We start from the raw sequence: 72,089 nt of genomic DNA, 5'->3' as shown, positions 1-72,089 counted from the left end.
AGGCGTTTCTACGACCTTGACCGAGACTCCAGGGGGTGTGTTTCCTCCCTGGTCCCATGGTCAGAGGCTTCTCTGAGCGGGTGCAATACATTCTCAAGCAGGAGCGTGAGCAGCCAGAGGTCATTATACACATTGGTACCATTGACATAAACAGGAAAAGGGATGGGGGCCTGCAGAGGGAATATAAGGAGATAGGCAGGAGGTTAAAAAGCTGGACCTCAAGGGTTAGCCATCTCTGGATGACTCCCGGTGCCATGTGCTGGGGGCATTAGGGATAGGAGAGCAGTGCAGGTGAATGCATGACTAAGGAACTGGTGCAGGAGGCAGGGATTCAGGTTTTTGGATCACTGGGCTCTCTGCTGGGGTAGAAGTGACCTGTACAAGAGGGAACTGAATTGGAGGGGGACCAATATCTTGGTGGGGAGATTTGCTAGAACCATTCAGAAGGGTTTAAACTTGTCTGGCAAGGGAGTCAGACTGTAACATAAGTGAAACAAGAGGGAAGATTGAGGCTGGTACAGAAGTTAAAGAGAGCAAATTAAAGAGACAAAGCAGGCAGAACCACGTCAGAGAATGTGGGAAAACTGATTAATTAAACTGCATTTATTTCAATGCAAGAAGCCTGACAGGTAAGGCAGATGAACTCAGGGCATGGTTGAGAATATCGGACTGGGATATCATAGTTGAGGGAGGGAGATGACTGGCAGCTCAATTTTCTGGAAAATAGATGCTGTGGAAGGATAGAAGGAGAGGGAAGAGAGGAGCAGGAGCGGCACTTTTGATTAGGAAAATCATCATAGCAGTACTTAGAGAGGATATTTCTGGGAGATCATCCAGTGAAGCTATATGGATGGAGCTGAGAAATAATAAAGAGGTGATCACTTTGATGGGATTGTACTGTAAGCCCCCTAAATTAACAGTGGGAAATTGAGAAGCAAAAATGTAGGGAGACCATGAATAGCTGTAAGAATAATAGCGTTGTAATAGGATATTTTAATTTGCCAAATATGGACTGGTAGTGTTAAAACTTGGATGGTGAGGAATTTGTTGTGTGTGTTCAGGAAAACTTTCTTAATAAGTATGTAGATTACCCCACTCGAGAAGGAGCAAAACCTGACCTCCTCTGACTGAGGTGTCAGTGAGGGAGCACTTTGGGACCACTGACCATGATTCTATTCGATTTAAAGTTGTTATAGAAAGAGTTAGCCCTGTTCCGCAAGTTAAAAGTTAGAAATCGAGGCAAGGCCAATTTTGATGGTATCAGACAGAAACTTTCAAAACCTGACTGGGGGAGGCTGTTTGCAGGCAAAAGGATATCTGCTAAGTCTGAGGCTTTCAAAGACGAGAGAATGAGGTTTCAGGGCCAACACATTCCTGTTAGAGTGAAGGGCAAGGCAGGCAGGAGTAGGGAACACTGGATGAGATGTTGTGGCTCTGGTTAACAACAAGGAGGCATATGTCAGTAATAGGCAGCTGGGATCAAGTGAATCTCTTGAGCAGTACAGGGGGTGTAGGAGTATACTTCAGAGGGAAATCGGGGGAGGGCAAAAAACGGACATGAGATGGTTTTGGCAAATAAAGTTTTGGAGAATCCAAAGAGACTCTACAAGTATATTAAGGGCAAAAGAGTAGCTCGGGAGAGGATTGGACCCCTTAAAGATCAACGAGGCCATTCATGTGTGGAACCACTGGAGATGGGTGAGATGCTAAATGAATATTTCATGTCAGTACTTACTGTGGAGAAAGACGTGGGAACTAAGGAACTGGGAAATAAATAGTGATGACTTGAAAAGAGTCCACATTACAGAAGAAGCCAAAATGCATAAAGGTGGATTAGTCCCCAGGACCTGATCATATGTATCCCAGGACATTATGGGAAGTGAGGGAAAAAATTGAGGGGTCCCTAGCAGAGATATTTGGGTCTTCAACAGCCACACGTGAAGTGCTGTAAAACAGGAAGGTAGCTATTGTTATGCCACTATTTAAGAAAAACTGCAAGGAGAGGCCTCGGAACGAGAGACTAATGAGCCTGATGTCAATGGTGGGTAACGCTGTTAGAGGGAATCCTGAGGGACAGGGTTTAGGTTAGATTCCCTACAGTGTGGAAACAGGCCCTTTGGCCCAACAAGTCCACACCACCCCTTGGAGCATCTCACCTAGATCCACCCCCCCTATAACCCACACACCCCTGAACACTATGGGCAATTTAGCATGGCCAATCCACCTAACCTGCACATCTTTGGACTGTTGGAGGAAACCGGAGCACTCGGACGAAAACCACGCAGACACGGGGAGAATGTGCAAACTTTGCACAAACAGTCGGCTGAGGCTGGATTCGAACCCAGGTCCCTGGTGCCATGAGGCTGCAGTGCTAACCACTGAGCCACCATGCCGCCCATGTGTATGGAAAGGCAAGGGCTGACTAGGGATAGTCAACGTGGGAAATCGTGTCACTAACTCGATAAGATTTTTTTTTGAAGAGCTTACAAACAGAATAGATGAAAGCAGAGCAGCAGTGTTGTCTGCATGGATTTTAGCAATGCCTTTGACAAGGTTCTGCATGAATGACTGGTTAGTAAGGTTAGATCATGATGTAGGAAGGATGCTATTACACTGGAAAGGGTGCAGAAAGGATTTGCAAGAATATTACACAGACTGGAAGGCTTAAGTTGTAAGGAGAGGCCAGATTGTCTAGAACTTTATTCCCTCGAGTATCAGAGGCTGAGGGGTGACCTTACAGATGTTTATAAGATCATGAGGGGCATGGATAAAGTGACTAATCGAGGCCTTTTCTCCAAGGTAGGGGAGATCAAAACTCAATGCCATAAGTTTGTAGGTGAGAGGGGAAATATTTAAAAGGGACCTGAGGGCCAACGTATTCACACAGAGGGTAGTGTGTGTAAGGATCAAGCTGACAAAGGGAGTGATAGAGGTGAGTACAATCACAACATTTAGAAGTTAATTGTAAAGGAAAGGTTTACAGGGAAATGGGACAAATGTAGGCCAATGGGACCAGTTTAGTTTAGGAAACCTGATTGGCATGGAGGCGTTGGGCCAAAGGGTCTGTTTCTGTGCCATATGATTCCATGACTCGATGTCTCTCATGAGAAACGACCTCTTCACATTCTCCCTGTCAAGACCCCTCAGGGTTTTACATGTTCCAGTTGAGTCATACTCTTCTAACCTCTAGCAGGCACAAACCTAGCCAGTCCAATGTTTCCTTGTAAGATAACCCTGCAGTTCCAGGGTATTGGCCTGGTCAGTCTACACTGAACTAATTCCATAAGACCATAAGACCATACCAAAGCATTTTCATCTTTCCTTGTATAAGGACATCAATATGGCACACAACGTTCCAGATGTCATTTCACTCTGTCTAACTGCAGCAATCTGAGGAATTCTCCATATATTGCATGGACCACACAATGTCCTCAGGTAAGGCATGGACAGAGAGGTCAGCCTCCTGATCAACGCTTTCTGGTGCTCAGACACGGTGACTCTGGTAAGCCGCTGCTCCCTGGACCTAGAATACCTTACAGTAAAGTGCTGTCCCTACTACGTACCAAGAGAGTTCACCCCCACCAGCCTGACAGGTAGTTACATACCACTCCATGTAGATGTGGAGAATGCCCTGGAGGAAATTTACTTGGCCACAAACACACTAGAGATGAAATTCCCCATTGTGGTCAGCAACTTCAACCAAACCAACCTCAAGGTGGTGCTGCCAAAGTACCACCAACGCGTCTCCTGCCCCTCTACAGGGCCAAACATCCCGGATCATTGCTACACAACCAGACACCCACCGCTCCATCCCGTGTTCACACTTCCAAAATCAGACCACTAAACTTTGCTTCCAGTTTACAAACAAAAGCTGAAATGGGAGGATCCTTCACAGAAAGGAATACAATGCTGGTCTGAGGCAGTGGAAGTGTGTCTCTGGGGCTGGTTGGAGTCGATGGACTGGACCGTATTCAAGTAATCAGCGTAAGACTTAGACGAGTACAGCGCCACTGTTATGGGCTTCATCAGCAAATGTGTCGGGGACTGCCGGCCAGAGAAGTCAACCAGTTGAAGGCAAATGTGCCAAAAGCCTTTTAAACCACCCTATCTATATGTGTCGCAAACTTCAAAGAATTATGTATCTGCGCCCCAAGGCCCCTCTGTTCTACAACACCACCCAAGGCCCTACCATTAGCTGTATAAACCCTACCCTCGTTTATTGTACCAAGATGTTAGGAACATATTTCTAACGTATTGGTGTGGGGTTGTGAATAATCCTTAAAACACCAGATTGATCAGATTAAAACAACCCCTTTGAGATCAAATCGTCAGCAAATGCTATGACTTCATTTCATGATGGTGCAATGTTGGAGATGTCTGTGGTGGCCCACTCAAATGGACCTGAAGTGACTAGAAACTGCTTTTCTTATACGAGGAAACTTATAGATATAGGGAAGTGGAGGGTGGGTAATGGGAATCTGGGAAGGTGGATGTTGGGAATCTGTGGGAGGGTGGGTGTTGGGGGTGTAAGGGAGGGATTTGGGGATCTGAGGGAGGGAGGGTGGTGGGAATCTGTGGGAGGGTGTTGGAATCTGAAGGGGTTGTTGGGGGTCTGAGGGGGTGTTGGAGTCTGAGGGGGGTGTTGGAGTCTGTGGGAGGGTGTTGGGTGTCTGAGCGGGGTGTTGGAGTCTGAGGAAGGGTATTGGGAGTCTGAGGGGGGTGTTGGAGTCTGAGGGAGGGTGTTGGGAGTCTGAGGGGGGTGTTGGAGTCTGAGGGAGGGTGTTGGGAGTCTGAGGGGGGTGTTGGAGTCTGAGGGAGGGTGTTGGGAGTCTGAGGGGTGTGTTGGAGTCCGAGGGAGGGTGTTGGGAGTCTGAGTGCCCATAGATTTTCCCCTGAGATGTTGTTGTTTCAAATCCAACATGGGGATAGCTCAGAGCAAGGGGTAAACTGGATCTGCTAAGTGCTCACGCTGAGTTGTTCTGAGTTTTCTCTATATCGAGTTTGTTTGGAGAGTTTGGTAAGATAGGAGTGTGGATATTAATGAGCTGAACTGTGGATCCAAATGAGGTGAATTGCGGATATTAAATGAGGTGAACTGTGGATACTAATGAGGTGAACTGTGGATATTAATGAGGCAAATTGTAGTATCTAAAAAAGTGTCTAACAATTGATAATGAGAGTCTCACCCACTGCCCCAGTGATGATCCTAACACACTGCTTGGGAAATGCATCAAAGATTGCATGCATTACTCCAAACTTTGAGATGGGCTTCATCAACTTGTTGCCCAATTGTCTCAAACATCTCTCCAGAGTTCTGAGGAAGGGTCACCAGACCCGAAACGTTGACTCTGATTTCTCTTCACAGATGCTGCAAGACCTGCTGAACTTTTCCAGCAATTTCTGTTTTTGCCTCATCATAGCTAACATCACTTAGACCCCCATCAAAGACTGGCACCAAAGTTTGCTTCCTCTTCGGGCCAGTTGCACAGCCTTAGGTTTTTCAAGATTTTTCTAGATCAATATTTTATCTGAGAATTATGCCAATTCATTTCAATTCACTGATCGTTTGATTGTATGTTGTTGAACCTCCAGCTGTTCAAAAACCCGACAGATCAGTGCATCAGAGATAGTAGGAACTGCTGATGCTGGAGAATCTGAGAGAATAAGGTGTAGAGCTGAATGAACACAGCAGGCCAAGCAGCATCATAGGAGCAGGAAGGTTGATGTTTCAGAACATTGATATCCTACAGAAGTGTTTCTCCCTGTGACTCCTGAAACACACACCTGCAGCAATGCACCAGCATCTCCTGATACTACAATTAAGCCCACCTCAGCCACCCTCTCCCAGGCCTGCGAAGGACCTCTCCTGTTTTCTATTCTTCGTCGGATCCACAACCTGAACTCTCAATTCTACTCGGCTTTACTGGACACTAAAAACCAAAAGTACTTTAAACTTACTAGTGCCTGCCACCTACCCAGGGCTTTCCCCACCATGTTCCCACTGCTATTGGCCATGTGGCCACCTTTGGAGCACCAATGGTTTCCACGGATGATGCCACATCCGCCGCCAGCTGGTGCGCCACTTCAGGTACAGCCGACGCCATCTGCACCGATGCTGATGCCACCGCCTCCATTTCCGAGGCCAACAACACAGACATTGAGGACACCGCTGCCACCAACATCCAAGGTTTATCGGACTATGTCGCTCCACCCCGTCGAGGCTGCTGTCACTCCGGCCACTGCCAACATCACTCCGCCCACTGCCAATGTCACTCCACCCACTGCCAATGTCACTCCGCCCACTGTCAATGTCACTCTGCCCACTGCCAATGTCACTCCGCCCACTGCCAACATCACTCCGCCCACTGCTGATGTCACTCCGCCCACTGCCAACATCACTCCACCCACTGCCAACATCACTCCACCCACTGCCAATATCACGCCGCCCACTGCCAATGTCACTCATCCCACTGCCGATGTCACTCCGCCCACTGCCAAGATCATCCCGCCCACTGCCAACATCACCCCGCCTACTGCCAATGTCACTCCGCCCACTGCTAATGTCATTCCGCCCACTGCTGATGTCACTCCGCCCACTGACAACATCACGCCACCTACTGTCAACATCACTCCGCCCACTGCCAACATCACTCTGCCCACTGCTGATATCACTCCGTCCACTGACAACATCACTCCGTCCACTGACAACATCACTCCGCTCACTGCTGATGTCACTCCACCCACTGCCAATGTCACTCCGCCTACTGCCAATGTCTCTCCGACCACTGCCAATGTCTCTCCGCCCACTGCCGACATCACTCCACCCATTGCCGATGTCACTCCGCCCACTGCCAATGTCACTCCACCCACGACCGACGTCACTCCACCCACCACCTCCACAGCCAGCAGCTCCAGAGAATACACTAGCACCCAGTCCTGTTGGGTCTTCATCATTCCCCAGACCTCCCCCTGACTGAGGGCGAATGGCCAGTCCTCAGTAAAGGGCTCACCTTTGCCCCCCTCCACCCACACATCAACAAATACTGGTCACGTTTGGACATTGAACAGTTTTTCCGCCACCTTTACCTCCACTCTTACTTCTTTAACCGTGAGCCTAACCATACCTCCACTGACCCCTTCACCCGCCTCCAACACAAGTCCTCCTCCTGGACACCACCCCAAGGCCTCCTACCCTCCCTTGACCTCCTCATCTCGTCAAGACATCAATCACCTCAACCTCTCCACCTGTCTCAGCCACTCCAACATCTCCCCTGCAGAACATGCAGCCCTCCGCTCCCTCCGCTCCAATCCCAACCTCACCATAAAACCCACAGACAAGGGAGGCACAGTTGTAGTATGGCGCACTGACCTCTACATCACTGAGGCCAGACGCCAACTCTCCGACACCTCCTCCTACTGCCCCCTCGATCATGACCCTACTCCTGATTACCAAATCATCATCTTCCAAACCATCCACTACCTCATCACCTCAGGTGCCCTCTCACCTACAGTGCTACACCTGCCCCTACACCTCCCACTCACCCCCATCCCAGGCCCCAAGATGACTTTCCATATCAAGCAGATGTTCACCTGCACATCTGCTAATGTGGCATACTGCATCCGCTGTACCTGGTGTGGCTTCCTCTACATTGGGGAAACCGAGCGGAGGCTTGGGGACAGCTTTGCAGGACACCTACGCTCAGTTTGCAATAAACAACTGCACCTCCCAGTCGCGAACCATTTCAACTCACCCTCCCATTCCTCAGACGACAAGTCCATCATGGGCCTCCTGCAGTGCCACAACTATGCCACACGAAGATTGCAGGATTAGCAACTCATATTCCACTTGGGAACCCTGCAGCCTAATGGTATCAATGTGGACTTCACCAGCTTCAAAATCTCCCCTCCCACTACCGCATCCCAAAACCAGTCCAACCTGTCCCTGCCTCCCTAACCTGTTCTTCCTCTCACCTATCCCCTCCTCCCACAACAAGCCACACCCTCATCTCCTATCTACTGACCTCATCCCACCCCCTTGACCTGTCTGTCCTCCCCGGACTGACCTATCCCCTCCCTACCTCCCCACCTATACTCACCTTTACTGGCTCCTTCCCCGCCTCTTTAACTTGTCTGTTTCCTCTCCACCTATCTTCTCCTCTATCCATCCTCGATCCGCCTCCCCCTCTCTCCCTATTTATTTCAGAACCCCCTTACCCCCCCATTTCTGATGAAGGACCCAAAACGTCAAACATTCCCGCTCCTCTGATGTTGCTTGGCCTGTTATATCTGTACATCAACTGGCAAAAACTGACAAAACAGAGACCAAATTTCAACTCTTCATGTTAGTTAGCCCAGCAATAAAACTGTGACCTTTCTTTTTAGTTTGAAAGACTTGCTTAGCCAGAATAGTTAAGTAACCTTTGTTTAAATTATGGTTCAAAATTAATTTGGGTTAGTTAAACAAGCAGGGCTGTGAAAATTCCGGTTTTTGAAGGATTACGCAGTTCAGGTTTTGCTTTGTAGTCCTCCCCTAAAGTTCAGCGAGATGCTTCACCATGTTGTGTGGCTGCTACATAAATGCAGGATGTTATCATTGCAATGCAAGGCACCATGGCAGCCATTTTGGTCATGTGTTCAGGCAACCAGAACATCTTGGATGTTGCCTGAATTCCTGGAGAGGGCCAATGCAGGGAAGTGGGGCTAGTGTAGGTTGTCATGTGTTTTTGACTGTATGAATTCGATGGGCTGAAGGGCCTGCTGTGCGCTGTACCATTCTCTGAGAAGACCGTTCCCTTCTTCAAAGAGCGCTGGGGGACAACTTAAAAATAGCAGGGAAATTCTCGAGCAGGACACTGTAAATGATTGGCTGTTATCATGCTTTTTCCTTCATTCTTTGATGTGTTGTTTGGGATGGGGATAGTCACAGGGGACTCCTGCACTACCAGCCTCCCTCTCCTACCTTTCCTGGAGATAGCCCCTCTTCTGGACTGTATCTGTGGTTTTTCTCCCTCCTTGAACCCCCCATCCATCACACCCCTGGCTCCTGTAAATTCTTCATTGCCTCTCACTGCCGCTCCAGCCAATCCATGTAATCCAATAGGATTCACAACCAAACACACTTTTTGCAGACATAATCATCAGTAACGTGGACAGTCTCCCTTATCTCCCACATCCAACAGGAAGAGAATATCAGTCTACTAATGGCACCTTTGCACCTTAACAATCCACTGTCCTAAAAAGTAGCACAGCCTTACTGCTCTAAAAACACTGCTCCAGGCTAACTTTGTGCCTATGTTTTATGTTCTGAGAAAGTTTAATCGAGAAACAGATCTCAATAAACATAAAAACAAGGTCAGCTGTGAATTTCACTGTTTATTCATTGCTCTTCTCTGATGTCCAGAGATACTGTAACTAAACTGCAGAGGCAGTGACTTGACAGGGTTCGTGGCTTGGTCAGTCAGGTGTGTGCAGGTTCTCTGATCCTTTCCTCATCTCCCACGTGTTACTCAATTCCTCTCGGTTTAAAGTACCTGTGTTTTGATTTTTTTTCCCCAAAGTTTCAAAACAACGCAACAACTTATCAAGCAGTAATTATTGCTCTAAGAATTCAAGGAATTCAGCTCTAATACCTCAAAAAAGGAATAGCGCTTACAGCCGCAATTCCCCAAAAGAGTAACAGGAGAGAGAATAAGGCCCCCGATAGATCAGCAAGACTGCCTGTGTGCAGATCCGCAGGAGATGGGTAAATGAGTATTTTGCATCACAGTTTACTGTGGAGAAGGATGTGGAAGCAACAGAACTTGGGGAAATAAATAGCAACATCTTGAAAAGTGTCTATATTACAGAGGAGGAGGTGCTTGACATCTTTAAAAGTATAAAGGTGGATAAGTCCCTGGAACCTGATCAGGTGTAGCCCAGGGCTCTGTGGGAAGCTAGGGAAGTGATTGCTGGGCCCCTAGCTGAGGTATTTGTATCATCGATAGCCACAGGTGAGGTGCCGGACACTGGAGTTTGTCTAACATGGTGGTATTATTTAAGAAAGGCTGTAAGGAAAATCTAGGGAACTGCAGACCGGTGAGCCTGAGATTGAAGGTGGGTAAGTTGCTGGAGGAAATTGTCAAGGATAGGATTTACATGTATTTGGAAAGGCACAGATTGATTAGGGATAGTCAACATGGCTTTGTGTGTAGGAAATTGTGTCTCTCGAACTTGATTGAGTTTTTTGAAGAAGTAACAAAGAGGATTGATGAGGGCAGAGCGATGGATGTGATCTACATGGACTTCAGTAAGGTGTTCGACATGGTTCCTCACGGTAGACTAGTTAGATTAGATTACATTACTTACAGTGCAGAAACAGGCCCTTTGGCCCAACAAGTCCACACTGCCCCTTGAAGCATCCCACCCAGACTCATCCCCCTATAACCCAAACATCCCTGAACACTACGGGCAATTTAGCATGGCCAATCCACCTAGCCTGCACATCTTTGGACTGTGCGAGGAAACCGGAGCACCCAAAGGAAACCCACGCAGACACAGGGAGAATGTGCAAACCCCACACAGACAGTTGCCTGAGGCTGGAATTGAACACGGGTCTCTGGTGCTGTGAGGCTGCAGTGCTAACCACTGAGCCACCAAGCCGCTCCAAAGGGGCGAGGTTATCAAGGTTAGGAGGGCGATCTAGCATTTGGATACAGAACTGGCTCGAAGGTAGGAGACAGAGGGTGGGGGCCTGTGATGACCGGTGTGCCACAAGGATCGGTGCTGTGTCCACTGTTTTCTTTCATTTCTATCAATGATTTGGATGTGAACATAAGGAGATATAGTAAGTAATTTTGCCGATGACACTAAAATTGGTGGTGGAGTGGACACTGAAGAAGTTTACCTCAGAGTACAATGGGATCTAATTCAGATGAACGAAACGAGGTAGAAACTGCGGACTCCCTGAAATGAACTGGATGGGTTTATTTTAACTACAATTGATAATAATTGTTGCGTTATTCCTAAATATAGATTTATTAATTGAATTTATATTCCATCAGCTGACATGGTAGGATTTGAACCCACAATCTCAGTGTATTAATTCAACTATTGACATTAACACTGTGTCACCATCACCCCCAAGGCAGGAGGCTGGGGAATATCGAATCAAGTAATAATCTAATTTAAAAAGGCATCAGAATATTTGAAATCGAATAACATGAAAGAAAAAGAGACATTGGGTATGAAAATGGGAGGCAATGGATGATGCCAGGTGAAGTTTGGAAGTTTACACAGACCTGATTGAAAGGAATGGCCTCCTAAACACTTCAAGTTCTAAGAGTAAGCAAGACTGTGACACTTGATCTGCTGTGATCTATGTTTCAGTGCATCATGTTGGTCCATAAATAGAACGTAATAGAATGAGCGCTCCAACTCCAGCACATATGACAAACTCCATTACACCAGTCACTGTCATTTCTCTGCACCCTGCATCATGCCACGGAATCTTATCGGCTCACACAGGTCAGGGTACTGGAATGTGTATAAAGTAATACAATGCAACACTGCCATAGCCAACTCTCCACTTATACCCAGAATACATCAACAAGTAGCATCTTAAGATGATTTTTTTTTTACTTTTTGTGAATTTATTAGGAGTAACTTTATTTTCACATTGTCCCCTGCTCTCAAAGCCTATTCATCATTGTACACATTTTTATATCTGCAGTGACTGATGTCTGACAGGATAATTTGTTACTGCCAATTCCTGCAGCCAACAGATTCAGTTACTTATTTCCCTGCTTATCAAATTGTAGAATCCCCTTAGTGTAAAAATAGGCCATTCAGCCCATCGAATCCTGACTAACACTCAGAGGACTGTCCCACCCAGACCCACCCTCCCTACCCTACCCCTGTAATCCTACATTTTCCATGGCCAATCCATCGAGCCTGCACATCTTTGGTCAGTGAACACAGTTTCAAATCTCTTCACAATGGAACCAATAGCTGCTCAGTCCACTGTGCCCTCCCCATTCCTGCCTCACTTAACTGCCAGCATTCTCAATGCTGGGCCTTTCCAGAGGACTATTAAGAGCCAAACATATTGCTGTGGGCCTGGACTCACATGTCGGCCAGACCAGGTAAGGATGGCAGATTTCTCTCCCTAAAGGACATTAGTGGCTGCAATCAGCAGGAAGATCATACAAGCTGGGTCGTGATGGAAAAGGAGAGAATTGAAACATTGGATGGATTAAAAATTGATAAAGAGGCTGATTTTACTTCTAGTTGATAACTGTAGCCAGGACCTACTGAGGGAAGTGAAGGGGGGAGTTTGCCGTCACACCGATCATAATTTTCTCAGTCCTCCTTAGACTCAGGTATGCTGCCAGAGGATTGGAGAGTGACAAATGTTACACTCCCCTTCAAGGAAGATGAGAAAGATTAAGCCCCACAAGTACAGGCCAGGCAGCAGTGGTGGGGAAACTTGCAGAAGTGGTAAATGGGACAGAAGACAAATGTAGAAAAGTAGGTGGGCATTAGTTAACAAGTAAATCCTGTATAACTGTGTACTCTGAGGTAAGAGAGGATCGATGAGGGCCAGGCAGCCCATTTGGTGAACATGAACTTCCAACAGGTACTTAATAAACTCCATACCACTGCTTTACTACATTGACACTCACACTCACACACGCACTCACACACACACACACGCACACACACACACATACACACACACACGCACACGCACACATACATACTGATGCACACACTCACACTGATGCACACACTCACACACATGCACACTCACACTCACCCACACTCACACACACTCACACACATATACGCACACACACTGACGCGCATACACACTCACACACACACACACAAACACATACACTCTCACACACACACAGACGCACACACTCACACATGCACACTCACACACACTGACAAACACACACACACTGATGCACACGCTCACACTGACGCACACACTCACACACATGCACACTCACACTCACCCACACTCACACACATGCACACTCACACAAACTGACACGCACACACTCACACACAAACACATACACGCTCACACACACACAGACACACACACTCACACTCACACACTCACACACATGCACACTCACACACACTGACAAACACACTCACACAGACTGATGCACACACTCACACTGACGCGCACACACACACACTCACGCTCACACACAAACACATATACACTTTCACACACACACAGACACACACACTCATGCTCACACACACACTCACACACTCACACACACGCACACTCACACTCACCCACACTCACACACTCTCACACACACACTCACACACACTCACACACACTGATGAACACACTCACACAGACTGATGCACACACTCACACACACACACACAGACACACACATCACACTCTCACACAAACACACACACACACTCACACAGGCACAGACACACACACTCACACTCACATGGGCAACACAGTGCCTCAGTGTTTAGCGCTGCAGCCTCACAGCACCAGGGACGTGGGTTCGATTCCAGCCTCGGATAATTGTCTGTGTGGAGTTTGCACATTCTCCCGTGTCTGCGTGGGTTTCTACTGTGTGCTCCGGTTTCCTCCCACAGTCCAAAGATGTGCAGGCTCGGTGGATTGGCCGTGCTAAATTGCCCATAGCGTTCAGGGGTGTGTGGGTTATAGGGGGATGGGTCTGGGTGGGATGCTCCAAGGGGTGGTATGGACTTGTTGGGCTGAAGGTCCTGTTTCCACACTCTAGGGAATCCAATCAAATCTAATCACTCACACTAACGGACCCATGCACGCACGTGGACATACTCACATTCACAAGAGCACACAGATGCTCACACTCTCTCTCACACACAGACAGATGCAGATGAACATTCACACAGACTGCTGTACACTCCCCACTAACACACCTACACACAGATTGATGTACACTCACCACAAACACATACAAACAGAGTGCTGTACACTGCCCACAAACACAGAGACATACACATGCATGTGCACTCACACTCGCACATAAACATGCACAGACATACACTCACCCTTACCCTTACACGCACACACTCACACAGAAACGCACACACTCACAAAGATGCACAATTAAACAAACACATATACAGAGACACACACTTACAGATACATGCACACTCATGCACACATGTTTGCACACAATCACAAAGGCACACTGACACTCATGCACAGACACACACGCTCATACACGTGCTCACAGATACACACACATACATGCACACTCACACTCTCACAGATGTACACAGTCACAGTCACACACACATACATGTACGCACACACACAGACACACACACGTATGCGCACATACGCACATGCATGCATGCACACGCACACACGCACACACACACACACACACACCACATACAGTGCACACACAGATGCACGCAACCACATACACACAGACGCACACAAATACACAAACACATTCACACTCCTGCACACTCAAGCATGCACATGTGCATGCACATACACACCTTCATTCAGATCGTTAATGTAGAACATGAATAGTTGTGATCCCAACACTGATCTATGCGGAATTCCACTAGTCACTGGCTGTCATCCTGAAAAAGGTCCCTTTATCCCCACTCTCTGGTTTTGGCCAGTCAGCCAAACCTCTATCCATGCCAGCACATTGTCCCTAACACCATGGGCTTGCATCTTATTTAGCAGCCTCCTGTGCAGCCCCTTGTCAAACTCCTTCTGGAACCACTGAGCCACTGTGCCGCCCATGTGAGTGTGAGTGTGTGTGTGAGTGCGTGTGTGTGTTTGTGTGAGAGTGTGAGTGTGTGTGTCTGTGTGTGAGCATGAGTGTGTGCGTCTGTGTGTGTGTGTGAGAGTGTGTGCATCAGTCTGTGTGAGTGTGAGTGTGTTCATCAGTGTGTGTGTGAGTGTGTGCGTCTGTGTGTGTGTGAGAGTGTGTGTGTGTGATTAATTTAAGGATACCTGGTCAGCATGGATGAATTAGATCGAAGAGCCTAATTCCACGTTAACAGATGGTTGGAACTGCTGATGCTGAAGAATCTGCGATAACACGGTATAGAGCTGGATGAAAACAGCAGGCCACGCAGTATCAGAGGAGCAGGAAGGCTGACTTTTCAGGTCTAGAGCCTTTTTCTGAAGAAGGGTCTAGGCACGAAATGTCAGCTTTCCAGCTCCTCTGTTGCTGCTTGGCCTGCTGTGTTTATCAGCTCTATGCAGTGTTATCACTGTTTCCATGTTGTATGCATCTATAACCCTAACTACTGAAAGATGCTACAGATCTCAAATATTAAGAAAGAAATGAATGTAGTGTATTAAAAATTACAAAGTGCATTTTGTTCACTTACAGATTTGTACCAGCAGAGAGAGTGTGCAACAATAACATTGTTTGGTGACAGATATAAATTCTCAGTGTCTCTGGCTCAAGAACTGCACAATGGGGATGGGTGGATTGGCGATCTGCAGGTGGAGTACAGACATTTGCATTGAGATAGCACAAAAACTTAAATTGTTTACATATTTGAAATTGTCATACTTTCTGTGCCTCTTTACCCGGCAAATTTGAAAACAATTACTGTCATTATCATGACCACACCAGACATGTCACTTCGAAATTTAATTAATAAAAAACAGTGACACAGCTTTATGTAAATTACCTCCGTAACAAGTGATAAAATTCTTCACTAAGACATGGATGTCTGTCCTTAAACATGTTGTGGGCCTGGTTTTCTTGGAATTGCTCTTTCCAAATTAAATGGTTGAAATCAAAATTCAACAACAGATAGAAAAGTTTGAAACCATGTACCAACAGATTTGAGAGCAGTTTCTTCCCTGCTGTTATCAGATTTATGAGCGGAACTCGCATACATTAGAGATGATCTTTCTCGGCACCTTCACAGTAGCTGTGGCACTATATTCTGCATTCTGTTCGATTACCCTGATGTATGTAAGGTACGATTTGTCTGGTTAGCACACAAAACAATACTTCTCACTGCATCTCAGTACACGTGACAATAATAAATCAAATCAACTCATGGATGGACCAAACAGAGTGCATCCCAGGACTAAGTGGATGTTCTGTCGTTTTGCTTGAGGCTTCAGGAATGGTAGGATCACCGCAGGAATCGGCGCAGCATGGAAATGTCCAACACTGTCCACCTGGGGCTAGCCCGCTCCAGCTCCTTTAGGTATCTGCTGTAGGCTGTCCATGTCTCAGAGCCATATAGGAGAGTGGGAACGAACACATCTCTGTACACCATGAGATTGGTGTTGGATCTGATGTTGTTGCTCTCAAACGCTCATTCCTCACCCAGCCAAAGGCTAGCACATTCGAGGCAATGCTGGATATCTTCATCAATTTGGCCAACAGGGCACTTCTGAAGTATTGGAAGGCCATTTTGATGAAAACCTTTGTCTTGTGGATATTCAGCGTGAAACCCATGCTCTCATACCCTTCAGTAAAAGTGCTGATGGTGCTACATAAAACATCCTGCTGGAAACAAGCTGCAAAAAGAGAACAACTAAACTACTTCAAAAGTTTTGGTAAACCATGGATCTCAGCATTTTATTACCAGAGGGATTTGAATGCATAGATCAAATTAAGTTCAATATTGGACATCTTGGAGAAAATGATTTCTGAGATACAGAATTGTTTCAAAATTAGACTGCAAATCTGTAGCAGAACAAATCAACATAGTATTCACATAAGAGTAAAATGCTGTGGATGTTGAAAATCTGAATCAAACACAGATAATGCTGGAGAAACTCAGCACCTGTAGAGAGAGAAACAGAGTTAATGTTTTGAGTCTGGTGCTCACAAGTTCATACCAGGCTTGAAATGTTAACTTAATTTCTCTCCACAGATGCTGCCGGGCCTTTGAGCTTCTCTCGCATTCTCTGGGTTTGTTTCAGGCTACCTCACTCCACAGGAATGGCCATTGATGACGTTATCGCAAGAGAATGGATTAATGAGACTGCAGATAAATTTGATAAAGTCTTAAAAGCCTGTGATAATCATTTTAACCTGAGGAACAAGATTGATGAAAGTGTCAAACCTAGCAGAAGAGCCCAGCAACAAGGAGAACTGATAGACATTTATGTCAGTATTAAATTTATAGGCTGGTTAAAAGATAACAATCATGACAATTTAAAAAAATAATAATATGAGACCACCTTGCAGTAGGCATTGTTGATAAATCCCTATCAGATTCACTGCAGTCTAAAGAAAACTTTTCTCTGGGAAAACCAATACAGTTAGTGAGACAAACAGAGTCTGTAGGGAGAAAAGAGCAATTTTAAGACTCAAGCAAATGCATTAATTCAAGAAAACTCCAGAGACCACAAAGCTCCTTAAGTGAAGGGCCATAAAGGAGGCACCAAATAGATGGTAAATCTAGGAGGGGAAAGGCAACATACCAGGTAACAATGTGCCCATGAAGATGGAAAGGTGCTTGCACACAAAGATGAGTGGTTCCACTACAAGAAAGTTGGTTGTTTTGGGAAGATGTGCCAAAGTAAAACCTCTGCTTTCAAAGGGTGTAAAGGAAAGATTGTCACACATAGCTATTAATGAAGATAAACAATTTCTATTAGAAGAAAAACCATAAATCTTCCTTGGTGAGATCAATGACCCTAATCACTCATTCTGGAATGCTATATGTCAATGGGCATATCACTAGCTTTAAGTTAAATATTGCAGTGAGTACAATAGTTTCATCAGACAATAAATGGTGGTTATCAATGCATTTCCTACAACTAACAAAGCCAGTTCTATGGTTCAGTGGGGATTGAAATTAAGGTCAAATCAAAGCCACAGGCAACACTTCAGCACAGATATTGGAATCATTATAAATTACAGAGTCATAGAATTATACAGGATTGAAACAAAGCCTTTAGTCCAACTCATTCAGTAGAATCATGAATTTTCTCTATTGAGTATCCAATCTGATTGAGAAAGTAGGAGAGATTCAGCAGCAGGGATCAGCAAAGACTTTGCAAAATTATTTTCTGCTCCAGGAAGACTGAAGATAGTATTATTTTGAAACAAGAAGCTCTGCATGCTTTATTTATGCATTGAAAGGCTCAGCACTCACTAATGAAGCAAGTTCATCATCAGCTGGAAGAGATAATCAGGATGGGAGTTATTGCCCCTGTTATTAACATTACAGGAGAGTGTTATGGAATATTCTAGTCCCTAAGAATCATAGAATAGAATCCCTACAGTGTGGAAACAGGCCCTTCAGACCAACAAGCCCACACTGACCCTCAGAGAATCCCGCCCAGGCTCATCCCCCTATAACCCACCTAATCTAGGCATCCCTGAAAGCTATGGGCAATTTCCCACGGCCAATCCACCTAGCCTGCACATCTTTGGACTGTGGGAGGAAACCCACACAGACACGGGGAGAATGTGCAAACTCCACACAGACAGTTACCTGAGGGTGGGATTGATCCTGGGTCCCTGGCACTGTGAGGCAGCAGTGCTAACCACTGAGCCACTGTGCCACCCAAATGTACCTAAAGGTACTCCTCGCATTTGTCAGGACCCAGCTGCAGCAAGTAAGGTTTATTCAATGACTTCTGATCAAGGAAAGTTGTGAACCCTCCTGACAAATCAAATCTGTGTTACAGGCTTTGGGGGGAGTTAGTAAAAGTAAAGAGACTCTAAGAATACATGGGGACAAAGACTTGTGGGAGGTCTGGAATGGAATAAGGATTTGAAAAGGTACTGGTACAGTACAAGACTGTGCACTGTGTTGTAACAGGCCGTGAGAGAGAAACAGTATGGCTTCAATTGAGATAGTTATGCTTCTGTCAAAATGGATATAGCTCCTTAATAAACTAGTTGTTGTTTAAACCTATTGAAGACTCTGTAATTTCTTCTAACCAAACTTACAACAGAAATTCTCGATTGTTCTAGTGTGTAAAGGATTCCCTGAGCCTTCCTGAGTCATACAGCTGTGCAGCACTGAAACTTTGGCCCAACTTGTCCGCATGACCAGACACCCGAATCTGACCTAGTCCCATTTCTACTTCCTGCAAATATCCACCTACAACATGCTAACCTCATTTGCCACATTAAAGATAGGTAACTGTGCCCACTTAGCAATTTGAACGAAAATGCCACCGTTTATAGGTTGAACGGAGTGGTATGGCTGGCTGGGGAGGTAACATTGAAAAGTGTACACTGCCCTTCCAAACATGGCTCCTTTAAATTGAAGTGATATTCCACAAGAAGCTTTCTCCCACTTGCTTATCCCTAGGAAAGCCCAGGAGAACTCTCTCTGACAACTCTCTCACAGTGTCATCAGTCATACACTGAAATGGTGGACCCTGACTCCCATTGGAGTGCCAGCTGTGATTCAGCTGGTATCACATTTGTCTCCGAGAGACACGGTTCCAGGTTCAAGTCCCACTCCAGGCTGTGAAAACAAACCTGAAGTCTCACATTCTGGTTCTGCACTGTTGGAGGTGCTGCAGTTTGGAGTGTTAGCCTCACCATGTTGCTGGGGGGGAGATAGAAATCATCTCACTGCCCTATTTGGAAAAAGTGCACGGAATTCATCATCAGGGCATCTCCTCATTCAACTTGTTAGCACACTGTTGCCAGGTTACAAAGAGAGGCTGCGATAGGCTGAGGCCTGTTTCCCTGGACCGTAGGAGGTCGAGAGACGATTATAGATGGTTATTAAAACATGAGGGATAAAGATAAGATAAATGGCTTTTCCCCGGGGCTGAGGTGGGGTGGGGGGGGGGGGGGGGAGGGCATATTTTTAAGGTGAGAGGGGAAAGATCTCAAGAAGACATGAGGCACAATTTTTTTGCACAGACAGTGGTTAGTGTGTATAATGAATTTCCAGAGGAAAAGTTGGATTGCGGGTACAGTTTCAACATTTGAAAGACATTTAGATAGGGACATGAATAAGAAATGTTTGGAGGGATATGGGCCAGACGAAGGCAGATAGGACTAGTTTAATTTGGGATTACAGTCAGCATTGCTTGGTTGGACTGAATTGTCTGCTTCTGTGCTGCATGACTCTGCAACTCTGGAAATTATAACCTGGACATCATGACATTGTTAGTTCTGGGGGCTTGCTGTGCACAAAGTGACTGCCACCACTTCACAACAGCGAATATGCTTCACAAGTAAGGGGTGGCATGGTGCCTTAGTGGTTAGCACTGCTGCCTCACAGCACCAGGGACCTGGGTTCAATTCCACCCTCACACGACTGTCTGTGTGGAATTTGTACATTCTCCCTGTGTCTGCATGGGTTTTCTCCGGCTTCTCCAGTTTCACCCCACAGTCCAAAAATGTGCAGGCAAGGTGGATTGGCCGTACTAAATTTCCCAAAGTGTTCAGGGATGTGTAGATTAGGTGGTTACAGGGGGATGGATCTGGGTGGGATGCTCTGAGAGTCAGGGTGAACTTGTTGGGCAGATGGGCCTGTTGCCACACTGTAGGGAATCTATGATCCATGAAAGAAAGTGAAATGGTAAATGCAATGTCAATATGGGCAACCATGAGATCACTTGTTGGGCCTGAACCAGGGAACATTCAACATGGTGAGATGTTAGAAATAGTGGAGGTTCTAAGAGGCTTAGGACCTTATGAAATGTAGATCATTGAAGTGCCACAGGAAGGTATGGAAAAATGATCAAAAAGCCCCCTCAAAGTTTGAAATAACAGATTCTGAACTGACTCAGATACTTTCTAATAATTTGAGGAAACATAATCAAATCAGAAGTTCTGCACCAATTTGGAGAAGCACTGAATCAACTTGGAATATTAACATCTTTAATATTTAACACAGAACAAAATTGGGATTCAGCACCTCCAGTTCATGCTGCCAAATCAGGATCTTGTTCAGCTGGGCCTATGGGCTGAAGAGTGGCACATGGAGTTTAATTTGGATAAATGTGAGGTGTTGCACTTTGGTAAGACGAACCAGGTCAGGACTTATACAGTCCTGGCACCCTGGGGAGTGTTGTTGAACAGAAACGTAATGGGGCAGATACATAGTTCCTTTAACGTGGTGTCATTAGGTAGATAGGGAGGTGAAGAAGGCATTTGGCATTCTTACTTTCATTGGTCAGTGCATTGAGTACAGGAGTTGGGGCCTCATGTTACAGCTGTACAAGTCACTGGTAAGGCCACATTTGGAGTACTGCAAACAATTCTGGTTGCCCTGCTAAAGGAAGGGTATTATTAAACTGGAAAGGGTGCAAATAAGATTTACAAGGATATGACCGAGAATGGAAGGTTTGAATTATAAGGGGAGGCTGGACAGGCTGGGACTATTTTCCCTGGAGTGTAGGAGCATGAGTGGTGACCTTCTAGAGGTTGATAAAATCATGAGGGGCATAGATAAATGAATGGGGTGAATGGCCTCCTTTACAGTGCAATGTTTCTTTGATTGTATTCCTGTAATGCCGAGGAACAAGTGGTTACAATGGACTCTCTCCGAGGCTAGATCCCACCCCAGTGAAGTGCAAGCGCAGGATATTGCCTGTTTCTGTAGATGTGTTGACCAAGATCCTGCAGGGCAGGTTTGGAGACCCTGTGGTCCCTCAAAGTCAATCTCTCACCTGAAAGCTGCTGCAGTGGGATAGCTTTGTATGAGGCCACTCCACCAAGTACACAACTCTTCTAACATTACATCAGGCCTGAAATTATTCACTACAGGGCAATTGCCTTCTTTAGAACCTCCAGGCAAATTCACACGAAATAATCAGTGCCAACCAACACTGTGCGCTCAAACATAATCACAGAATGACAGAATGAGGGAATGAGAGAATGAGAGAATGAGAGAGAATGCCAGAATTACAGATGGAGACCATTTGGCCCATTGTGTCTGCACTTGCTCTCCAAATGAACATTACAACTAGTGTTCACTCTCCTGCCTTGCCCCCTTCCCTTTCTACATTGTTTTAATGTAAATAATCATCCAATTACCCCATCAGTGTTTTTACTGAACCTATCTCCAACACACTTTTCAGCCCCAGGCCACTTGCTGTGTGAAAAAGATATTCCTCACATCACATCCACTTCTTTAACAAGGCTCTTCAAACCTCAGGTTTCTGATCAGTTTAGGAGCAGAAGCAGTTTCTCCCGATCTAGTCCCTTCATGAATTTGAAAATTGCTATTGAATATAATGGGAAAGCCCTTCCTTGAGGACTGTAAACCTGTGAGTTCACAGTCAGTTCCAGTTCAGAATGGAGGCGAGCTGACATTTTTAATGTTATATTGTATTTAGATTCCCTACAGTGTGGAAACAGACCCTTCGGCCCAACAAGTCCACACCGCCCCTTGAGATTGCTCTGAAAGAACTGTCAGAACAGATCTACAGCTCTGCGTTTTTAAAGGAAGCCTCATCAGAAATTCCTGTCAGAAATGTGGAGCTCTGTCCTTTTGTAAAGAAAAAAAGGGGCAAAGTGACAATCTGAATGAGATTTCCACTCCTCAACAAGTCTAACCCATAGATTTTTTCTAAAGAGGTGATCACAGTGCACCAACATACACCTTTTGAACCTCATTCTCACTTATTTAAAATCTATTAGTCACAGCGATATTGACACTCTGATAACGTGAGATTTGTTCACGTGGAAGACCCAAAGACCATGAAGCAGGGATTTTTCCAAAAAATGTTGACCGATTTCGTTCCTGTTGTATAAATCTCTCGAGTGATTTATGAGCACATGTCATTTGTAAATGTAGTTTGTGGATGGGGGGGTGCGGTGGTTAGGAATGTGTCACAGGCTGATGGTATGACTGTTACTAAATTCATTGCTCCATACACCCCTCATATGATCATTAGCGAGCTACATAACTCATGCCTTTACAGTTGACTGGGACAGGAAATAAGGTGTTATGCAACAGCTGGCTGATCTGATACCATCATCGACATCAATGACTTTTACTCCTTCATTTCCTCCATTTAATGAGCTGCAGTTGCTAAAATCTGACAATGTTTGAAGCTTTGCACAATTAAGCCGAAGGCGTCCATCCACTGATGGCCCAATTTACTACATCTGATTCAGACTGGGCATCCAGTTAAATAAAAATTTGGTGGTGGGAAGCTAATTGTAATGTAGGGTTAATTGATATTAATGTAGCAGTGAGAGGTGGCAATCAAATTGATAGCCTAATCACCCATTTTGTCTCAGCGATGGTGTTCGCTGCAAAAATCCCACCACTGGGAACATCTGATCTCACCACTGGGAATGTCTGGCCCCGCCATTGGGAACCTCTGGTCTCACCACTAGGAACCTCTGGTCACACCACTTGGAACCTCTGAGCCCACCACTGGCACCTCTGGTCCCTCCACTGGGAACCTCTGGTCTCACCACTGGGAACCTCTGGTCCCTCCACTGGGAACCTCTGGTCACAACACTGGGAACCTCTGGTCTCACCACTTGGAACCTCTGAGCCCACCACTGGCACCTCTGGTCTCACCACTGGGAACCTCTGGTCCAACCACTGGGAACCTCTGGTCACACCACTGGGAACCTCTGGTCTCACCACTGGGAACCTCTGGTCCCTCCACTGGGAACCTCTGGTCTCACCACTGGGAACCTCTGGTCCCTCCACTGGGAACCTCTGGTCACACCACTGGGAACCTCCGGTCTCACCACTGGGAACCTATGGTCACACCACTGGGAACCTCTGACCTCACCACTGGGAACCTCTGACCTCGCCACTGGGAACCTATGGTCACACCACTGGGAACCTGACCTCACCACTGGGAACCTCTGACCTCGCCACTCGGAACCTCTGGTACACCACTGGGAGCCTCTTGTCTCATCATTGGAAGCTCTGGTTGGAGGTGTCCCATGAGGCTACATTCCTTGATCTTGCATCTTCAAAACTCTCCCATGTATCAAACAACATTTTCCTTACTTCTGCAACACTGTCATCACCGATAAATGAACGTGTGCAGAAAATGAGAAAACGCATGATCATTTTGAAGACAGCCACGATCTTTCACCTTGGTGCTGCCTGCGGCAGTGTTGAAGCAAATGGTCTCTTCTTGGAGATTCTGGGTCAGTCCCTCAAGGAATGATCAAAGGAACAAACCCAGAACAAACTCAAGGTCTCTTTCCAAAGTGGCTCAGGATCTGTTGTTACTGAATTCGGGCTACGAATGTTAAAGGGCTCAAGGGCAGAGCCTGCGCTGCCAATGTCCAGCTCCTGTGTACTTGGGTTGCATTCAGGAAATGGTAGAAAAATTGGGATGGCATCTCTGTGTTCCACAAAATTTCCCACCACCCAGACATTATGTTTCCCTCTCCATTTCACCTGAACTTTGAGTGCCCAATTGTGCCATTCCAGCCTTGCCTTGCCAAAGCATCATGTTCTACCCCTATGCATCACTTTCAGCCTACACTTTTATAGGCTGTGCTCTGCCTTGGCCTAGGATCCCATCATCTGAGTACAATACTCTCTCTCTCTCTTTCTTTTGCAACTCACAACCATGGGACACAAGCCATGCCAGCTTCTGGTTTTTATCAGATTTTGGGCTGGTGCTTTGGACTGTGGACAATTTGGGCTGGCCTGGGTTGAGTGAGATCAAGGGTCATTTGAAGCATGGGAATAGACAGGATCACAAGGGGTTTCGAGACTTTGGGAGTGGGATGGGCAGAGATAGCATGGCAGTAGAGGAGGTTCTGTACTGGTGGGGAGCCCAGTGAGAGCGAAGCCCTCTGTTCTAGCCAGGGCCCTGCTACAGCTGTCCCACTGCAGTCACTGGTCTGTGACTGAGTGGAGGGGAAATGAATTGGTCTATTTGGGACTGGCTCAGTCTCATCATCAAACCGAGGCATCAGGCCTGTTGTGGTTCAGAATCCCAGACCACCGTGGTCAGGCTCGAACCAATCACGTGAGCCTTTGCTGCTGAAGTCAACATTGGCTTGTCTGGCTCACCCCCTCCAGGAGTGAGGAGAATGTGGGCTGGCACTCCATGTAATATTTTGGTTAACAGACAGAGGGAAAGCTGGCCTATAAGCAGTGCTGCCCTTTCCGCGAGATTTCTATCCTCCTGGGTTTAGCTGAAGGCACTATAGTCTTACCAGACCTAAGGGCTGCCCTCCCATTGGCATCTCTGCATCGTATAGCAGCTATACAACCAACTGAGCAAACTGAACCCTCACCCCAACTCGATGTTCCATTAGCCCAATCTTGTAGAAGAACAGGAGGCCGTCATCAATATTAATCCTTTAACCAGCATTGCAAAAAAACAGCTCAGAAGAAGGGTCACTGGATCCAAAACATAAACTCTGATTTATCTGCACAGATGCTGCCAGACCTGTTGAATTTTGTCAGCAATTTCTGTTTCTGTTTCTAATTTCCAGCAACTGCAGCTCTTTCCACTTTTATTTCTTTTCATCACAAAAGCAGCGAAGGGCCCTTTATCTCATTGATGTTTGAGGAGCTGAACAGATCAGCCTTGACCTATTCCAGCTCTCATATCTGTTGAAGCAGAGACTCTGCAATACGTTAAACATTTCCCTGAGCTTGGCCCCCATTGATGAGGAGATCCAGCTCAGCCTCCTACAACTGCAACAGTGGGAGTTTTACTACACAGATCCAGTAAAGGTCAGGTCTTGTTACACATAACAGCTGTCGGCACCACACTCCTGGACTGCAGTGAGGCCTGGATTGTGAATCACTGACATGTAAGAGTGCCAGTGATGTTCCACCTGCAAAGTCTCCAGATTCTTTGGGAGAACTGAGATAATGGGAACTGCAGATGCTGGAGATTCCAAGATAATAAAATGTGAGGCTGGATGAACACAGCAGGCCAAGCAGCATCTCAGGAGCACAAAAGCTGACGTTTCGGGCCTAGACCCTTCATCAGAGAGGGGGATGGGGGGAGGGAACTGGAATAAATAGGGAGAGAGGGGGAGGCGGACCGAAGATGGAGAGTAAAGAAGATAGGTGGAGAGAGTGTAGGTGGGGAGGTAGGGAGGGGATAGGTCAGTCCAGGGAAGACGGACAGGTCAAGGAGGTGGGATGAGGTTAGTAGGTAGCTGGGGGTGCGGCTTGGGGTGGGAGGAAGGGATGGGTGAGAGGAAGAACCGGTTAGGGAGGCAGAGACAGGTTGGACTGGTTTTGGGATGCAGTGGGTGGGGGGGAAGAGCTGGGCTGGTTGTGTGGTGCAGTGGGGGGAGGAGATGAACTGGGCTGGTTTAGAGATGCAGTAGGGGAAGGGGAGATTTTGAAACTGGTGAAGTCCACATTGATACCATATGGCTGCAGGGTTCCCAGGCGGAATATGAGTTGCTGTTCCTGCAACCTTCGGGTGGCATCATTGTGGCAGTGCAGGAGGCCCATGATGGACATGTCATCAAGAGAATGGGAGGGGGAGTGGAAATGGTTTGCGACTGGGAGGTGCAGTTGTTTGTTGCGAACTGAGCGGAGGTGTTCTGCAAAGCGGTCCCCAAGCCTCCGCTTGGTTTCCCCAATGTAGAGGAAGCCGCACCGGGTACAGTGGATGCAGTATACCACATTGGCAGATGTGCAGGTGAACCTCTGCTTGATGTGGAATGTCATCTTGGGGCCTGGGATGGGGGTGAGGGAGGAGGTGTGGGGACAAGTGTAGCATTTCCTGCGGTTGCAGGGGAAGGTGCCGGGTGTGGTGGGGTTGGAGGGCAGTGTGGAGCGAACAAGGGAGTCACGGAGAGAGTGGTCTCTCCGGAAAGCAGACAGGGGAGGGGATGGAAAAATGTCTTGGGTGGTGGGGTCAGATTGTAAATGGCGGAAGTGTCGGAGGATAATGCGTTGTATCCGGAGGTTGGTAGGGTGGTGTGTGAGAACGAGGGGGATCCTCTTGGGGCGGTTGTGGCGGGGGCGGGGTGTGAGGGATGTGTTGCGGGAAATGCGGGAGACGCGGTCAAGGGCGTTCTCGATCACCGTGGGGGGAAAGTTGCAGTCTTTAAAGAACTTGGACATCTGGGATGTGCGGGAGTGGAATGTCTTATCGTGGGAGCAGATGCGACGGAGGCGGAGGAATTGGGAATAGGGGATAGAATTTTTGCAGGAGGGTGGGTGGGAGGAGGTGTATTCTAGGTAGCTGTGGGAGTCGGTGGGCTTGAAATGGACATCAGTTACAAGCTGGTTGCCTGAGATGGAGACTGAGAGGTCCAGGAAGGTGAGGGATGTGCTGGAGATGGCCCAGGTGAACTGAAGGTTGGGGTGGAAGGTGTTGGTGAAGTGGATGTTCGAGCTCCTCTGGGGAGCAAGAGGCGGCGCCGATACAGTCATCAATGTACCGGAGGAAGAGGTGGGGTTTGGGGCCTGTGTAGGTGCGGAAGAGGGACTGTTCCACGTAACCTACAAAGAGGTAGGCATAGCTGGGGCCCATGCGGGTGCCCATGGCCACCCCCTTAGTCTGTAGGAAGTGGGAGGAGTCAAAAGAGAAGTTGTTGAGTGTGAGGACGAGTTCAGCTAGGCGGATGAGAGTGTCGGTGGAGGGGGCCTGGTCGGGCCTGCGGGACAGGAAGAAGCGGAGGGCCTTGAGGCCATCTCCATGCGGAATGCAGGTGTACAGGGACTGGACGTCCATGGTGAATATGAGGTGTTGGGGGCCAGGGAATTGGAAGTCCTGGAGGAGGTGGAGGGCGTGGGTGGTGTCACGGACGTAGGTGGGGAGTTGCTGGACCAAAGGGGAGAAAATGGAGTCCAGATAGGTGGAGATGAGTTCGGTGGGGCAGGAGCAGGCTGAGACGATGGGTCGACCAGGGCAGGCAGGCAGTTCTTTAAGGACCGCAACTTTCCCCCCACGGTGATCGAGAACGCCCTTGACCGCGTCTCCCGCATTTCCCGCAACACATCCCTCACACCCCGCCCCCGCCACAACCGCCCCAAGAGGATCCTCCTCGTTCTCACACACCACCCTACCAACCTCCGGATACAACGCATTATCCTCCGACACTTCCGCCATTTACAATCCGACCCCACCACCCAAGACACTTTTCCATCCCCTCCCCTGTCTGCTTTCCGGAGAGACCACTCTCTCCGTGACTCCCTTGTTCGCTCCACACTGCACTCCAACCCCACCACACCCGGCACCTTCCCCTGCAACCGCAGGAAATGCTACACTTGTCCCCACACCTCCTCCCTCACCCCTATCCCAGACCCTTCATCAGAGAGGGGGATGGGGGGAGGGAACTGGAATAAATAGGGAGAGAGGGGGAGGCGGACCGAAGATGGAGAGCAAAGAAGATAGGTGGAGAGAGTGTAGGTGGGGAGGTAGGGAGGGGATAGGTCAGTCCAGGGAAGACGGACAGGTCAAGGAGGTGGGATGAGGTTAGTAGGTAGCTGGGGGTGCGGCTTGGGGTGGGAGGAAGGGATGGGTGAGAGGATGGGTGCGGCTTGGGGTGGGAGGAAGGGATGGGTGAGAGGAAGAACCCCCATCCCAGGCCCCAAGATGACATTCCACATTAAGCAGAGGTTCACCTGCACATCTGCCAATGTGGTATACTGCATCCACTGTACCCGGTGCGGCTTCCTCTACATTGGGGAAACCAAGCGGAGGCTTGGGGACCGCTTTGCAGAACACCTCCGCTCAGTTCGCAACAAACAACTGCACCTCCCAGTCGCAAACCATTTCCACTCCCCCTCCCATTCTCTTGATGACATGTCCATCATGGGCCTCCTGCACTGCCACAATGATGCCACCCGAAGGTTGCAGGAACAGCAACTCATATTCCGCCTGGGAACCCTGCAGCCATATGGTATCAATGTGGACTTCACCAGTTTCAAAATCTCCCCTTCCCCTACTGCATCCCTAAACCAGCCCAGTTCATCCCCTCCCCCCACTGCACCACACAACCAGCCCAGCTCTTCCCCCCCACCCACTGCATCCCAAAACCAGTCCAACCTGTCTCTGCCTCCCTAACCGGTTCTTCCTCTCACCCATCCCTTCCTCCCACCCCAAGCCGCACCCCCAGCTACCTACTAACCTCATCCCACCTCCTTGACCTGTCCGTCTTCCCTGGACTGACCTATCCCCTCCCTACCTCCCCACCTACACTCTCTCCACCTATCTTCTTTACTCTCCATCTTCGGTCCGCCTCCCCCTCTCTCCCTATTTATTCCAGTTCCCTCCCCCCATCCCCCTCTCTGATGAAGGGTCTAGGCCCGAAACGTCAGCTTTTGTGCTCCTGAGATGCTGCTTGGCCTGCTGTGTTCATCCAGCCTCACATTTTATTATCTTTGGGAGAACTGTTGGACAATGTCCTTCATGAAGCCAGCCTAGCAGTCTAAACTCCTGCAAAGTCAACTGGAATGGACCGGACACTGTGTCTGATTGGTCCAAAAGTATCTCCCCAACCACATCCTGTTTTCTCAACCCTCAAATGGCAAGTGTTCCAGGGGGAGGGTGAAGAAAATTTACAAACAGAAGCTCACCGCAGTATTCTGTAAAGTGTAGAGCCACTGACATTAATGACAGGGAGCACCAAACGCTCAGAATGGTGACAGTGCACCCATCAAGCATCATTTGGTTGGCAGAAAGGAAGAGAAAGGGAACCAACCCTGTGGTCCAGCATGAGCAAAGGTCTGTTGGTCAGGCTTGGCCTGTTCAATCACATGAAGTGGCAACAGGAGAAACAAGGCATTCTGAGCAGGCATCCTCCTCGAATCGAGACAGTGACGATGATGTGGAATCTTTCTCTGGGTAAACTGGTTGGATGGCCTTGTTGGTACTTTGTTGTCTGTACAATGGTTTGGGACAGTTTGAGGCCAAGACTTCCCTTAGGCCTGTACCGGAGATGCCCTGAGAACTCCACCACGTTGTTTTTTGAAAATTCATTCACAGGATGACGGCGTCAATGGCTGGGCCAGAGAGCAATTAAGAGTCAGCCACATTGCCAGGGGCCTGGGGTCACATGTAGGGTGACAGTTTGCTTCTCTTAAGGACATTAGTGAACCTGATGTTTTTATTTCCTGACAATCGGAAATGGATTCCTGGTCGTCATTACACTTTTAATTCGATTTTTAAAAATTGAATGCAAGTTGCACTATCTGCTGTGCCAGAACGTGACCTGGGTCTCTAGATTAGCGGCTCTGCAATAATGCCACAAGGCCATCACCTTCACTGTGTTGATATTTGATATTGCAATCCCAGTTATTAACACTGCCCAGAGCCAGACTTCGCGTCCTCTGCATTATACATTTAGAGTTCCTTAATCATGCCTGTGCCCAATACCTGAGGCAAACTTCATCCATGGCGTTTGATCACCAGAAAGAAAACAACATAAAAACAGAGAAATTAGGATCAGGAGTAGGCCATTCAGCCCTTCAAATCTGCTCTGCCATTCAACACAGTCCCCTGTTCTCACTTTCTCCTCCAGATCCTTTGATCCCTTTAGCCATAAGAACTAGATCTAATTCCTTTTTGAAAGCATTCAATGTTTTGGCCTCAGCTGCTTTCTGTGGCAGAGAATGTCACAGGCTCCCTACTCACTGGGTGAAGATATTTCTCCTCACCTCAGTCCTAAATGGCCCATCCTGTATCCTTAGACTGTTAGACCCTGGTTGTGGACTCTCCTTTCATAGAACATTACAGCACAGTACAGGCCCTTCGGCCCTTGATGTTGTGCCGACCTGTCATACCGATCTCAAGCCCATCTAACCTACACTATTCCATGTACGTCCATATGCTTATCCAATGACGACTTAAATGTACTTAAAGTTGGCGAATCTACTACCGTTGCAGGCAAAGTGTTCCATTCCCTTACTACTCTCTGAGTAAAGAAACTACCTCTGACATCTGTCCTATATCTTTCAGCCCTCAATTTAAAGCCATGCCCCCTCGTGCTCGCCGTCACCATCCTAGGAAACAGGCTCTCCCTATCCACCCTATCTAACCCTCTGATTATTTTATATGCTTCAATTAAGTCACCTCTCAACCTCCTTCTCTCCAATGAAAACAGCCTCAAGTCCCTCAGCCTTTCCTCGTAAGACCTTCTCTCCATACCAGGCAACATCCTAGTAAATCTCCTCTGCACCCTTTCCAAAGCTTCCACATCCTTCTTATAATGCGGTGACCAGAACTGTACGCAATACTCCAAGTGCGGCCGCACCAGAGTTTTATACAGCTTCACCATAACCTCTTGGTTCCGGAACTCGATCCCTCTATTAATAAAAGCTAAAACACTGTATGCCTTCTTAACAGTCCTGTCAACCTGGGTGGCAACTTTCAAGGATCTGTGTACATGGACACCTGGCCATTGGGAACATCCTTCCTGTGTTTATCCTGTCTAGTTCAGTTCACATTTTATCGGCTTCTATGAGATCGTAAAGGAAGATAAAATAATGCCTTTCACGGCCTCAAGGTATCTCAAACCACTTTACAGCAATGAAATATTCCTTTGATGTATAATCACTTGTAACAGGAGACCTGGCAGTCAATGTGTACACAGCAAAACCCATAAACAACGATGTGATAATGAGCAGATACTTTGATTTTGTGATGTTGATGGAAGGACCAATATTAGACAGGCAACCAGGGATACCTCCCCTATAACACCACAGGGCCTTCTACATCCATCTGGGAGGTTGAGGGGGGAGGGTTCAGGGCAGAGAGCTGGCTACCGCCAACAGTGCAGTGCTTCCGTATGGTCACCTGGAATGGAGTGTCAGCTGAGTATTTTGGAATCCGGAGAGGTCCCGGTCTTGAATTCCCAAACTCCTGGCTCAGCAGTGATAGGGAGTGAACAGGAATACCATCTGCAGGAAGGAGGCGTCCTCTTGTCAAGGATTTGTGCCACTGATGATAGGGGGACAAACTGACATTTAGATTGCAAGTAAGGACATTGTTTTTGTGAAATACAGAGCGGGTTTTATTTTAATTCATGTGTGGGATGTGGGCATCACTGCTGGGCCAGCATTTATTGCCCATATCTGGTAGCCAATGGGTAAGTGCTGGTGAGCTGCAGTTGACAATGCTGTTCAGTGTAATGTATAATGCAGTAACATTGTACGAAAGCATCGATTAGGTCCAAAAACTTTAAATGAAATGAGAGAAGAAACGTTTAAAGGCAAAAACAAAGTTACCTGAGTTCGATTAGAGACATAGCACTGTTTGTGATGTTGGGGAGGGATTGAGAAGGTAAGTCCTTCCTAGTAACCTCAGCAGATGTCACTGTAATTGTCACTATAAAGCACAGCCCATTGCAAGGTGACCATTCTCAGTAAGTACTCAATGTGCTGTAAGGTGGTAAACATGATGAGGAAGTGCCGGTGTTGGACAGGGGTGGAAGTCACATGACACCAGGTTATAGTCCAACAGGTTTACTTGAAAACACAAGTGTGTGTGTTTGTGTGTGCGTGTGTTGAGTGTGTGGGTGTGCATGTGTGTGTGTGCGTGCCACATTGTGTGTGTATGTGTGTGTGTGTTTGTCTGTGTGTGTGTCTGTGTGTGTGTGTGCGTGCCTCTGTGTGTGTGTATGTGTGTCTGTGTCTGTGTGTGTGCACGTGCCTCTGTATGCGTGTCTGTGCATGTGTGTGTATATGTGTGTGTGCGTGTGGGTTTGTATGTGTGTGTGTGTGTGTCTGTGTGTGTGTGTGTCTGTGTCTGTGTGTGTGCACGTGCCTCTGTATGCGCGTCTGTGCGTGTGTATGTGTGTGTCTGTGTGCATGTGGGTGTGTATGTGTGTGTGTGTCTGTGTGCCTGTGAGTGTATATGTGTGTGTGTGTGTGAGTGTGTGTGTGTGTGTGGGTATGTGGGTGTGCGTACGAGAGAGACTGTGTACAGTGTGGTGAGGCCCCATGCAGTGGGACATGAATCCAAGATCCCGGTTGAACCCATCCTCATTAGCACCGAGCTTCACTACCAGCCTGTGCTCGGTGACTGTGCCCTGTTGTTGTGAATCTTGAAGACCGCCTTGGAGGATGTTTACCTGAAGACCTGAAGCTGAATGTCTTTAACCGCTGAGGTATTCCCCCACTGGGGGAGGGGGGGCATCCCTGTCTGGCAATTGTTGCGGTGCCCATTCATCTATTATCCTACTGTCTGCATGGTTTCACCAATAACCGTGCCTCGGGGTAACCTTGCCTGCAGCATATGGGATAGACAATGTTGGCTGAGTCACATGAATATTTGCCATGTACGTGGTGGTTTGGTGTTCCCATGTGTGATGGTAGTGTCCACATCAATGATCTGGTATGACATGCTGAGGTTGCCATGACAGGGTAGTGTGGTGTTTTGGTTGATCTTGTCCCGAAGCCTGGGTAGTTTGCTGTGAACGATTGTTTAAGGTTTGGCGGTTATTTGAAGTGAGAGGTGGAGGTGTGGCGAAGATCTTGGCAAGGTGCTCATCATCATCAGTAATGTGAAGAAGAACATGGCGTAGTTTCTCCACTCCCGGGAAGTACTGGACGACGAAGGGTATCTTATCGGACGTATCCCATGTATGACTTCTGGGGAGGTGATTATGGTTTTTCACTGTGGCTCATCAGAACTGGAAATCGATGAGTTGAGCATCGTATCGTGTTCCTATGAGGGCATCCTTCAACACCTTCAGGTGTCTGCCTTGTTCTTCCTCATCCAAACAAATCCTGTGTATGCGTACGGCTTGTCCATAGGGGATAACGGTTTTAATATGTTTTAGGTGGGAGCTAGAGGCGCAGCATCATGAGGGTATCCTTGGGCTTGCAGTAGAGTGAGGTACTGAGGTGTCCGTCCCTGATGGAGATGAGTGTGTCCAAGAATGACACTGATTCTGAAGAGTAGTCCATGGTAAGTCTGATGGTGGGATGAAAAATGTTGATATCCCAATGTAGTTGTTTAAGTAATTTCTCACCATGAGTCCAAAGGCAAAAAATGTCATCAATGTATCTGGTGTATAGTGTTGGTCGGAGGTTCTATGCAGCAAAGAAGTCTTGATAGAGTAGGAGGTAACTCTGTGTTAAACTGAGAGCATGGGCAACAGTCCCCCAGTTTGTTATACTTTCAGACAGGATGCTCTCAAATTGTTAAACTCCCGGCTGAGGGGGCTGAATGGGCTCTCCTTTATTCACACACTCCCTACCCTAGTGTCACAAAGGATCCCTCCCCTTATGGACATCTGTCTCCCAAAGCCAAGTGAACTTGTTTCAGAATGGAGACAGGCTACTGGGGCTTTCTTGAATCAACAAAGAAATCGTTTATTAATTGCTAAACACGAGAAGTATAGGTAACACAGTGCACACAAATTAGAAAGAGGTGTGTCCAACAGGATAAAATTACGGGAAACACAGATATGTTGCTTAGTTGCGTGGCCTAAAGTTCTGTTTTGAGATTCCAGTTGTTCAGAACTGTGAGGTGAAACCACACTGCTGTTCTCATTTAAGACTTTTTCCTTTCTCATTCATAAAAGGAAAAAAAACAAGAGGGCTAAATTTGAAGTTATGTGCAAATGAAGCAAGGGTATTATGAGAGAAAAAAATCTTTTTCACACAGCGAGTAGTTGGGATATAGAATGTCAAGGAAATGTGGTGAAAGTAGGCTTAACTGAGGCACTCAAGAGGGGCTTTGGATGGTGATTTGGATAGAAATGGTGGGCAAGAGATATTGCGCAAAGGCAGGAAATTGGCACTAGGTAATAGACCAAATGGCATCCCCCACCCTGTACTGTAACACGACTTGAATTGAGTAGAGTGAATGTCCTGGGTTGAAATGAACTAGCGGGTGAGATCTTCGTGATAGGATTGTTGATGTTCCAGTGCAGCTGAGGCATGGTTTCTGCATAGTGCCCACAAGGTTAGCCAGGTATACTCTGTCAACTTTTGCTTGGCATGCATACACTCTTAGTCCGGCAAATTAACCCTGATAAATGTGAGGTAATGCGTTTTGGAGGAAGGGGCAAGACAGGACAGTACTCAATGAATTGCAGGAGACGAGGAAGCTAAGAGGAATCATGGGAGTTTGTCCCCAGATCCCTGAAGGTGCCAGCAAAGGTTAATAGGGTAGTTAAGAAGACACATGGGACATCTGCCTTCATCAGTCACGGCATAGTTTACAACAGCAGGGAGATCATGGTGGAATTGTACAGAACTTTGGTGAGACCCACAGCTGGAGCATTGTGTGTGGTTCTGGTCCCCACGCCGTAGGAAGGATGTGATTACTGGAGGGAGTGCAGAGGAGATTCACCAGGAAATTGCTTGGGACGGAGCATGTCAGCGATGGACAGAGGCTGGATACGCTCAGGTTGTTTTCTTTGGAGCAGAGAAGTTTGTGGGGGGGAGCGATCCTGATACAGATGTATAAGACTATGAGGGGAATGGACAGCGAGGATAGGAAGAAGCTGTTCCACTTACTCAAAGGGTCAAGAACAAGGGGTCATGATTTTAAGGTGAATGGCAGGAGGTTTAGAGGGAATTGGAGGAGAACTGTTTTCACCCAGAGGGTGGGTGAGGGTCTGGAATGCACTGCCTGGTGGGGTAGTTGAGACAGAAATTCTCACACCTTTAAAAAATCCTGGATGAGCACTTGAAATGTCATAACATTGAATGCTATGGGCCTGGTGCTGGAAAGTGGGATTTGTGCAGACAGATCAGCACACACTGGATGGGCCAAAGAGCCTCTCCTGGTCTCTATGACATCTTGCCTCGATAACTATGACTGTTCCCCCAGTCCTAATCCTCTGAAATAATGAATGTCCTCTAATTCTCTCCCTAGTTATGATGTCTTCACCACTGCCGGATGTCCCTTTAGTCAGCTGGGCATCACCCTCTGGAATCCCCTCCCTTCATCCCTCTGCCGTGTAGTCCTCCTCAACATTAACCTAGTTAACGGAAGGCTTTATGTGGTCTGGTGTCATAACCTGTTTCATCATGTCACTGTGAAGCACCACGAGAAGTTTCTATGCAAGTTATTGCTGTCTCTGAGCTACAAGGTTTTGCGTTCAAGCTCTGGCCCACAGACAAAAAAAAAATACAGTTCAGGTTACCTGCGTGCACAGCACGCTGAGGGACTGCTGCATTGTCAGACATCCCTTCTGTTGATTGAGATTTTAGGCTAAAGTCCCGGCCAACCCTCTCTGGTGAATGTGGGAGATCCAATGGCACATGGCAAACAGGGGAACGCGCGTTCTCTGACCAACACTGTCAGGTTCCGAAGTTCCATGTGATTCAATTGCTGGATGTATTTCCTACAAAATAACAACAACTGCTTCAAAAATGAGGAATTGGCTTGAAGCCCATAGGAAACACTGAGGCTAAGGCACTGTGAAAATACATTTGTTTCCATATATTGCTTTGTACACTGTGTTAGAAATCAACAATATTGCAGGGACTGATACTGTCACTACGGGGAGCTGTGATGTACTAGATTGCAGTTTGCAACTGAAAAGCGAGGAACGATATCAAAACAAATACACAAATCTTCCAGCTTTTTACTGTAGAAAATAATTCATTTTCTGCATTATCAGGTAAATGAAGGGTTCTATACTGGCAGAAGTTTGATATGGACTGGTTTTGTAATGGCTCAGTTCTATAAAAGGCAAGATCTATATCAGTGAGTCTGTAATGTGCAGGGTCTCGAGTGAGTGCAGTACGTATTGGGGACGGTCTGTAGAGGGATTGTTCCACATAACCTACAAAGAGGCAGGCATAGCTTGGCCCATGCGGGTACCCATGGCCACCCCCTTTGTCTATAGGAAGTGGGAGGAATTGAAAGAGAAGTTGTTGAGAGTGAGGACGAGTTCGGCGAGGCAGATGAGGGTGTTGGTGGAGGGGGACTGGTTGGGCTTGCGGGACAGTAAGAAGCAGAGTGCCTTTAGGCCATCTGTATGGGGAATGCAGGTGTATAGGGACTGGACATCCATGGTAAAGATGAGGTGTTGGGGACCGGGGAATTGGAAGTCCTGGAGGAGGTGGAGGGCGTGGGTGGTGTCACGGATGTAGGTAGGGAGTTCCTGGACCAAGGGGGAGAAATCGGAGCCCAGATTGGTGGAGGTGAGTTTGGTGGGGCAGGAGCAGGCAGAGACAATGGGTCGACCGGGGCAGGCGGGTTTTTGGATTTTGGGAAGGAGATAGAAGCAGGTGGTGTGGGATTGGGGAACGATGAGGTTGGAGGCTGTGGGTGGGAGGTCACTGAGGTGCTGAGGTTGTGGATGGTATGGGAGGTGATGGCTTGGTGCTCAGGGCTGGGGTCATGATCAGGGGGGGCAGTAGGAGGAGGTGTCGGAGAGTTTGCGCCTGCCCTCAGCAATGTAGAGGTCAGTGCGCCATACTACATTCCCTCTCCCGTACCTACACTGGCCCTGAACCCCACCTCTTCCTCCATTACATTGATGACTGTATCGGCGCTGCGTCGTGCTCCCATGAGGAGCTCAAAGAGTTCATCCACTTCACCAACCTTAAGTTTACCTGGACCATCCCCAACACATCCCTCACCTTCCTGGGCCTCTCTGTCTCCATCTCGGGCAACCACCTAGAAACCGATATCCATTTCAAGCCCACCGACTCCCACAGCTACCTAGAGTACACTTCTTCCCACACAACTTCCTGCAAAAATTCCATCCCCTATTCCCAATTCCTTCGTCTCCGCTGCATCTGCTCTTGAGACGAGGCATTCCACTCTCAGGTGTCATCTCAGATATCCAAATTTTTCAAGGACCTCAGCTTCCACCCCGCTGTGGTCAAGAACACCCTCGACAATGTTGCCCACAATTCCCAATTAGTGAGTGCAGTCTGTAATAGGCAGGGTCTGCCATGAGTGCAGTTTCTATTGAACAGGTGCAGTAGGGAGCAGGCTGTATCACCAGTGTGGAATTTGGTCCTGATGTTTATCTGCATTGTGCTGGCTTCTAGAATGATTCCAGCAGATCGCGGCTAACTCTCTTCCTTGGTTTAATATCTGAGGCCTCCCATTATATAAGGGTGCAGCTTAAACCTGACAGTCTATCTGCATAAACTTTGTACATTTTCTATACCATTATGAGATGGGTTTGTGTCTAACTGAACGCAGTTGTATGGTTACAACATTACCTGCACATATCTCCCAATGCAGCAGCTTTGATTTATCTGCAGCCCGCTGCATTTTCTGCTTCAGATGAAAGCAAAGAGAATGTTTTGGCTGATTGTTCATCAGTCATCCATGTTATCCATCTTCTTAGTCAAGTATTCAGGTAGTTGTATGCTTAGATATAAAATCTTGTTTGATGTTAGGCATCATTAACAAACTGTTGTTGGGTGGGGGGGGCTTTTGAATAGAATTTAGTTCTGTTCAGATTAATGCAAGTTATATTAAGGCAATAAAAGGGTGACTGATTTATCTCCATGTCCAACCTGGAGGCGCCTCGAAGACAATTGAAATATAGCTTGTCACTTTTTAATGTGCTGTTCAATGGTTACAGTGGATGCTGAAATTGAGTAAATTATTTTGCAACTTAGACCATTCTAAAGCTGTCATTGCAAGTGACTGTGAGCTGGTTTCATATGCGCTGCTTTTGTAGTTCCGGGCCAGCCAGCTACACCTCTCTCTGTATGCAGCAGCAGATCTTTACAAACTGCTGGTGTCCCTGCTTGTGTTTGCTGCCTGAAGGCAGTTCCAACTGAGCAGCAGAAGCCAGAGCTGGAATTGATGTCTCTGTCATTAGCACTGATCTGATCTACCCCGGAGGTCCGGAAAACCCAAGGAGTCACAGGTTGCCCTACTAACAAACGCTTTTACAAGCATGTTGGAGCCTGGAACTTTGGAGACTGATGGTGGAGGCTCTGATTTGTTTCCATACATTGTGTGTTGTCATGGCTGCTAATGTACCGATGCTCAGATAATAACATTTTAAATAGGAGTTAGGAAGCCATCACTGGGCACAATCAGAATTATTCTTGCTGACAATATCTTCTCATCCATTCCATCTTCACTTTTACTCTTCATACAGCGATCCAAAACTCAATCCTTCTTCAAGGAGAGTGAGATTCAATTAGTGAGGATAAACTGTGATAGGAACAGTGAGGCAGTGAGAAGGTGAGTCCCAGCCTGAGGAACAGTAAGTGCCAGTGAGTAATGAATGGTCAGTGAGTGAGTGATAGTGAGCGAGAAATGGTGTGTGAGTGAGTGACAGTGAGTGAGTGACAGTGAGTGAGTGACAGTGAGCAAGAAATGGTGTGTGAGTGAGTGACAGTGAGTGAGTGACAGTGAGTGAGTGAGTGACAGTGAGTGAGTGGCAGTGAGTGACAGTGAGTGAGTGAGTGACGGTGAGTGAGTGAGTGAGTGACAGTGACTGAGTGACAGTGAGTGAGTGAGTGGCAGTGAGTGAGTGACAGTGAGTGAGTGAGTGACAGTGAGTGAGTGATTGACAGTGAGTGAGTGACAGTAGTGAGTGACAGTGAGTGAGTGGCAGTGAGTGAGTGACAGTGAGTGAGTGAGTGACAGTGAGTGAGTGAGTGACGGTGAGTGAGTGACAGTAGTGAGTGACAGTGAGTGAGTGGCAGTGAGTGAGTGACAGTGAGTGAGTGACAGTGAGTGAGTGAGTGACAGTGAGTGAGTGGCAGTGTGAGTGACAGTGAGTGAGTGACAGTGAGTGAGTGAGTGACAGTAAGTGAGTGACAGTGAGTGAGTGAGTGAGTGACAGTGAGTGAGTGGCAGTGAGTGAGTGACAGTGAGTGAGTGAGTGGCAGTGAGTGAGTGACAGTGAGTGAGTGGCAGTGAGTGAGTGAGTGACAGTGAGTGAGTGACAGTGAGTGAGTGAGTGGCAGTGAGTGAGTGACAGTGAGTGAGTGACAGTGAGTGAGTGACAGTGAGCAAATGAGTTTGAGTGCTTTTCCAGCTGGCTATCCTCTCTGTCAGTCTGGAACTAAGGGCAGCCTGAAGTCTCCTTGTCAGACTTTGAATTAATCTAGCACCTTCATCTGCTTCAGGCTGATAATCTTCAGGAAGACATCTGCTTCGGATAAGAATCTTCGGGAGGACACCTAAGGCCTTAAACAGATTGTACTTGTCGATGACAATACACTGGGGGAGAATGGATTTGTGTGCTGTGACATGTTGCTCATCCATTTTGACATGTTGAATGTCTTGCTAAACTTTAGACTTGTTCCAGCTGAAATAGGAAATAGGAGCAGGCCATTTGGCCCTTGGAGCCTGCTTTCCCATTCAATCTGATAAAGCTAATCTGAAATGAGTGGTGTTTGCTTGCTGTCTGTGATCTGCAACTCTAGGCCTTCCTATCTACCTTTGCACTGGAGCGATGAGAAATCTCAGCACGGGTATGATGCTGTTGTGTAGTCTAAACTTTACTTTCAGGATCTTCATTTATGTATCTCTATCAGTGGTCCAATTCAGTCTGTGCCAGAGAACAGAGACTCCTGGTATGTGAATGGAAGATTATTTTTACTGCGATGCTTTATGACAGGTAGTCTAAATATGGAAGCACCATTAGTTTGTTCTTTTTGGGTTGAGCATAATGAAAGGATTGGTTTTAGCTTTGAATTTGAGTTCAGAAAAAACATGGTATCAGAAATAGATATGATTTCTCTCCTGCAATGAGATTGTAGAACCGTTCAGGGAAAATGCAGATACCTCAGGAGACAAGTTTAGTTTGTGCTACTTCAAGAGTGGGCTATTTGATTAGAAATTGGCAGGCTGTTAAAAACCTGTGAAAGTCTAAGCTCTCAGTTTTATGAATAATCATGTGCATTTCACAAGAAAGAATTGGGCACTGTCAGCTACATTTAATTTAAATATTTGATTTTGAGGCATAATTTCTCAGAATTTGAATCGTTGTAAAGTGACGGTCTTGGGAAATTCTATTGCAATTTGTTTATCCTTGGTGTATTAAGGTTTATTTTAATTGTGTTCAATGTCTGGAATTTATTTTTGTTTTTCTTTGTATAAGAAACTCCTGTTGAAGAGACACTGTAGCCTTGTGTTTCAGTGAATGACCATCAGAATAGCCAAAACAAAAATGATATATCAGGTGAGATTTCATTCTGAATCTGATATTGGCTGGGATCATAATCTTGTATGTGTGTACCTGCTTTTTGTGTGTCTGTATATGCGTGTATATAGGTGTGTGTACTGTATATCTGTGTGTTTTATATATATGAATACGTATATTTATATATGCGCGTGTTTGTGTATATCTTTGTGTGTTTTGTGTAGATGTACAGAAAAAATAGTACAGTGTGGAGAAGAATATCCTTTATTGTCACATGTACTCAAGTACAGAAGTATAGGAGAACAGTGAAAAATTTACAATGTCACCTTTAATTGTTGCATTATGTTACAGTGATTCATAGCAGAAGTAACATATATGACATTATAGTCAGACAAACAAATTACAAATAAATATTACATTGCAGTAGCTCAGTGCAGGGGCTTCAATATGTGGTCTGATCGTCTACGCCAGAGCTCAGTCCAACAACCAGCCAGCTCCAGGATAACAAAGTTGCAGGAACAGCAACTCAAGTTCCACTTGGGAACCCTGCAGCCCAATGGTATCAATGTGGACTTCACCAGCTTCAAAATCTCCCCTCCCCCAACTGCATCCCAAAACCAGCCCAGCTCGTCCCTGCCTCCCTAACCTGTTCTTCCTCTCATCTATCCCCTCCTCCCACCTCAAGCTGCACCTCCATTTCCTACCTACTAACCTCATCCCACCCCCTTGACCTGTCTGTCCTCCCCAGACTGACCTATCCCCTCCCTACCTCCCCACCTATACGAACCTCTACATGCTCCATCCCTGCCCCTTTTACTTGTCTGTCTCCTCTCCACCTATCTTCTCCTCTGCCCATCTTTGATCCGCCTCACTCTCTCTCCCTATTTATTTCAGAACCCTCTCTCCCTCTCCTCCTCTCTGATGAAGGGTCGAGGCCCAAAACGTCAGCTTTTGTGCTCCTGAGATGCTGCTTGGCCTGCTGTGTTCATCCAGCTCCACACCTTGTTATCTTGGATTCTCCAGCATCTGCAGTTTCTATTATCTCAGGAACACTTGAAGACTGTGTTTGCAGCATAAATAACGTAAATTACAGTCTTGAGTTACTAACCCTTGTTTTGTTTAAATTTCTTAATACACGGAATAAAATTTGTTTCTAGATTAAAGATGGAACAGCTTGATGTGGTGCTATCAGTTAATGATAGGTGTTTGGATTTCTCTTCAAGCATTAATGAAATTTACGAATTCACAAATAAAGATCCACTATCGACTCACTTTTCTTCTGCTGTAAGTTAAATTGAGGTAAGTTAACTGAGATGCTTTAACTAAGACTTGTAATTAAACAAAAATAAAATCAACCTTATTCAATTCTTCAGACTGACTTTCTAACTTTGAGTAAAGGGAAACAAGGCTTTAATACTTGAGAATTCCAGAAAACTGACAAAAGCTGTAAATGTTTTTGATCTTGTTGTCATTGGGAATGTTCATGTTCTCCAGCATCTGCAGTACCCATTATCTCTGAACCAACCAGCTCCACTTCCCCAAGCCTTTAGTCTGCACTGGGCCGGATTCAGCTGCTCCAAGGTGCGTTTTCTACAGGACTGCTTCCCGTGCTGACCTCCGCTCCGGGACTCCATTTCCCTCCTGCACCAGGACTCTATCTGCTCACTCTCACAGGCCCAAGCCCCGGGAATCTATCCACCCCTCACCCGCACTCTCACCGGCCACAGCTCCGGGACCCTATCTGCCCCTCACCCCCACCCTCACCGGCCCCAGCACCGGGACTGCATCCACCCCTCACACTCACCATCACCAGCCCCAGCTCTGGGACTCCATTCCCCCCGCTCCCCTCGTCTCCGCGACCCCACCTTCACCACCTCGACAAGCCCCCATGACCCCACCTTCACCACATCCCCACTCTCCCCTGACCCCACCTTCATCACCTCACCCGCGACCCAACCTTCACCAACCCCCCACGACCCCACCATCACCACCTCCCTGCTCCAGGACTCCATCCGCCCAGCCTCACCGGCCCCAGCTCCGGGACTCTATCCAGCGCTCACCCCCACCTTCACCGGCCCCAGTTCCGGGGCCCTATCCAGACCTCAGCCCCACCCTCACCGGCCCTAGCACCGGGACTCCATCTGCCCCTTGCCCCCACCCTCACCGGCCCCAGCTCCGGGACCCAATCCACCCCTCGCCCCCACCCTCACCGGCCCCAGCACCGGGATTCTATCCGCCCCTCTCCCTCACCCTCACTGGCCCCAGCAACGGGACCCTATCCACCCCTTGCCCTCACCCTCACTGGCCCCAGCACCGGGACCCTATCCGCCCCTCACCCCGACCCTCACCCTCACCAGCCCCAGCTCCGGGACTCCATTCGCCCTGTTCCCCTCGTTCCCGCGACCCCACCTTCACCACCTCCCTACTCCCCCCCCGACCCCACCTTCATCACCTTCCCTGCGACCCCACCTTCACCACCCCACCCACGACCCCACCTTCACCACCTCCCTGCTCCAAGACTCTATCCGCCCACCCTCACTGGCCCCAGCTCCGGGACTCCATCCACCCCTCACCCCCACCCTCAGCGGCCCCAGCTCCAGGACTCTATCCGCCCGTCACCCCCACCCTCAGCGGGGCCCAGCTCCGGGACCCTATCTGCTCATCTCTGGCCCAGCTCCAGGACCCCATCCGCCCCTCGCCCCCGACCCTCACCGGCCCCAGCTCCGGGACTCCATCCACCCCTCGCCACCACCCTCACGGGCTCCAGCTCCGGGACCCTATCCAGCCCTCATCCCCACCCTCACCGTCCCAGCTCCGGGTCCCTATGCACCCCTAGCCCTCACGCTCACCGGCCCCAGCTGTGGGACCCTATCCAGCCCTCACTGCCACGGCCCCTCCAGATCTCGCCAGTGTCGGTGTCTGGCTTGGAGCTGCTTCCTTGATTGTCCTTCGGGATAAACCCAGGTCAAAATTTATACCAAAAAATGCAGAAAAAAGAGAAAAAAATAAAAGGATCACCAGCTGGAGCATCTTACTCACTACATTTCAAGCTTCTGTGTCTGTGTGAACAAACATACATTTCTACTTCGAGATAGTAGGAACTGCAGATGCTGGAGAATCTGAGATAACAAGGTGTAGAGCTGGATGAGCACAGCAGGACAAGCAGCATCTTAGGAGCAGGAAAGCTGATGTTTCAGGCCCAGACCCTTCTTCAGACCCTTCTGGGCCCGAAACATCAGTCTTCCTGCTCCTCTGATGCTGCTTTGCCTGCTGTGTTCATCCGGCTCTACACTTTGTCATCTCTATATTTATATTTATGTGTGTTTGTGGATGTATATGTGTGTTTTTGTTATCTGTCTGTATTTAATATATGTGTGTCTGTATATACAGGGCTACCCACTCACATACACAAGTTGATATCCTGCTTTTGTTGTTTGCACGAGTCCCTGCGCTGATTTCCTCTTTATCTTTCAACCTCGCTATCTCAGCATTGCCATTCCAGATGAGCTGACTCATTAACAAGTGGCTTTTCCTCCTGTCCCCACTACCTTCTCTGTGAAACAATCCACACATTTTGACATTGGCAGAGTTTAAATAAGCAAATTTTTAAAAAGTTTGAAAATAGAAGTGGAAAGAGGCACTCATCCTGTGAAGACCTGTATCCTGCAGTTTAAGGGAGTGTTTTATTAGTTACAATCTAACGATGACAAAGAAGGAAAACATAACTTTCAAGAACTTGAGAGCAAGAGCAGAATATTTAAAAACAGAAGTTGCTGGAAAAGCGCAGCATCTGTGAAGAAAAAAAATCAGAGTTAACGTTTCGGGTCCAGTGACCCTTTCTCAGACCCGAATCTTTAACTCTGATTTTTCCCTTCACTGGGGCTGCCAGACCTGCTGAGCTTTTCCAGCAACTTCTGTTTTTGTTCCTGATTTGCAGCACCCACACTTCTTTTGGTTTTTCTGCAGGATATCCAAGGTTCTTGAAGAAGGAAGAAATTCAAATTCATGAAATTCAATCCGAATTCAATATTAAACAGTGGTTGGATAATGAATGCTGCAAACATCAAGAATATGACAGTGGAGAATGGAATAATCACACGCAAAAGGCACAACTCTGGGATTGGAGAAAGTGCAGTTTGCTTGGTGCAATGTCAATACAGGCATAGTGCTAACAAAAACAGAATTAGTGAAGATAACATAGAAAATGGACATTGACAATGTTATTCCAGGAACTGCTGATTTTTGTTGTTGAAATAATGTCATTTCTAAGCTGTTCTGTGGTGAAGGTTCGTCCACAAATACATCAAATCTGGATGACTGGACTAAGCATATTCAAGAAATTATTCAAGAAGATAAACATAAAGAAATTGTTAATGCAGACAAAACTGCCCTGTTTCCTGCAATTGCACACCAGATCAAACTTACTGCAGTCGGTGGTCAGCAGCCAATAGAGATTGAGGTCAATTCTTTTTGCAGCAAAACATGTTCAGACCCAAAACACAAGCAGTAAAACCAAACTCATCAGCAAGGTCAAAAAGTGGAGTGGATTAAACCATGCTATCTTTTTGCCAGATAACAAAGTGTGGAGCTGGATGAACACAACAGGCCAACAGCATCTTAGGAGCACAAAAGCTGATGTTTCGGGCCTCGACCCTTCATCAGAAAAGCAAAGGGGTAGAAGACGTCAACAAATTTATGGACTCCCATTCCCAGAATCCTATTCCCCATGGATCAGTGCTGTGCCCTGTGTTCACACCCCAACTATTTATTGTCATGTCACTGAATCAGGTGGAAGATGAATTATTTTCAAGTGCTGGGTTAACAAGGCTCTCAGTGATTTCCCTGCTCATCATTATTGATAACGTAAAATGTCCGGTTTTCACCTGGGTTCACCCACATTGCTATTCTGATCATCATCTCTCACACTGTTGCATTTTAAGAGGTACCTCAGCAAAAGTTCTCATTTTCCAATCCGCACCTTGATGTACGGTGTTTAAACAGCAAAAGTTTTGCAAATCCATAAAGTTTTAAATTTTACTGAATCACTTCCATATGATGCACATCAATTATTGTCAATTCCCCAGCCTTTAGCCTTGGGTCGATCAATATTAATGTCTGGTGCTCATGGAGAACTTACCGTGATAATAAGCAATGTCTCATCACAACTATTTATTTCAACCTGCCTGCCAGCAACCAGCTGTTTGAGAACGAAACATTAGCAACAAACTCAATCACAGCAAATGTTTGAGGAAATTCCCCTGAAGTTCTGTGTAACCAGCTCATTGGCATGTTTCTCGATTCAGAAACTTCAAAGTACTTTGGACAGATTTCGGGTGGGAATAGCACATGTTTAAGGGTGCAATCAATGAAGCTATGTTCCTGAAGCGTAGGATACAAGGTGAGGGCCCTGAGTAGGCTGCAGCACTGTACATCCCTGTTTTATTTACCATTATTCAGGAAGTTTGCCAGATGAATGGGGTTTTCTAACTTGTAAGAGCACAGCTCGTAACATCAAGGTCACACTTGACTGATATGGCTTCGAGGAGCCCTGGCAAAACTGGAATCAATGGTCCGATGGTTGGAGTCATACCTGGCACATATGAAGATGGTCATAGTTGTTGGAGGTCAATCATCTCGGCTCCAAAACATCTCTGCAGGAGTTCCTCAGGGTGGTGTCCTCAGCCCAACCATCTTCAGCTGTTTCATCAATGACCTTCCCTCCATCATAAGGTCAAAAGAGATACTTGTTGATGATTGCACAATGCTCAGCACCATTTACAACTTCTCAGATACTGAGGCAGTCCATGTTCACATGCAACAAGATCTGGACATCATCCAGGCTTGGGTTAAAATGTGGCCGGTAACATTCTTGCCAAACAAATGCTAGGCAATGACCATCTCCAATTAGAGACAATCCAACCTTTGTCCCTTGACATTCACTGGTGTTACCATCACTAAATCCTCTATTAAAAACATCTTGGGAGCTACCATTGACCAGAAACTCAACCACACTCACCACATAAACCTGCTACCATAGCAGGTCAGAGGCTAGGAATACTGCGTCGAGTAACTGACCCCCTGACTCCCCAAAGCTTCACTGCTCTGTACTATTTGCCTGCACACATCTCATTCTGAATGTGTAAAGGTATGATATCAGCATTTACACCTGTATTTAAAATGAAACTGTTCTTACAAAGAACAAGTATCAAAGATTTGTTTGTAGGGCAATTCATAGGTGCAACAGATCCATCTCCCTGGCCTTACATGCATCCCTGGAACATCTGATCAGCCAGGATACCTACTTAACGACTACAGCTCCACCTTCAACACCATAATTCCAAACAACCTCATCTTTAAACTCTGGCACCTCAGTCTCTGCATCCCCGTCTGTAACTAGATTCCTCAATATCCTGATCATAGGCCACAATCAGTAAGAATACGCAACAACACCTCCTCCACCAGAATCCTTAACAGCAGTGCCCCACAAGGTTGCGTACTCACCCGCCGTACTATACTCCTTATACACTTACAATTGTGTGCCCAAATTCCGCAACAACTCTATTTACACGCTTGCTGACGATTACCACCATTGTAAGTTGGATCTCATGCAGGAATGAGGCAGAGTACAGGGAAGAGGTTGAGTACTTAGTGACAATCTCTCCATCAATGTTAGCAAAACAAAGGAGCTGGTCATTAACTTCAGGAAGTGGAGTAGCAGGCACAGTCCTATCTGCATCAGAGGTGCTAAGCATCAAGTTCCTTGGAGTGACAATCACCAACAATCTGTCCTGGTCCACTCACATCAAAGTGATGGTCAGGAAAGCACAACAACTTCCTCAGGAGGCAAAGGCAATCCAGCCTGTCTACAATGACACTCACCAATTTTTATAGATGCACCACAGAAAGCATCCTGTCAGGATTTATCACAGATAACAAAGTGTGGAGCTGGATGAACACAGCAGGCCAAGCAGCATCAGAGGAGCACAAAAGCTGATGCTTCGGGCCTAGACCCTTCATCAGAGAGGGGGATGGGGGGAGGGAACTGGAATAAATAGGGAGAGAGGGGGAGGCGGACCGAAGATGGAGAGAAAAGAAGATAGATGGAGAGGAAAGTACAGGTGAGGAGGTGGGGAGGGGATAGGTCAGTCCAGGGAAGACGGACAGGTCAAGGAGGTGGGATGAGGTTAGTAGGTAGGAAATGAAGGTGTGGCTTGAGGTGAGAGGAAGGGATGGGTGAGAGGAAGAACAGGTTAGGGAGGCAGAGACAGGCTGGGCTGGTTTTGGGATGCAGTGGGTGGAGGGGATGAGCTGGGCTGGTTGTGTGATGCAGTGGGGGGAGGGGACGAACTGGGCTGGTTTTGGGATGCGATGGGGGAAGGGGAGATTTTGAAGCTTGTGAAGTCCACATTGATACCATTGGGCTGCAGGGTTCCCAAGCGGAATATGAGTTGCTGTTCCTGCAACCTTCGGGTGGCATCCTTGTGGCACTGCAGGAGGCCCATGATGGACATGTTGTCTGAAGAATGGGAGGGGGGAGTTAAAATGGTTTGCGACTGGGAGGTGCAGTTGTTTATTGCGAACCGAGTGGAGGTGTTCTGCAAAGCGGTCCCCAAGCCTCCGCTTGGTTTCCCCAATGTAGAAGAAGCCACACTGGGTACAGTGGATGCAGTATACCACATTGGCAGATGTGCAGGTGAACCTCTGCTTAATATGGAAAGTCATCTTGGGGCCTGGGATGGGGGTGAGGGAGGAGGTGTGGGGGCAAGTGTAGCACTTCCTGCGGTTGCAGGGGAAGGTGCCGGGTGTGGTGGGGTTGGAGGGCAGTGTGGAGCGAACAAGGGAGTCACAAGATTTTGGGGATTGATGGATACATTGGGGAAACCAAGCGAAGGCTTGAGGACCGCTTTGCAGAACACGTCCGCTCGGTTTGCAATAAACAACTGCACCTCCCAGTCGCGAACCATTTTAACTCCCCCTCCCATTCTTTAGATGACATGTCCATCATGGGCCTCCTGCAGTGCCACAAGGATGCCACCTGAAGGTTGCAGGAACAGCAACTCATATTCCCCTTGGCAACCCTGCAGCCCAATGGTATCAATGTGGACTTCACAAGCTTCAAAATCTCCCCTTCCCCCACAGCATCCCAAAACCAGCCCAGCCTGTCTCTGCCTCCCTAACCTGTTCTTCCTCTCACCCATCCCTTCCTCCCACCTCAAGCTGCACCTCCATTTCCTACTTACTAACCTCATCCCACCTCCTTGACCTGTCCGTCTTCCCTGGACTGACCTATCCCCTCCCTACCTCCCCACCTATACTTTCCTCTCCACCTATCTTCTTTTCTCTCCATCTTCGGTCCGCCTCCCCCTCTCTCCCTATTTATTCCAGAACCCTGTCCCCATCTCCCTCTCTGATGAAGGGTCTAGGCCCGAAACGTCAGCTTTTGTGCTCCTGAGATGCTGCTTGGCCTGCTGTGTTCATCCAGCTTCACACTTTGTTATCTTGGATTCTCCAGCATCTGCAGTTCCCATTATCTCCGATTTATCACAGCATGGTTTGGCAACTAACCTTCCCAAGACAATGAGAAACTACAGAGAGTCATGAACACAGCCCAGACCATCACACAAATCCTGCCATCCATTCTGAGGAATAGTCACCAGACCCAAAATATTAACTCTGACTGTTTCTTCACAGTTACAGCCAGACCTGCTGAACTTTTCCAGCAACTTCCGCTTTTCTTCCACCCATTCACTCCATCTATACTCCCTGCTGACTTGGGAAAGCAGCCAATATAATAAAAGATCTCTCCCATCCCGGTTATACTCGCTTCCACCCTCTTCCATTGTGCAGAAGATATAAAAGTTTGTACACATACAAATAGATTCAAGATTAGCTTCTTGCCTGCTGTTAAAAGTCTTTTGAGTGGACCTGTCAAATGTTAATGTTGATTTCTTTCCCTGCACCTTCTCTGCGGCTGTAACACTAGGCTCTGCACTCTGTTCTTCTACCCTAATGCATTTGTATGGTACAGTATGGTACAGTCTGCCTGTACAGCACGCAAAACAATACTTTTCACTGTATCTCAAAATGTGTGACAACAAATCAATTGATCAATTAATTCAATATATTACAAGTTGATTGTAGACATTGGCCCTATCTAGTTGACTGATAAATTACGGAGCACAACAGTGGTTATTTAAAATACTTGATTACAGGAAAACCATTGGTTCCACAAAACTGATTGAACACTCAATCAATAGTTTCAGAGATAATAGGAACTGCAAATGCTGGAGAATCTGAGATAACAAGGTGTAGAGCTGGGTGAACACAGCAGGCCAAGCAGCATCAGAGGAGCAGGAAAGTTGACATTTCGGGTCTCGGCCCATCCAGATCTACACCTTGTTAACTTAATCATTAATCACTAGTGTTCAATTCAGATGTCACATGATCTCACCTTGCCCTACTATTGGTCAAGAAATGTGGTGGTGTTGAAGAGCAAGGTGACTTCTGATTGGCAGCGTTGATGGCAGTTTCCTGGTTTTGACCAGTAGAAGGGTTGGACACACACACACACACACGCACACACATGGAATGGCTACAGTGGTCATACTGTACCTACCACCCTCAACCTCCTGTGGCTGCCTGCTCACAACTTCAAATCCCTAGGCCCCACAACATTTCCCTGTGAAATTTGATTAAAGAGTAGCCAGCCCTGGACCCAAGAGGTTCAAGTGAAGGTGTTCATTGTAGTTATGCCTGACTGGGTAGCACATTGGAAATCAAGCCCCCAGAGCTTCCAGCATTGTCACAAATGTGAGCATTTGATTAAGCCATCAAATTGTTTAATTTAACCTAACTGTCCAATTCAAGTTAAAAGAATATGTAGACCAGGATTTTTCCATGAACCATTAAAAAAAGATGAGTTATTGTCATCAAATTGATTTTAATCAATGGCAAACATGTGGACATGATGAATTGCTAATCTATAACATCAGCTACGCTCCTTTCTTAAAATTCCTTCAAACATGGAAACTGATGCACAAAGGGACAAGACAAGAGACGAGGATTATGGCTGGGAAAGGATAAACAATAGTTGGAGAATCACAATTCTGGCCCCAGTAGGTATCACAGATGATGATGAGATGTTTGCTGTCAGCTAATGACACAAAGTTGTTACTGCCTTGATTCTCAGTCTTTCATTCACTGGGTGAGGGATTTGCCCTTTCAGTGCCTCTGAAGATGGTTTTTATCCTTTTCTTTGCCACACAGGAATTGTCACAGTCTAGTTTACAGCAAGAGGGTGATTGAGATCAGTCACCGGGAGGTGTTCTGCTATGTTTTTGCACAGGGTGGAGACAAAGAGATTCAGGTCCTTTCTCTTTGCAGGCTAATGGCTTCTCGCTGACTGTCCATGTATAAGGCTTCAGTCATTTACCCAGGAACCAATCCAGTGACTCTTACTGTCCTGAATACTCCTGAGCCAATACCTTGTCTCATTGAAACCAATTGTGGGCAAAACTGCCACACAAATACACACAAATTCATTCTCCCTGTGCTGTGCGGGTTTCCTCCAGGTGCTCCGGTTTCCTCCCACAGTCCAGAGGTGTGCAGGCTAGGTGGATTGGGCAGGCTAAATTGCCCGTAGTGTTCAGGGGTGTGTATCTTAGATAATAAAATGTGAGGCTGGATGAACACAGCAGGCCAAGCAGCATCTCAGGAGCACAAAAGCTGACGTTTCGGGCCTAGACCCTTCATCAGAGATCTTAGGTGGGTTATAGGGGGGTCGGTCTGGGTGGGATGCTCTGAGGGTGAGTGTGGAGTTGTTGGGCCAAAGGGCCTGTTTCTACGCTGTAGGGATTCTATGAAATACACACATGCACATGTGCACATGCACACACAGACACATACACACACAAATATATAAACAAATACACAGACACAGGCACATACACATGCGCACTTAAAGACATACACACATACTCCCATACACACAGACATACATACATGTACACACACACAGCCATACACTCAAACATACCTACACATATATACACACATACACACAGTCTCTCTCTCTCTCTCTCACACACACACACACACACACACACACACACACACACACACACACACACATACATGCACATACACACACACATACACGCACACACACACCCTCACACCCTCACGCTCTCTCTCACACAGACAGGTCTTCAGCATGTCCTGGAACTACAGCAATCCTGCTTCACGTACTTAGGTATAAACAGACACATTAGGAGCAGGAGTAGCCTACTCTCCCTGCTCTGCCATTTGAGGAGGTCACAGTTGATTTGATTACAGCACATTTCTGCCTCTCCTTGACAGGTTCGACCACTATTCAGTCCCATGTTGATCAGAAAATGACCTACCTCTCCTTGGTAAGCATTTGAGGTCTCTGTTTCCACTGCCTTTTGTGGAAGAGATACAAAATTAGAGAACCCTTTGGTAGGTATCCGTGAATGTATCTCAGGCAGGTCGCTCAGTAGTTAGCACTGCTGCCCCTCAGTGACCAGGGACATGGGTTCAATCCGTGTGGAGTTTGCACATTCTCCCCGTGTCTGCATGGGTTTCCTCTGGTTTCCTCCCACAGTCCAAAAATGTGCAGGCTAGGTGGATTGGGTGTGGGAAATGCAGGGTTTCTGGGATAGGGTGAGGATGGGGATGCTGTTTGGAGGCTTGGAATGGACAGTGAAGAAACATTCTGCGTCAAAGGATGCTGCAATGAGGGAGAAAGGAATAGTTAACAAATAAGGTACCTTATGCGGAAATATGTAAAATTTAATAAAGATAAAACATCATAATGTTTCTGCCTCGGGGAATAGATGCACATATAACAACATCCAATGCTTGACAGATTCCACTGCAGAAATTCTCCAAGGTTCATTTCAATAGCACCTTCCAAATCCATGACCATTTCCATCCAGCAGATACCTGGGAACATTACCCCCTGCAAGATCCCCTCCAAGCCACTCACCATCCTGACTTGGAAAAATATAATCATTCCTTTACTGTCACCGAGTCAAAATCCTGGAATTCCCTCCCTAAGGGTATTATGGGCCAACCTACAGTAACTAGACTGAATGGTTTAAGAAGGCAGCTCACCACCTCTTTCCCAATGGGCAATTGGGGAAGGGTAATAAATGCCGAGCTTGTCAGAGATATACCCAGCCTATGCACATGCTTTTTAAAATGACAAAATCTCTTCAGAAGTTGAGTTCTGTCTCCAGTTATAAATAAATGATTCAGGTAAGGGTCAAGGATCCTCTCGGGATTAGCATTCATGATATGGTAGAGATTTAAATTCAATTTGAGGGAAAGGAACTTGGGTATTAAACTTCAGAGATAATGGGAACTGCAGATGCTGGAGATTCCAAGATAATAAAATGTGAGGCTGGATGAACACAGCAGGCCAAGCAGCATCTCAGGAGCACAAAAGCTGACGTTTCGGGCCTAGACCCTTCTCTGATGAAGGGTCTAGGCCCGAAACGTCAGCTTTTGTGCTCCTGAGATGCTGCTTGGCCTGCTGTGTTCATCCAGCCTCACATTTTATTATCTTGGGTATTAAACTTGTTTCTTTGACTTACAATGGACTAGCCGTTGGATAGGTTGGGAAATTTCCCCTGGGGCATAGGAGACTCAAAGGTGACCTTATGGAGGCCTATAAAAAAATGAGAAGCATAGATGAGGTTGATAGCAAACACTTTTCCCCATGGCAGAGAAGTCCAAAGGGTCCAGAGGGGCAGATTTTTTCACACAGAGGGTGGCGAGTGTCTGTAATAGACTGCCAGAGGTAGTGGTGGAGGTGAGTGCAATTTTGTCATTGAAGAAACATTTGGACAGGTTCATGGATGGGAGAGGTGTGGGGGCATATGGGCCATTCTGAAAACTGGCGCTATAGAAATGTGGGACCAAAGGGCCTGTTTCTTTCCTGTAAACCTCTGTGACTCTATGACTCTAATTATAGAGGTATCAAGAAAGGGTTGTGTAAAGTGAGCTGGAAAATTTAGACGAAGGGCGTGGTCAGTTGATGGCCAAAAAGAAAGACTCATTTAGAAGGATGAACCACTCACTGCTAACCAAGGCAGTCACAGGGAGTAGCCAATCAAAAACTGAAGTTTGTGTAATGGTGTAAACAGGTTGAATTGGAATTTTTTTTAGATAACACCAGTGGTTGATTAAAAAGTTAATGAAGAGGGAGAAAATTGATAGTGAAAGTAAACTGGCAAGGAATATTCACACACACAGCCCCCGCAGGTAAGAAGGTGAGTAGCTAAAGTGAGTGAACAATTCTCAGAAAATGTGACCAGAGAGTTGATAGTGGATATCAGGGAAATGGCACATAATTCAGACCAATATTTTGTTTCAGTCTTCACAAGGGAAGATGTCATAAATATCTCAAAAATATCAGATAAGTGAAGTGACAATGGGAACAAATATTTTCGAACACCCTCAATCATGTGGTCAAAATAGGGCAAAGATAATGTTTTCATAGACTACTGGGGCTGTAGGGCTGCTCTCTCATTACAGGGTGATGGCTGGTGGTGGTTTAAACTCAGGGTCACCGTGCATCAAGAGAGGGGAGAGGTTGAGGAGGAGAATCCTTCATGATGGTGGCAGTTGGTGTATCACTTGACATTGCTCTGCATAGCAAGCCAGCCATCTGGCCAACTGAACTAACTGACGCCTGTTAAGGGACAAAGAATTTGACAAGCCAATGGTACTAAAGGCAGACAAGTCACCAGGGCCAGATGGCTTGCAACCAAGGAGTTTAAAAGACGTGGCTGCAGTGATAGTGGAGGCATATGTCAAAATATTGTTGAACTCTCTGGAAGGTTCCAGTGGACTGGAAAGCTACTGATGTGATGCCTGTTCCAGAAGGGAGGTGAAACAGCAAGAAGGAAACTATGAGCGAGATAGTCCAATACCTCACTTTGGGAAAATGCTAGAGTCTATCATTAGGGAAGAAATAACAGGACATTTAGAGAAGCTCAATACAAATAAAAAGAGTCAACATGGCTCTGTGAAAGGGAAATCCAGTTTGGCAAATTTGCACGAGCTCTTTGAAGATACAAGAGGCAGAGTTCACAAGGGGGATTCAGTAGATGTATTTGGATTTACAAGAAGGCATTGGATAATGCACCACATAAAAAGTTATTGCACAAGAGTGAGACTAGTCCAGTGATATTATTGCTAGACTATTAATCCAGAAACTCAGATAATGTTCTGGGGTCAGGGCTCAAATCCCAGTGCGAGATACAGTGGAAGTTAAATTCAATAAAAATATCTGGAATTTAGAATCTACTGATGACCAGGAAGCCATTCCAAATCAGAGGAAAACTCATCAGGTGCAGTAAATCTGCTATCCTGGCATTGTAAATGCTTGCCTAATTTCTGCATTCATACAATTTAGCACTAAACAGCTGCTACTGAGAGTTTGAATGTAACACCTCTTACAGTTTTAGATCCTTTGCTGTTCCTCAGTTCCATCTATACAGTCTCCACTGAATGCTTTCCCCTCATTATATCCTCCCTTAACACTGAATTAATTCTGCTTTTAATCAGGCAGGCCATTCTACCTTCTCTGCAGTTTTCCCTGTCCATCCTGTAAATGTTATAACCTGGTACATTTAAATCCCAATCCTGACTATCCAGCAGCTGTGTCTCAGTAATGGCTACTGTATCATAATATCCAATTTCGATTTGTGCCTGCAGCTCAAACATCAAACTCTTATTCGTGCCACAGACTAACTTGTCCTTCAGTGCTGATGCTTCATTCACCTGCTCATTATTTCCCTCATCTGCTTTAATCAATACATTCCCTATAGTTTTGTAATTACCTGCCATACCTGAAATAGGATTTCTGACTGTTTCATTACTGTTTGTCATATTATTTGATTTTGAAATGTTATAGACCCTCCCTGAACACTGCCCCCTCATTAGATTCAAGTTATTAAACTTCTGAAAAGGCCTGTCAAATTTTAAATTTAATGTTGATCTCGCTCTCTGTGCGCCTTCTCTGCGGCTGTGACATTGTATTCCTCGCTCTGTTCTATTACCCTGATGCACTTCATATGGCATGATCTACCAGTACTGCATGCAAAACAAAACTTTTCACTGTACCTAGGCACAAGTGACAATAATAAGTCATTAGTTCAAAAAAGGTTTACTCAGCTGATTCCTGGGATTAAGAGGTTGACCGAACAAGAACAGTTAAAAAAGTTAAGCCCTGATTCATTGTGTCTAAAAGAATGAGGGGTGAGCTATTGGAAGATGCGGAATGTCGACATTGGGAAGATGTTCCCACTAGTTCAGGAGTCTTGAACTAAGAAACCTAGCTACAGGATAAGGGAAGCGATGGCCTAGTGGTATTATCACTAGACAGTTAATCCAGAAACCCAGATAGCATTCTGGACAGGTGGGTTTGAATCCTGCCCTGGCAGATGGTGGTATCTGAATTAATTAAAATATCTGGAATTAAGAATCTAATAACGATCGTGAATCGATTGTCGGGGGTAAAACCCACCTGGTTCACTAATGTCCTTTAGGGAAGGAAACTGTCATCCTTATCTGGTCTGGGCTACATGTAGGTCTGGAGTGATGTGGTTGACTCTGAACCGCCCTCTGGGCAATTAGGGAGGGGCAATAAATGCTGTTTAGCCAGTGACACCCTCATCCTGTGAATGAATGAAGGGGGAGCAAAGTTCTCTAGAGTACTGAATGTCTGGAATTCTCTACCCCAGAGAGTTGTGGTGGTTAGATCACAGAAGTTAATTATTGTAAGATGGGTTATTGAAATATCGGGTAGTAGTAGTTACAAAGAGCTGGCCTGAAGGAGTAGTTGAGGCCTAGCATAGATCAACCAGGCCCTTATAGAGCTGCGAGTCAGGGTTGATGGTGAAAAGTCTACTCCTGCTTGAATTTATTTTGCTTATGCGTAATACACCAGCATTTCTGCAGCAAAAAGTAAAAGACATTTATTTTAAATTCACAGATAGTAGGAACCGCACATGCCGGAGAATCTGAGATAACAAGGTGTAGAGCTGGATGAACACAGCAGGCCAAGCAGCATCAGAGGAGCAGGAAGGCTGACGTTTCAGGCCTAGACTGTTCTTCTGAAGAAGGCCTGCTGTGTTCATTCAGCTCTACACCTTGTTATCTCTTTATTTTAAGTTCTGCAGCTTTCAGCTTTACTAGTGGATAGGAATACAGGAATTGTGCATTCATTGCATTTAACTAGACATCAATAAAATGAACTTGCATTTATCTAGCACCTCTGTAAAAAAGTAAAGTATCTGAAGGCATAGTTTTGTTCTATACTTTTGATAATTTAGCTGTTCATTATAATTTAATATCTTCATAATTTAATATCTTCAATACATACAGAATATATCTTAGAATATAGAATATGCCTGAAGCTGATCTGAATTAGTTATATCTCCTCCTTAAATATTGACAAGAGAATCCGTTCTGTTACAAATTGGTAATTTTTAACAATAATGCAAAAATGTAATAAATTTATCAATATTTCCCCTTCATTTCATACTTGTATATGTCAGACTGTTGTAACAGAATTACTGAATTAAGCTGTCTGTGCCATCAGCTACCAAGACCCCCGTTGGCACATAAGACTGTAAAACACAGGAGCAGAAGCAGGCCATTCAGCCCATCGAGTTGCTTCACCTTTCAATGCTGCTCTGATAATTCTCGACTCCACTTTCCTGTCTTTGCCCCATAATCCTTGATTTCCTTACTGATTAGAACCATCAAATGATGTTCCTCCTTCTGTGAAGTCACTGGCCTGTCAGAGACACTTTTCCTGAAAGAAGTGAACCTGTCACTTTCTGAATTAAAATAGCAATAAATTGTTCTCCGCTTTGTGGATTTACTTCAGGTTCACTTGAGCTCGATGAACCACATTCCCTTGCCCAGGTTAAACAGCTCAACATTTGTGAGTTAAAAATTGTGGATATTATGATTGCTGATTGGTGATACATCAAACAGTGAGTAGGGCCAGAGGGGTATTAGAATATTCAACACTCGTGCTTCTAAAGATGTTAGATACATAATTGTCTGGAGCACTGAATCCACTAAATTGATTGCAAGTCCAAACTTCAAATTAACATCAACAGAAATTGCTGGAGAATCTCAGCAGATCTGTGTGGAGAGAAAACAGAGTTAATGTTTTGAGTCCAGTGACCTTTCTTCAGAATTCTTTGAATTAACATGGTTACACATGTAAGTAAATAAAGTGATATATTGTTCCATCAGAGAGATAATTTCATCAAAATATGTGCAACAATATTGATCTTTGGGCCATAAGTGCACAGATATATTAGAAAAAAAACAGCCTTTTTTTAAAAGGTAATTGGAAGTGAATACGAGCAGAGTTTGACTTTGTGTCGCTATGGTGATGTCGGCAGTAAAATAACAGAGAGGATAAAACAATCCATCAAGCTCTGCTGAAACCGCTATGAAAATTCTGAATTAATGAACGTGTCCTTGATAAAAAGTTTGCATTGATCTGTGAGGAAAATATGTGATGTGTTCCAAATTCCTTTGTCAACTTTAAAGGCCTCTTCAGATTTTTTTACGCTACCCAATATCTTGGAAATCTTTTAGACGTTGAGCAAGTTTAGGAAACATTAGCAGGAAACTTGGATTAATTACAGTTAAAAGCTAATTTTATAAATTCAACAGATTTTTTGGAATATAAACTGGGAAAACTTAAAGTTTGAATAATGGCAATTTAGCAGATTATATGCTAGGTTTTTTTTCTCAACAACTTGGAAAATCAAAAGTAGAATTAGTGGTAGGCATTTATTACAAAAGGAGATGTAACTTTTGGATAAACTTGAGATGATACTTCTGTTGCAACTGGGTGCTTCTGAGTGGAAAAGCCACTAAGCAACATTTGGATTTCTAAATTTGCTGTTTGTCACAGTAAATGCTGGAGACCTGAAATACAAGCAGAAAATGCTGGAGAAGTTCAGGAAGTCTGGCAGCATCTGTACAGAAAGGGACAAAGTTTCTCTGCTGTGACTGTCCAACACTGAACTCATAAATGGAAGTCAAAATGTTCCTTCGTTTAATTTATCTGTAAATTTTTCTCACGCGGCGTTCGAGGATTTGGTCTCGTGTTGTCTTGGTATGAGAGAGAGATGGGGAGGCAAAGAGAGGGAGAGAGAGAGACAGCGGGGGGGAAGAGAGAGAGAGAGAGGAAGAGAAAGTCAGAGAGAGAGAGGGAGAGAAAGAAAGGGAGAGAGAGAGAAAAAATGGGGAGAGAGAGAGGGAGAGAGAGAGATAGAGAACTAGAGAGAGAGAGAGGGGGGGAAGACAAAGAGAGAGAGAGGGAGAGAAAGAGTAGGGAGAGAGAGAGAGAGAACTAGAGAGAGAGAGAGGGAGAGAGAGAGAGGGAAGACAAAGAGAGAGAGAGGGAGAGAAAGTGCAGGGAGAGAGAGAGAGAGAGAGAACTAGAGAGAGAGAGAGGGGGGGAAGACAAAGAGAGAGAGAGGGAGAGAAAGAGTAGGGAGAGAGAGAGAGAGAACTAGAGAGAGAGAGAGGGAGAGAGAGAGAGGGAAGACAAAGAGAGAGAGAGGGAGAGAAAGTGCAGGGAGAGAGAGAGAGAGAGAACTAGAGAGAGAGAGAGGGGGGGAAGACAAAGAGAGAGAGAGGGAGAGAAAGAGTAGGGAGAGAGAGAGAGAGAAAACTAGAGAGAGAGAGAGAGAGGGAAGACAAAGAGAGAGAGAGAGGGAGAGAAAGAGTAGGGAGAGAGAAAGAGAGGGGGAGAGAAAGAGAGGGAGAGAGAGCAAGAGAGAGAGAGAGAAAGAGAGAGAGAGAGAGAGAGAGAGAGAGGAGGGTGGGGGAGAGAAAGAGGGGGACAGAGAATTGCCAGCAGAGTCAGCCATGTTTTGAGAAGGTAGTTGGATATCAGCTAGTAGTGGTAGCAAGGAGCATAGCAGCCAGCAGCGTTCCTGGTCTGGTGTCACAAAGCTGCAGTTGTCAGCGTTTGAATTGAATCAGTTTTTGCAATTTTTTTACAGTGGATAATACAGTAAAATACGGTGAAAATTTTCAATTGTCACCACAATCTGGTGTCATTTTGAATAATTTGAGAATAAAGAGAATAAAACAAAATGACTGAAAGAGATTCTATCTGCATTCGGTGACCACCCAGGCTGCCACCTCTCCTCCTGGAAATTTACGAATTCACAAATAAAGATCCACTATCGACTCACTTTTCTTCTGCTGTAAGTTAAATTGAGGTAAGTTAACCGAGATGCTTTAACTAAGTCTTGTTATTAAACAAAAATAAAATCAACCTTATTCAATTCTTCAGCTTCTTAGACTGACTTTCTAACTTTGGGTAAAGGGAAACAAGGCTTTAATACTTGAGAATTCCAGAAAACTGACAAAAGCTGTAAATGTTTTTGATCTTGTTATCATTGGGAATGTTCATGTTCTTTATGTTTGCAAACAACAGGGACACATGTGAATATATGAGCTTGTGGCATGTATAACTCAGCTACATTGCACCCAGGCTGATAATTCTAAATTTGCCATTTTGTGTGATTCTTAGCACGTTCTTCCCTAGTGAGGAGATCAAAACTGGACACAGTACAACAACAGCAGTTGTTAGAAACTTTCATCAGGTCTGGCAGCATCTCTGAAGAAAAAAAATCACAGTAAACATTTCAGTTCTGAGGAAGCAGGTCAGAAACATTAACTCTGATTTTTTTTTCCAGACCTGACCTGCTGAGCTTTTCCAGCAACTTCTGTTTTTATTCCTGATTTACAGCATCCGCAGTTCTTTAGGTTTTTACTGGGCACAGTACTCCAGACGTGGTCTCACTGAGTACCTTATATAATTGTAACAACAGCATCTTAGAAGATGCTGCTTGGCCTGCTGTGTTCATCCAGCTCTACAGTTTGTTATCTCGGATTCTCCAGCATCTGCAGTTCCCATTAACACTGCTTTTATAACCCAGTCCTCTTGCAATCAACTCACACCTTGCCTGTGATGTCATGGTTTCAATAAATTTTCCCTCTCGCTTCAATCAACCCAGTCTGCTTCACATTCCTCCCAATGAGCCTGATCTACTTAGAACAATAGAGCGCAGAACAGGCCCTTTGGCCCTCGATGTTGCGCCGACCTGTGAACTAATCTAAGCCTCTTCCCCTACATTAGCCCATCATCATCCATATGCTTATCCAAGGACTGTTCAAATGCCCCTAATCTGTCTGGGTAAAGCTATCAGCTCCAGTCCATCCCTGAGAACGCTTTGTCTCAAGGAATCTAGCAAGAGATGGGGGAGTCAGTTCAGGGTCTAGGCCCGAAACATCAGCTTTCCTGCTCCTATGATGTCGCTTGGCCTGCTGTGCTCATCCTTGTTATCTTCGGTCAGTTCTGCCCTCCCTTTCTGGTTCATGTATTGGCTGGATTTGAAGCATCATGGATCAACAATACAGAGAACAGTAAAAAACAAAGGAATTGTCATGTGCATCTGTATCACTGCAAGTTTTTCAAACAATCAGCTGCAGATTAAACTATTCAAGTCTCAGTTGAGAGAAAGTTGTGGTAGGTTATTCTAACACCCCTGATTCAGATATTTGCCAAACTTCCATCAAAGAGCACACGGTGATGACCACGGTGTATGAACAATGCACGCACATGTAATGTACAGAATTAAAACACACACGGCTAGTGGGAAAGTGTGCTGCTAAAGAGGAGAATTAATACCCAACTCGCCACTTCCTCAACATGTGCAGAGCAGCTTTTGATGTTTGTGTGGTCACCATCAATGGATTGACAGCTTATTTCCTCACCTTGGAGCTCGGTGCTCAGATGGGAGCAGCGACACTTGAGCAGAAGAAAGTGGCTATCCCATGTCAGTCTGTGCTGCTGGGTGCTGGCAGTTGGGTTGTCATTCCTTGAAGGCCAAGACTAGCATCTTGCTGTGCGCAGCAGATTGGATCATCAATGCACCATGTGGCCAGGTACTGACCACTCTCTAAACATGTGGCTTACACTGGTGCATCATGGCTTCATGTGCCAATCATGGAATTTCTGTACCAACCCCCTTCCTTTGATGTATGTATTTATTTCTTTATGTTTCCTTATTCTACCTGCCTTTCTTCTGAACGGTTCCTTCTTTCACCCTCCTCCTCCTTGGTCTCTTTGCCTTCCCTCTCTTTCTTTTTCTCACCACCCCCACCCCTTGATCTGACAATGATACAGCAAAAGCAGCAAGTGATAGACAGAGCTAAATGATCCCACAGCCAACAGATCAGATCTGAGCTCTGCAGTCCTGCCACACCCAGTTATGAATGGTGGTGGACAATTAAACAACTCACTGGAAGATGAAGCTCCACAAATACCCCCATCTTCAGTGACAGAAGAGCTCAGCACATCAGTGCAAAAGATAAGTCTGAGGCATTCGCAACAATCTTCAGCCAGAAATGCTGAGTGGATGATCCATCTTGGCCTCTTCCATTGGCCCCCAGTGTTGCAGACGCCAGTCTTTAGCCAATTCAATTCACTCCATGTGATGCTCAAGAAATGGTTGGAGACACTGGATACTGCAAATGCTACGGGCTCTGACAACATTTTGACAATAGTACTGAAGACCTGTGCTCCAGAGCTTGCTGCTCCCCGAGCCAAGCTGTTCCAGTACAGTTATAACACTGGTATCTACCCAACAACGTGGAAAATTTCCCAAGTACGTCCTGTATACAAAGAACAGGGCAACTTCAACCTGGCCAATTACCGCCCTATCAGCCTACTCTTGATCATCAGTAAGGTGTCATCAACAATGCTGTAGGACAACACATGTTCAGGACTCTATCTACGGCTTCAATGTTCATTCCCTCTGTCACAAAGTCTCAGTAGTAGCAGTGTGTACTATCTACAAGATGCACTGCAGAAACTCACCAAAGATCCTCAGACAGCACCTTCCAAACCCAGGATCACGTCCATTTAGAAGGACAAGGGCATCCGATACATGGGAACACCATCCCCTGCAAGTTCCCCTCCAAGCCACTCATCATCCTGACTTTGAAATATGTCGCCGTCCCGTTACTGTTGCTGAGTTAAAATCCTGGAATTCCCTCCCTAAAGTCATTGGAGGTTAAACTACAGCACATGGACTGCAGTGGTTCAAGAAGGCAGCTCACCACCACCTTCTCAAGGGCAACTAGGGATCAAACAATAAATACTGACCCAATCAGTGAGACCCACTTCTCATGAAGGAAAACTAATTCCTTAAAATAAAAAGAATCTTTACTTTCTTCCATATTGCAACCTTATTCTCTAATGCTTTCTTTTTTCCCAGTCTGCTGTTTTGCCCCTCGGTGCATATCCTGGCCCTTTCCATCACTCAGTACCTGGTTGGATTTTACTGAATTCCCAGTGGATCTGAGGGGTCCAGCCCTGAGTACCTTGACTAACTGCAGCAGTTATCACCACCCAGCTGATCGATAGCTACATATCCACAGCCTGAATAGCCAATGACATCACAATCTGTAGATAAATAAAACATTAGTAACCACCAATAGAATGGAAACGAGAGAAGAAAAAGATGTGTTACAAACTCAAAGGTTTGACTTCCAGGTCAAGGCATTACAAATCATTCAGAATTTCAGGGATTGATTACATTTTAAACTATCTACATGCGTCCATAAAACATCTCTTTGCATTTTTATTACCTCTGCCATATCTTCTCAATTCTTTACCCCCAAGCTAACTCAATAATATATGTTGACTTCAATGATGTTTACTGAAGATGCTGTACATTACAAATACAGTGGTGTCTCTCCATTATCGTGCCCTCATGAGATTGATGAGAATTAGATTAATGCCATTGATTAGCTTGTCTGAACAAAGCCAAGCCAGACTTTATCTCTGAATGTCTTGAGAAAATGCATGGTGCCTGCAAGGGTTTTCTCCCTGAAGTTGGCTGGTTAACATCACCCTGATTAACTGGCGCAGACTTTGTGATGTGTAACTCCTGTGGTAGCTAAATATGTTTTTGATCCTGCTCAGGTGAAATTATGAAGGCTACAGAGTCAGAGACATACAGACTGGAGACAGACTCTTTGGTCCAACTTGTCCACGCTGACTAAATTTCTAAGCTAAACTAATTCCAGCTGCCTGCCTTTGGCCTATATCCCTCCAAATCCTTCCTACTTCTGTATTTATCCGATGTTGTAACTGTACCGACATCCACCACTTCCTCTACAGTTCATTCCACATATCAACCACCCTCTGTGCGAAAAAATTGCCCCGATATCCTTTTTAAATCTTTCTCCTCTCACCTTAAAAATCAGACTCCTGGTTTAGAACTCCCCTATCCTCGGAAAAAGACCTTTTGCTATTATTTACGTTCCTCATGATTTTATAAACCTCCACAAGTTCACTCCACGACCTCCCAGGCTCTAAGGAAAAAAGGTTTCAGCCTAACCATCCTCTCCTTATAACTGAAAGCCTTCAGTCTGGCTATCATCCTTGTAAATTTGTTCTGAACCCTCCCTAATTTACTAATATCCTTCCAATAGTAGAGCTAGCAGAACTGTTCGCAGCACTCCAAAAGTGGCCTCGCCAACATCCTGTACAACCTCAACACAGCATCCCATCTCTTACACTCAATGGTCTGAGCAATGAAGGCAAGCATTTTAAACACCTTCTTCACCACACTGCCTACCTACATAGAACACAGAACATAGAACATTACAGCACAGTACAGGCCCTTCGGCCCTCGATGTTGTGCCGACCTGTCATATCGATCTCAAGCCCATCTAACCTACACTATTCCATGTACGTCCATATGCTTATCCAATGACGACTTAAATGTACCTAAAATTGGCACATCTACCACCATTGCAGGCAAAGCGTTCCATTCCCTTACTACTCTCTGAGTAAAGAAACTACCTCTGACATCTCTCCTATATCTTTCACCCCTCAATTTAAAGCCATGCCCCCTCGTACTCGCCATCACCATCCTAGGAAACAGGCTCTCCCTATCCACCCTATCTAACCCTCTGATTATTTTATATGTTTCAATTAAGTCACCTCTCAACCTTCTTCTCTCTAATGAAAACAGCCTCAAGTCCCTCAGCCTTTCCTCACAAGACCTTCCCTCCATAACAGGCAACATCCTAGTAAATCTCCTCTGCACCCTTTCCAAAGCTTCCACATCCTTCTTATAATGCGGTGACCAGAACTATACGCAATACTCTCAGTGTGGCCGCACCAGAGTTTTGTACAGCTTCACCATAACCTCTTGGTTCCGGAACTCGATCCCTCTATTAATAAAAGCTAAAACACTGTATACCTTCTTAACAGCCCTGTCAACCTGGGTGGCAACTTTCAAGGATCTGTGTACATGGACACCGAGATCTCTCTGCTCATCTACACTACTAAGAATCTTACCATTAGCCCTGTACTTTGCCTTCCGGTTACTCCTACCAAAGTGCATCACCTCACACTTGTCTGCATTAAACTCCATTTGCCACCTCTCAGCCCAGCTCTGCAGCTTATTTATGTCTCTCTGCAACCTACAGCATCCTTCGTCACTATCCACAACTCACTGACCTTAGTGTCATCTGCAAATTTACTAACCCATCCTTCTACGCCCTCATCCAGGTCATTTATAAAAATGACAAAACAGCAGTGGACCCAACACCAACCCTTGTGGTACACCACTAGTAACTGGTCTCCAGGATGAACATTTCCCATCAACTACCACCTTCTGTCTTCTTTCAGCTAGCCAAACTGCTATATCTCCCACAATTCCATTCCTCCGCATTTTGTACAATAGCCTATTGTGGGGAACCTTATCGAACGCCTTGCTGAAATCCATATACACCACATCAACTGGTTTACTCTCATCTACCTATTTGGTCACCTTCTCAAATGTCTGTGTAGAGTTTGCACATTCTCCCCATGTCTGCGCGGTTTTCCTCTGGGTGCTCCAGTTTCCTCCCACAGTTCAAAGAAATGCAGGCTAGGTGGATTGGTCATGCTAAATCTGCCATAGTGTTTGGGGATGTGTAGATTGGGTAGGTTATAGGGGGATGGGTCTGGGTGGGATATTCTGAGGGTCAATGTGGACTTGTTGGGCCGAAAGGCCTGTTTCCATACTGTAGGAATTCTAACTCAATAAGGTTTGCGAGGCACGACCTTCCCTTCACAAAACCATGCTGACTATCCCTAATCAATTTATTCTTTTCTAGATGATTATAAATCCTATCCCTTATAATCTTTAGAACATAGAACATAGAACAGTACAGCACAGAACAGGCCCTTCAGCCCACAATGTTGTGCCGACCATTGATCCTCATGTATGCACCCTCAAATTTCTGTGACCATATACATGTCCAGCAGTCTCTTAAATGACCCCAATGACCTTGCTTCCACAACTGCTGCTGGCAACGCATTCCATGCTCTCACAACTCTCTGCGTAAAGAACCTGCCTCTGACATCCCCTCTATACTTTCCACCAACCAGCTTAAAACTATGACCCCTCGTGCTAGCCATTTCTGCCCTGGGAAATAGTCTCTGGCTATCAACTCTATCTATGCCTCTCATTATCTTGTATACCTCAATTAGGTCCCCTCTCCTCCTCCTTTTCTCCAATGAAAAGAGACCGAGCTCAGTCAACCTCTCTTCATAAGATAAGCCCTCCAGTCCAGGCAGCATCCTGGTAAACCTCCTCTGAACCCTCTCCAAAGCATCCACATCTTTCCTATAATAGGGCGCCCAGAACTGGACGCAGTATTCCAAGTGCGGTCTAACCAAAGTTTTATAGAGCTGCAACAAGATCTCACGACTCTTAAACTCAATCCCCCTGTTAATGAAAGCCAAAACACCATATGCTTTCTTAACAACCCTGTCCACTTGGGTGGCCATTTTAAGGGATCTATGTATCTGCACACCAAGATCCCTCTGTTCCTCCACGCTGCCAAGAATCCTATCCTTAATCCTGTACTCAGCTTTCAAATTCGACCTTCCAAAATGCATCAACTCGCATTTATCCAGGTTGAACTCCATCTGCCACCTCTCAGCCCATCTCTGCATCCTGTCAATGTCCCGCTGCAGCCTACAACAGCCCTCTACACTGTCAACGACACCTCCGACCTTTGTGTCATCTGCAAACTTGCTGACCCATCCTTCAATTCCCTCGTCCAAGTCATTAATAAAAATTACAAACAGTAGAGGCCCAAGGACAGAGCCCTGTGGAACTCCACTCACCACTGACTTCCAGGCAGAATATTTTCCTTCTACTACCACTCGCTGTCTTCTGTTGGCCAGCCAATTCTGTATCCAAGCAGCTAAGTTCCCCTGTATCCCATTCCTCCTGACCTTCTGAATGAGCCTACCATGGGGAACCTTATCAAATGCCTTACTGAAGTCCATATACACCACATCCACAGCTCGACCCTCATCAACCTTTCTAGTCACATCCTCAAAAAACTCGATAAGGTTTGTAAGGCATGACCTACCCCTCACAAAGCCGTGTTGACTGTATTTGATCAAGCCATGCTCTTCCAGATGGTCATAAATCTTATCCCTCAGAATCCTTTCTAACACCTTGCAGACGACAGACGTGAGACTTACCGGTCTATAATTGCCGGGGATTTCCCTATTTCCTTTCTTGAAGAGAGGAATTACATTTGCCTCTCTCCAGTCCTCAGGTACGACTCCAGTGGAGAGCGAGGATGCAAAGATCTTCGCAAGTGGCGAAGCAATTGCATTTCTCGCTTCCCAAAGCAGCCGAGGACAAATCTGATCCGGGCCTGGCGACTTGTCAATCTTAATGTTTGACAAAATTTTCAGCACATCAGCTTCGTCTATCTCTATCCATTCCAGCATGCACACCTGCTCTTCAAAGGTTTCATTCACTACAAAGTTGGTTTCTTTCGTAAAGACAGAAGCAAAAAACTCATTTAGGGCTTCCCCTTTTCCAACACTTTACCGACAACTGAGGTAAGGCTCACTGGTCTATAATTACCAGGGTTGTCTCTACTCCCCTTCTTGAATAGGGGAACCACATTTGCTATCCTCAACTTTCAAAGAACTATGTATCTGAATCCCTTGGTCTCTCTGTTTGACAACATTCCCCACGACCCTACCAATGACTGTGTGAATCCTGCCCTTAGAGATAATAGGAACTGCAGATGATGGAAAATCCGAGATAACAAAGTGTGAAGCTGGATGAACACAGCAGGCAAAGCAGGTGCCTTCACACTTTGTTATCTTGAATCCTGCCCTTGTTTTTCTCACCAAACCGTGCATTAATCCAAATTAAACCCCATCTGCTATTCCTCACCCCATCGGCTCAACTGATCAAGATCCCTTTGTAATTTTAGATAACTTTCTTCATTGTCCACTAAACCATCAATCTTGGTTTCTTTCATAAACTTACCAACCATGTTTCCTAAATTGTTATCCAAATCAGCATACTCCAAATGGAGGTCCTCTGTTCTGTCTATTTATTTCTTCTTTCCTTCAGTTTTTTTTCCCTTTTTCTCCTGTATCCCGTTGCCTTCAGCTCCCCTGTGGTGGCTCTCAGCCTCATGTCTTGGTGGCTTGTGGCGAATCCTGGCCTGGGCTTTAGCCCTGGTCTCGCCGTGCATCTCGGCCTGGTCTCACTGTGGGTCTCAGCCTGGTCTCAATGTGGATCTCTAGGCCTGGTCTCACTGTGGGTCTCAGCCTGGTCTCACTGTGGGTCTCAGCCTGGTCTCACTGTGGGTCTCGTCCTGGTCTCACTGTGGGTCTCTCGGCCTGGTCTCACCGTGGGTCTTGGCCTGGTCTCACTGTGGGTCTCTCGGCTTGGTCTCACTGTGGATCTCTTGGCCTGGTCTCACTGTGGGTCTCTCGGCTTGGTCTCACCGTGGGTCTCGTCCTGGTCTCACTGTGGGTCTCAGCTTGATCTCAATGTGGGTCTCGGCCTGGTCTCAATGTGGGTCTTGGCCTGGTCTTGCTGTGGGTTTCGGCCTGGTCTCTTGGCAGCTCGTGGTGCTGTCTTGGCTTGTTGTGTGAATGGGTCCTGCCTGGGCATGTTCTGGGCACCAGGGGAGATTGGGGAGATGGCAGTTTCAGCAGCAGGTGAAGGCATCATGGCCCAATGCAGGAAGAGCGAATGGTGAGGGAGGTTTCCCCCAGTATGTACGGTGGTGTAATTGAGAACAGGCAGCTGAGGTCTCCCGGAGCCCAACACAATTATGAAGGTAAAGCTTAACGTTTTAAACTCTGTTTCTCTTATTACATTGTACCTGAGTTTTTTGCACCTAGGTGCTTTGGTACCGAAGATATCACCGTGTGCGGTGACATTGTACATTTTTTACTGTACGCCTATACTTGAGTACACGTGACAATAAAATCCAAATCAAAATCTGAATCTAAATCTAAATGACAAATAACAATGGACCCAGCACCGATCCCTGCAGAACACGGCTGGTCACAGGTCTCCAGCCCAAATAAACAAAACCCTCCATTCTTAAGCAAAGGGAGTAAACAGAGAAAGCCAAGTGCCCCCGACACTGCCCCAATCAGGCACTCCCGGGACAGGGGCAGCACTGACTATAACACAGAGCAAAGCCCAGACTCCACTCTTTTAAAACAGAAAATAAAGCTGCTTTGATAACAAAGTGTGAAGCTGGATCCTGATGAAGGGTCTAGGCCTGAAACATCAGCTTTTGTGCTCCTGAGATGCTGCTTGGCCTGCTGTGTTCATCCAGCTTCACACTTTGTTATCTCGGATTCTCCAGCATCTGCAGTTCCCATTATCACATAAAGCTGCTTTGACTTTGTCAAACAAAAATGAAGACTCTTGCACTGTGGGGAGAAACAAAAATGTATAAACAAGCAAAAATTGGCCCTCCCTTGACTCTAGCCCACCAACCCCTTTTGGGTAGGGGCCACAAGGGGCTGAAGTAAAAACAAACTCAAGCAAAACCAAACAAAAACATATAAATAAATAAACAGAAATAAATAGACAAAGAAATACATAAACAAATAAACAAATGAACAACTAAATAAATAAATATGCCTTGCTCTATCGCCGTCAATCTATTCCTGAGACAGGGACAACAATGGTTTAAACTCCAGAGGAAAATCTCCCGTTCATTTCAACTAAAAAACAAAATTCCCCTCACACTGATCGCCATCAAGCACGTCTGGTGCAGGGGCAGTGCAGGGCTAAAATAAACACCCCCTTGGCTCTTCCTGGGGGTCCAAAAATGAAACAAAGAGAAAATAAAACAGACCTCTTTGTGGGACACCAAACCGAAAACAAACACAAACTCAAAAAGCAAATCAGAAACTCATACGGCGGAAGCAATGGACTAAATCAGAATATTGTTATCCCGGTGCATAATGCCCTCTAGCCCTTGCTCTACCCTGTGGTCTCGAAAGGTGGGGACTGTGCCAGTGAGTACCATAGGCTTCTAAGGACAACCAAGTGTGGACATTACAACGAAAGGGGGGCAGTCGGTCAGGAAATGGCCAGCCCACCTTTGGCACAATGCCTGGGCCTGTTTATAATCAGCTCAGCCAGGCCCAGGAGCACAGCCAAAGAAGGCTGCCCCTTCCAGCACCAGATCCCCGTAGATCAGCAATGTGGGCCTGAAGTGCAGCCAAAACTTCAACAGCAGCCCCTTCAAAAAAACCAGAAAGGAGCTTTCGGATGAACGCACTCCATGTGTAAATGGAAGGCTGTCTCCTCCAGGCCACAGGGCGTGCACGTGGCCTGGCACCTGGTGAACTTGCTCAGGTCAGAGACAAAAAAAAAGCTGCAGAGGCTCGAATCCAAGGTGAACAAACAGGAGGCCGGAAGGACGCAGAAGGCCAGAGGCAGCTTCTGGAGGAAAGGAGCAGTCAATGTTTGGGGTATTACCCTGAAGAAGTCCTGAAGAAGGGTAATACCCCAAACATTGACTATTCCCTTCCTCCAGGCACAGCCTCTGGCCTGCTGTGTCCTTCCAGCCACCCGTTAATCAAACTTGCTCAGTTACAGCAGGCCAAGCAGCATCAGAGGAGCAGAAAAGCTGATGTTTTAGGTCGGGATCCTTCTTCAGAAATGATTGCATGGGACTGCCACATGTTACACTCTCCACTCCAGATCCCTGATGTAAGAGGTGGGGGGGACCCCTCCCCTGAGCATCTCTGACCCCCGGAGGGCAATATCCTACACTGGGTGTGTCTGGGCGGAGGGTGAAGGCACGGCAGCAGAGAGTGTGCAGCATTAAACTGTACAAATAGTAATTCCGTACCGTTTGAAAGGGCACTGGGCCGGTATCCCCGAGATGGCTCAGATTGTGGGGCACCACGTCACGGGGCGAGAGGGTGTCAGTGGTGTGGGGCAAATCTCGAGTTCTGGTTCGCCCAGAAATCCACTGCACGCCAGAGCCGCTTGTGTACATGCGAGTTGTTGGGGCTGGGGTGTTGTCTGCCAGGATCTGGATTACTCGGGTTGTGAGCCAGGGGTGGGCCAACATCCCCCGCGACCAACTGTGCCGGTGTTATCCGGGCTGTTCCCTCTACCCACCCTGCTGATCCCCAGCTCTCTCGGCCCTGTCTGTACCCCAAACTCTCTCCTTCCATGGCCTGTGAAAACTATACTTGAGGAGGAGCCTGTTCCTGAGCAGGGGCTCCCTTACAAGCATCGCCATTCCCGCAGAGGGCGAGAGCTTTGGCACAAGCCCTCTGTGTCCCAGACCGTGATCAGATCCAGACAGAAGACAGGAATTCTTGGGAGAAGACTCGAGGCTGGACCGCTCCATGAAGAGGAAGAGTGTGTGTGTGGTAAATGGGGGTTTCCAGCCAGATGGAAGAGAGAATAAAGTTGGCCAGAACTCGGGGTAGGAGGGGCAGCCCTGGTACAGTCCTTTCTCAAAGTGAAGGGGGTTTCATCAGGGAGCTGTTAACCTTCACTAAGGCACTCTACAGCAGTGTGCTGAAGTCAGAACGAGGTGACAAACTGCATCATGAGCCTAAAAGCTCACAGAGTCCCGAGCAGATACTTGTGATCCACTCTGTCGATCCACCTTTTCCTGATCAAGGGAGAGGTAGCCACTCAACAGGCCATCCCTATGGGAATAATGGGTCCTCAGCCAACCAGGCTGTGCCTCGGTGACTGAGCACAGCTTGCTAAAGGCCCT

Source organism: Stegostoma tigrinum, chromosome 20 (genome assembly GCF_030684315.1).
Source record: "Stegostoma tigrinum isolate sSteTig4 chromosome 20, sSteTig4.hap1, whole genome shotgun sequence".
Taxonomy (NCBI): Eukaryota; Metazoa; Chordata; class Chondrichthyes; order Orectolobiformes; family Stegostomatidae; genus Stegostoma; species Stegostoma tigrinum.
The sequence above is the reverse complement of the archived record's forward strand: the minus strand, read 5'-3'. Positions refer to the sequence as shown.